The 72,089-nt window shown below is 44.5% G+C and overlaps 2 protein-coding genes across 7 annotated transcripts in view; one reads left to right on the top strand and one right to left on the bottom strand.

Moving 5' to 3' along the window:
- Nucleotides 1–8,227: 8,227 nt before the first annotated feature.
- Nucleotides 8,228–44,500, bottom strand: LOC121547772 (nucleolar and coiled-body phosphoprotein 1-like). 3 transcript variants are annotated; one of them, XM_045212656.1, is made up of 14 exons: nucleotides 44,382–44,500; nucleotides 42,449–42,507; nucleotides 41,892–42,049; nucleotides 34,176–34,234; nucleotides 33,861–33,981; nucleotides 26,732–26,874; nucleotides 25,915–26,047; nucleotides 23,694–23,840; nucleotides 22,145–22,231; nucleotides 17,188–17,514; nucleotides 15,492–16,565; nucleotides 13,461–13,606; nucleotides 12,665–12,745; nucleotides 8,228–9,802 (listed from the first exon to the last, which is right to left on the bottom strand). In XM_045212656.1, the coding sequence occupies exons 1-14, from the start codon at nucleotides 44,490–44,492 to the stop codon at nucleotides 9,644–9,646; spliced, it is 2,805 nt and encodes a 934-aa protein (XP_045068591.1). In that variant the 5' UTR covers nucleotides 44,493–44,500; the 3' UTR covers nucleotides 8,228–9,643. The 3 variants fall into 3 exon arrangements, with proteins under 3 accessions (XP_045068591.1, XP_041715124.2, XP_045068592.1); XM_041859190.2 differs by having other exon boundaries at nucleotides 22,145–22,234; XM_045212657.1 differs by lacking the exon at nucleotides 22,145–22,231.
- A 21,466-nt stretch (nucleotides 44,501–65,966) lies between these two features.
- Nucleotides 65,967–72,089, top strand: part of LOC121547773 (prosaposin) — a 19,152-nt gene continuing 13,029 nt past the window's right edge. For 3 of the 4 annotated variants that reach the window (XM_041859192.2, XM_041859193.2, XM_041859191.2), the window contains exon 1: nucleotides 65,968–66,089. In XM_041859192.2, the coding sequence (XP_041715126.1) occupies nucleotides 66,056–66,089 (34 nt within the window). In that variant the 5' untranslated portion in view covers nucleotides 65,968–66,055. Of the gene's footprint in view, nucleotides 66,090–72,089 lie in introns of all 4 variants that reach the window. The other variant, XM_045212658.1, reaches the window with a different exon arrangement.

Raw genomic sequence — 72,089 nt, forward strand, 5'->3', positions numbered from 1 at the left:
GAATAGTGATGGAAATGGTATCTTCCGTGGATCTGTTGGAGCGGTGGGCAGATTGGAGTGGGTCCAGCGTGCCTGGTATGGTGGCCTTGATGTGGGCCATGAACAGCCTCTCAAAGCACTTCATAATGATCGGGGTGAGTGTGACCGGGCGATAGTCATTTGGGCACGTCACCTTGGTTTTCTTGGGCACTGGGAAGATGGTTGTCTCCTTGAAGCAGGTGGGGGATTACAGCCTGGGACAGGGACAGGTTGATGATGTCAGAGAAGACGCCCGCCAGCTGGTCAGCCCACACTCTGAGGACGCGGCCAGGGGATGCCATCTGGGCCGGCGGCTTTGTGAGCGTTCACGTCAGTCTCGGAGAGCGAAAGCGCCTGGTTGTCCGGAGCAGCGAGAGTATTCCGGGATGGCTTGGTATTATGGTCTGCCTCGAAGGGAGAATGTGTTGAGCTCGTCTGGGAGGGAGGCTTCGGAGGGCACTGAACAGCTGGATTTGCCTTTTGTAGTCTGTGATAGTCTGTAGTCCTTGCTACATGCGTCGCAGGTCTGAGATGTCGATCAACAATTCAAGTTTGAGTCTGTATTGTCTTTCTGTGTCCCTAATGGATTTGAGGAGCTTGTACCTGCTTGCCTTCTAGACATCAAGTAATCTGGGTTCATTCTGCTGACATTGAATGCTGCCGTACGGGCTCTCAGCATGGTACGGATATATCTCTCCGTTCATCCAGGGTTTTTGGTTGGGGTTTGTCCGGATAGTTATTGCGGGTACAACATCAATACATTTCCTAATGAAGCCTGTGACTGACGATGTATATTCCTCGATGTTGATGGATGAGTCCTGGGTGGATGAATTTTTAAACATATTCCAAATCGGTATTCTCAAAAACAGTCCTGCAGCATTGGGTCTGCCTCTGTCCAGCACCTCACTATTTCCTGTGTTGGAGGCTCCCTCTTCAGTTGCACTTTAGCATCAGAAACTCGAGGTCGGGTGAACACCCTACTTAAGACACAGGCAGTGGTGCTGACATAGAACATTGGCAGTACAGTACAGCATCACTCAACCATTTCTGTACCAGTGACTGGTGAGACACTTTTTTTTTTAACCAGCTCATGTTTAAAACGAATACAATATGTAAAAACACCACTGGAGATACAACTCACCACTATAACTGTGCCTCTGCTCCAGCCATTTTGTTTGCCTCCCTGTTGTGCTGTCTGTCTGTCTCAGCATCTTCTCTGCTGTCACTGTGCTTGTCTGTCTGTCTGTCTCAGCATCTTCTCTGCTGTCACTGTGCTCGTCTGTCTGTCTGTCTCAGCATCTTCTCTGCTGTCACTGTGCCTGTCTGTCTGTCTGTCTGTCGATATAAAACACGATATAAAAGCCAAGCTTCGGCTATATTGCTAATCAGTGAATCACCACTAAATCACTACCCTGAGTATGAATTACTATTACAGGGCTCTACCATTTCCCCTTTAGTTGGTGGCACCAGCCCAGGATTTGGTCGGACCAAAATCACGAGTAATCATCATATGAAGTCATTCATAGTGCTTTATTAAGAACTATGATAAATAGACGAGTTATTCACGTAATAAGTTGTTTCATCTTACACATCCAAGCAGGAGTGCATGAGTCAAGATATTTTGATGTTCAACCTAATTAATTGATTGTCATGGATTTTGGGTTGACAATTACACTATAGTTGCTGCAATTTACTGTCAAAATAGGACTTTTTCAATAGATATTAATTACATCTTTATCTGCACTAACTAATATCAATTAATTTGGGGTTCAACACTTGAGGAAGTGGAAACTCAGCAGCTAGATCGCTCTAAATATACTACCCCTGCTAGTAGCCATGTACAGTTGAAGTCGGAAGTTTACATATATTTAGGTTGGCGTCATTAAAACTTGTTTTTCAACCACTCCACAAATTTCTTGTTAACAAACTATAGTTTTGGCAAGTCGGTTAGGACATCTACTTTGTGCATGACACAAGTAATTTTTTCAACAATTGTTTACAGACAGGTTATTTCACTTATAATTCACTGTATCACAATTCCAGTGGGTCAGAAGTTTACATACACTAAGTTGACTGTGCCTTTAAACAGCTTGGAAAATTCCAGAAAATGATGTCATGGCTTTAGAAGCTTCTGATAGGCTAATTGATATCATTTGAGTCAATTGGAGGTGTACCTGTGGATGTATTTCAAGGCCTACCTTCAAACTCAGTGCCTCTTTGCTTGACATCATGGGAAAATCAAAAGAAATCAGCCAAGACCTCAGAAAAAAAATGGTAGACCTCCACAAGTCTGGTTCATCCTTGGGAGCAATTTCCAAACACCTGAAGGTACCACGTTCATCTGTACAAACAATAGTACGCAAGTATAAACACCATGGGACCACGCAGCCGTCACACCGCTCAGGAAGGAGACGCATTCTGTCTCCTAGAGATGAACGTACTTTGCAAATGAATCCCAGAACAACAGCAAAGGACCTTGTGAAGATGCTGGAGGAAACAGGTACAAAAGTATCTATATCCACAGTAAAACAAGTCCTATATCGACATAACCTGAAAGGCCGCTCAGCAAGGAAGAAGCCACTGCTCCAAAACTGCCATAAAAAAGCCAGACTACAGTTTGCAACTGCACATGGGGACAAAGATCATACTTTTTGGAGAAATGTCCTCTGGTCTGATGAAACAAAAATATAACTGTTTGGCCATAATGACCATCGTTATGTTTGGAGGAAAAAGGGGGTTGCTTGCAAGCCGAAGAACACCATCTCAACCGTGAAGCACGGGGGTGGCAGCATCATGCTGTGGGGTTGCTTTGCTGCAGGAGGAACTGGTGCACTTCACAAAATAGATGGCATCATGAGGAAGGAAAACTATGTGGATATATTGAAGCAACATCTCAAGACATCAGTCAGGAAGTTAAAGCTTGGTCTCAAATGGGTCTTCCAAATGGACAATGATCCCAAGCATACTTCCAAAGTTGTGGCAAAATGGCTTAAGGACAACAAAGTCAAGGTATTGGAGTGGCCATCACAAAGCTCTGACCTCAATCCTATAGAAAATGTGTGGGCAGAACTGAAAAAGCTTGTGCAAGCAAGGAGGCCTACAAACCTGACTCAGTTACACCAGCTTTGTCAGGAGGAATGGGCCAAAATTCACCCAACTTATTGTGGGAAGCTTGTGGAAGGCTACCCGAAACGTTTGACCCAAGTTAAACAATTTAAAGGCAATGCTATCAAATACTAATTGAGTGTATGTAAACTTCTGACCCACTGGGAATGTGATGAAAGAAATAAAAGCTGAAATAAATCACTACTATTATTCTGTCATTTCACATTCTTAAAATAAAGTGGTGATCCTAACTGACCTAAGACAGGGACTTTTTACTAGGATTAAATGTCAGGAATTGTGAAAAACTGAGTTTAAATGTATTTGGCTAAGGTGTATGTAAACTTCCGACTTCAACTGTATTTATCCAACAGTAATGTAATGTCCTAAAAAAACGTTGCAGTTGAAGACTAATGAAATCTATGGCCTCACAATGGCCAGTGCGCCGCGCCAAAGTTCAAAGCCATATCAAATATCTTCGTAGTAAAACTGTTGCTATTGAGCGGAATATTGAGAAATAAATAACAGAGCGCTGAGACCCTCCTCTCTTCAACAGGGACGAAGCTTTCAAAGCTGCGTTTTTCCCGCAAATTGCATTTAGAAATGTTATACAAATCACAACACATTTCTCTCAGGGTAGTGGCGGCAGGGCAGACACTTTCACTACAGGAAACGGCACTTTACCGTTTGACCAAATAATGGTTTTAGCCACCCCCCCAAAAAAATAGGACGTTTTGAGTGAGGTAACAATGTACACTGAACAAAAATATAAAACGGAACATGCAACAATTTCAAAGATTTTACTGAGTTCCAGTTCATATGAGGAAATCAGTCAATTGAAATAAATTCATTAGGCATTAATCTATGGATTTCACATGACTTGGAATACTGATATGCATCTGTTGGTCACAGATACCTTTAAAAAAAAAAAGGTAGGGGCGTGGATCAGAAAACCAGTCAGTATCTGGTGTGACCACCATTTGCCTCATGCAGTGAGACATCTCCTTCGCATAGAGTTGATCAGGCTGTTGATTGTGGCATGTGGAATGTTGTCCCACTCCTCTTCAATGGCTGTGAGAAGTTGCTGGATATTGGCGGGAACTGGAACACGCGTTGATCCAGAGCATCCCAAACATGCTCAATGGGTGACATGTCTGGTGAGTATGCAGGCCATGGAAGAACTGGGACATTTTCAGCTTCCAGGATTTGTGTACAGGTCGTTGCGACATGGGGCTGTGCATTATCATGATGAAACATGTGATGGCGGTGGATGAATGGCACGACAATGGGCCTCAGGATCTTGTCACGGTATCTCTGTGCATTCAAATTGCCATTGATAAAATCCAATTGTGTTTTGTCCGTAGCTTATGCCTGCCCATACCATAACCCCACCACCACCTTGGAGCACTATGTTCACAACGTTGACATCAGCAAACCACTCGCCCATACACGCTGTCTTGCCATCTGCCGGTACAGTTGAAACCAGGATTCATCCGTGAAGAGCACACTTGCGTCCCAGGTGAGCATTTGCCCACTGAAGTCGGTTACGACGCCGAACTACAGTCAGGTCAAGACCCTGGTGAGGACGATGAGCACACAGATGAGCTCCCCTGAGACGTTTTCTGACAGTTTGTGCAGAAATTATTCGGTTGTTGAAACCCACAGTTTCATCAGCTGTGCGGGTGGCTGGTCTCAGATGATCCCGCAGGCGAAGAAGCTGGATGTGGAGGTCCTGGGCTGGCATAGTTACACGTGGGCTGCGGTTGTGAGGTCGGTTGGATGTACTGCCAAATTCTCAAAAACAACGTTGGAGGTGGACTATGGTAGAGAAATTTACATTAAATTCTCTAGCAACTGATCTAGTGGAAATTCCTGCAGTCAGCATGCCAATTGCGCACTCCCTCAAAAATTGACACATCTGTGACATTGTGTTGTGTGACAAAACTGCACATTTTAGAGTGGCCTTTTATTGTCCCCAGCACAAAGTGCACCTGTGTAATGATCATGCTGTTTAATCAGCTTCTTGATATGCCACACCTGTCAGGTGGATGGATTATCTTGGCAAAGGAGAAATGGTCATTAACATGGATGTAAACACATTTTTGCACCAAATTTGAGAGAGAACTTGTGTATGAAACATTTCTGAAATCTTTTATTTCAGCTCACGAAACATGGGACCAACACTTTACATGTTGCATTTATATTTTTGTTCAGTGTAGAATGTGCTCTGTTTATAGGCACCCTTTATTTTTAAACATGATCTTCGCTGTGTGATGACAGTCGGAGCAGGTCGCTTTTGCTGATGCCGCGTTTGACTTTGAATGCTCAGCTCAGCCTATCAGAAAACCGAGCCGGCTGTTGCCCACTGATCAGCCAAAGGCTCATTATAGATTAATCTAAAAAAAATCTCACCTTTTGCATAGTTATATATAACTAAGTGTCTCAATTTCAAACAGCCCACCCAAAAACAATAAATTGTCCAGCCCCATCTGGCATTTGCCAGAACTGCCAATCCGCCCCTGCAAATAGCTTCTCCAACTCTTTTGAGGCAGAATTTGGAAGAAGTATCTAAATCCTATTAACCTTGACGTGTACGACCACGTATTTGTGATCATTGAGTGGTTCCTGCAGCAAATATGGCATTAGAAAAATAGCGACAGGACATCTAGATATGATGCAACAAACGTCTAAATAGCATCGTTGTCTGAAAAGCGTCTAAACAAATGTTTTGTACTGATGGTTTAAATCTCTTTACTACTTTGTTAGTCACCTTTTATTGTGAAAGATAAACGCGAACCGTTGTCGGTTCAATTCCCACAGCGAAGCAGTACTAAAAAAATATGCACTCACTAAGTCGCTCTGGATAAATGTCTGCTAAATGACTAAAATCTCAAATCTAATTCCTCCATCTGATCATTGCTACATTATACTCCCACACACTCATACAAAAAACACACGTGCCCATACTCACAAATACTCTGCTGTCCCATGTAGACATTGAACACTTACCGTCTAGTCTGTTTATACGTAACGGCAGGTTGTCCTGCTCCAGGTGTAATAGGTTTATACAGTGCATTCAGAAAGTATTCAGACCCCTTGATTTTGTCCACATTTTGTTACGTTACAGCCTCATTCTAAAATGGATTAAATACATTTTTCCCCCTAATCAATCTACACACAATACCCCAAAATGACACACACAAAAAGAGTAGAAATACCTTATTTAGAGTTTATAGTATTCAGACCCCTTTGCTATGAGACTCAACATTTTCATTGATCATCCTTGAGATGTTTCCACAACTTGATTGGAGTCCACCTGTGGTAAATTTAATTGATTGGACATGATTTGGAAAGGCACACACCTGTCTATATAAGGTCCCACAGTTGATAGTGCATGTCAGAGCAAAAACCAAGCCATGAGGTCGAAGGAATTGTCCGTAGAGCTCCGAGACAGGATTGTGTCGAGGCACAGATCTGGGGAAGGGTACCAAAATATTTCTGCAGCATTGAAGGTCCCCAAGAACACAGCGGCCTCCATCATTCTTAAATGGAAGAAGTTTGGAACCACCAAGACTCTTCCTAGAGCTGGCCGCCCGGCCAAACTGATCAATCGGAGTAGAAGGGCCTTGGTCAGAGAGGTGACCAAGAACCCGATGGTCACTGACTGAGCACCGGAGTTCTTCTGTGGAGATGGGAGAACCTTCCAGAAGGAGAACCATCTCTGCAGCACTCCACCAATCAGGCCTTTATGGTAGTGTAGCCAGATGGAAGCCACTCCTCAGTAAAAGGCACATGACAGCCCGCTTGGAGTTTGCTAAAAAGGCACCTAAAGGAGAAACCAGATTCTCTGGTCTGATGAAACCAAGACTGAACTCTTTGGCCTGAATGCCAAGCGTCAAGTCTGGAGGAAACTTGTCACCATCCCTACAGTGAAGCATGGTGGTGGCAGCATCATGCTGTAGGGATTTTTTTCAGTGACAGGGACTGGGAGACTAGTCAGGATCGAAGGAAAGCTGAACGGAGCAAAGTACAGAGATCCTTGATGAAAACCTGCGCAGGACCTCAGACTGGGGCGAAAGGTTTACCTTCCAACAGGACAACGACCCTAAGCAACAGCCAAGACAATGCAGGAGTGGCTTCGGGACAAGTCTCTGAATGTCCTTGAGTGACCCAGCCAGAGCCCGGACTTGAACCCGATCTAACATCTCTGGAGACCTGAAAATAGCTGTGCAGCAACGCTCCCCATCCAACCCGACAGCGCTTGAGAAGATCTGCAGAGAAGAATGGGAGAAACTCCCCAAATACAGGTGTGCCAAGCTTGTAGCGTCATACCCAAGACGACTAGAGGCTGTAATCGCTGCCAAAGGTGCTTCAACAAAGTACTGAGTAAAGGGTCTGAATACTTATGTAAATGTGATAACTTTTGTATTTTTAATAAAATGTGAAAACATCTCTAAACCTGTTTTCGCTTTGTCATTATGGGGTATTGTGTGTAGATTGAGGAACAAAAACAATTTAATCAATTTTAGAATAAGGCTGTAACGTAACAAAATGTGGAAAAAATCAAGAGGTCTGAATACTTTACGAATGCACTGTATATACAAAAGTATGTGGACACCCCTAGTGCATTCAGAAAGTAATGTGCTTCTCTAAAAAGCTCATCTAATATATCTATTTGTTATATTTCTTGATTCTATTTTGTTTGATAATTTGATCAATCTGACATTGTACTGCAGTTAGGAACACAAGCATTTCACTGCACTGGCTATTACATCTGCATGCGACCAATCAACTTTGATTTGATTTATGGTTAAAAAATAAATAAAGTTATGGGTTGCGTACCTGGGTCCTGGTCAAAAGGTAATTGTGCAAAGGGTTCGCCACCTCGCTCTCCAACCAAGGTGCATGACTGAAGTAGAGAAGAGATTCTGCATCTCTCGGAGTTATTTACATGCTGGTTGTATTTTTAACAACAAATAAGCTTGTTTTATTTAATTCCATTGTCCTCCAAGAGTTGCTCTCTCTCTCTCCTCTCCTTCAAATGTCAAACTAAGTCAAAGGAAATGACTGCTACACTGCTTTTAAAAATGGGCAGGGAGGAAGGATATTATTGGGACGCAACAAAGTATTTTATTCCAGTAACAATAAGACTTAATAAGAAAGTAAAGGGGTTACATTTGAGTAGAAATAGGAAATTAAAAATTCACAAAATTAAAACTTGGGGTTGGCTGTTCTGGCTGTCAATCAAGCTGCTGGGCCAAGAGAAGTACCTCAGCAGCCAATGATGAACCACCAGACCAACGGGGGCCAGTCTAACGTCAGTAGGAATATTGCGTCTGAAATGGCACCCTAATTCCCTGTATAGTGCACTACTTTTGACCAGTAGTATACAGGGAATAGGGTGCCATTTCAGATGCAAACAAGATCCTGTTCAGTAGGCAAACAACGGAAGAAAATGTTTTAAAACTGAGTGAAAAGGGTTGGTACTACCTGAACTTGTCCAATAGCTGTTTGTTTTCCTGTTTCCAAGTGTTTTGTTCTGAGAAACTGAACATGACCCAGGCAGTTACTTCAAGACTATAGGTTGTAATGACAGTTGGATGATCCCTGATGCTCCCAGGCTTAAAAACGGTTAAAATACTTAAATAAAACCTTCTAATCTAAACCGTGATGGACCTACATGAGACTGCAGAATAAAAGGAATGGACGCGTTCTACGCTGCAGTGGTTGAATTCTTCTCCAGGTGTTGTGAGATCTGGTAGGGGACGGCAACCATGAGATTCACGTCACACTACTCCTACCAACGGGAAAGTAATACATGTTTTCATTCAACCCCCAGATAAACAACAAACCTGCATGATCCATACTAAAATTCATTCAGTCCTTTTCCTGACCGCACAAAATCAAATAACCCTTTCCCCCGCAATGTGTCTGACAATCCAAACAGAATTTCAATTTAGCTACTGATAGACATTCGGCAGAAGGGGGGAGATACAGGCTAACAATATTACAACAAGCAACAAGATTAATGGCCGAGAGAAAAACAAAGCAAGAAATCTGAGAACAGTTTACACTTAAATGTACATTTAACATAATTGGTGCCTTACTACCGCCACCTGGTGGCTATATGTTGTAAATGCAGCCTTAGGACATTAACCCTTTGTAATCTGTAGCACGATAAGGCACAGAGACAGTCAGACACCTCCCCTGCAGCCTTAGCCGTCTGCCTGCGTCCTAAATAGCACACTATTTCCTATGTAGTGCACTACTTTAGATCAGATCAAAAGTAGTGCACTACATAGCGAATAGGGTGCCATTTCAACACCGCTCGTGTCCACTTCTACACCATAAAAATCTGCCTTTAAAAGGTTGAACTAAAATCACTAGGAAGCCAGCTGTGTCAGTGTGGCCGTCTGCCAACTCAGCTGTAGGTAGTTCAGTTGATGATGTTCAGCTCAATCGGGGGGGTGTCAAGCGAGAGGAAGAGGAGGAAGAGGGGTTGTGATGAACGATGACGAGGTTCTCAGTCGCTGTCGAACTTGATGGAGTTGACGGACTGGGAGATGGCTCCTCCACAGTAACTGCCCCTCTTCTTCTTCGTCTTCTCATGGCGGAAGGACTTCCCCTTGGTGAAGCGGAGCACGTCATTGGCCCTCTGGCCCCAGTCTCCATCCGCCCCGCGCTGAGGAGGCAAGCAGAGAGATCGTCAAAACATGTCTAGCCCATAATGACATGAACACAGCCCTGGATGAACACGCTACAGTCGATTCATATTGTAGCGCTTTTACTTAGGATACTTAGAAAAGAGCACCAGAAATGTTAGCATCAAGAACTGGAAATTAGCGCAAGGTAAAGGTGTGAATGTGCAACGCTTCTTCTGACTGTTGTCCAATAATGTCAATATATGAATGTTTAAAGGTCCTGCACTGTCATCCCATGTCCTGTGTAAAATGATATAATATAAAATGCTAATTCTCTTAACATTTGTTTCAACCACGTTCAGTGATTCTCTCCCTTAATATAACACTTTAGAGCAGGTCGATCAAAGGACCGTCGTTCAAACAACCAAAGGTCGCGGCAGCTAAATAAAACTGCTTCTCATCTTGTATTGTTTTGAGATTCCTCCGGGCCAGGGGTTCCTCCGGGCCAGGGGTTCCTCCGGGCCAGGGGTTCCTCCGGGCCAGGGGTTCCTCCGGGCCAGGGGTTCCTCCGGGCCAGGGGTTCCGCCGGGCCAGGGGTTCCGTCCGGGCCAGGGGTTCCTCCGGGCCAGGGGTTCCTCCGGGCCAGGGGTTCCTCCGGGCCAGGGGTTCCTCCGGGCCAGGGGTTCCTCCGGGCCAGGGGTTCCTCCGGGCCAGGGGTTCCTCTGTTCCACATACCCGACCGTACAGAATGCAAACAAAACTACAGAGATTCCCTTTTTATGCTTCACCCCTTGGGAGAGCAGTAATGGTGTTCAAATAAAGGGGCTCAGCACACAGAGTAGCAATGTGTGTTCTACTAAAAACATGCATTTGTTTAAAGAAAATAACATTAAAACAAATTGCAACTGAATCAAGTGAGTGTTGATATTGCAGAGGGACAGAGGAGGGATGATATTGCAGAGGGACAGAGGAGGGATGATATTGCAGAGGACAGAGGAGGGTTGATATTGCAGAGGACAGAGGAGGGTTGATATTGCAGAGGGACAGAGGAGGGATGATATTGCAGAGGGACAGAGGAGGGATGATATTGCAGAGGGACAGAGGAGGGTTGATATTGCAGAGGGACAGAGGAGGGTTGATATTGCAGAGGGACAGAGGAGGGTTGATATTGCAGAGGGACAGAGGAGGGTTGATATTGCAGAGGGACAGAGGAGGGTTGATATTGCAGAGGGACAGAGGAGGGTTGATATTGCAGAGGGACAGAGGAGGGTTGGTATTGCAGAGGGACAGAGGAGGGTTGATATTGCAGAGGGACAGAGGAGGGTTGATATTGCAGAGGGACAGAGGAGTGTTGATATTGCAGAGGGATAGAGGAGGGTTGGTATTGCAGAGGGACAGAGGAGGGTTGATATTGCAGAGGGACAGAGGAGGGTTGATATTGCAGAGGGACAGAGGAGGGTTGATATTGCAGAGGGACAGAGGAGGGTTGGTATTGCAGAGGGACAGAGGAGGGTTGATATTGCAGAGGGACAGAGGAGGGTTGGTATTGCAGAGGGACAGAGGAGGGTTGATATTGCAGAGGGACAGAGGAGGGTTGATATTGCAGAGGGACAGAGGAGAGTTGATATTGCAGAGGGACAGAGGAGGGTTGATATTGCAGAGGGACAGAGGAGGGTTGATATTGCAGAGGAGGGTTGATATTGCAGAGGGACAGAGGAGGGTTGATATTGCAGAGGGACAGAGGAGGGTTGATATTGCAGAGGAGGGTTGATATTGCAGAGGGACAGAGGAGGGTTGATATTGCAGAGGGACAGAGGAGGGTTGATATTGCAGAGGGACAGAGGAGGGTTGATATTGCAGAGGGACAGAGGAGGGTTGATATTGCAGAGGACAGAGGAGGGTTGATATTGCAGATGGACAGAGGAGGGTTGATATTGCAGAGGGACAGAGGAGGGTTGATATTGCAGAGGGACAGAGGAGGGTTGATATTGCAGAGGGACAGAGGAGGGTTGATATTGCAGAGGACAGAGGAGGGTTGATATTGCAGAGGGACAGAGGAGGGTTGATATTGCAGAGGGACAGAGGAGGGTTGATATTGCAGAGGGACAGAGGAGGGTTGATATTGCAGAGGGACAGAGGAGGGTTGATATTGCAGAGGACAGAGGAGGGTTGATATTGCAGATGGACAGAGGAGGGTTGATATTGCAGAGGGACAGAGGAGGGTTGATATTGCAGAGGACAGAGGAGGGTTGATATTGCAGAGGGACAGAGGAGGGTTGATATTGCAGAGGGACAGAGGAGGGTTGATATTGCAGAGGGACAGAGGAGGGTTGATATTGCAGAGGGACAGAGGAGGGTTGATATTGCAGAGGACAGAGGAGGGTTGATATTGCAGATGGACAGAGGAGTGTTGATATTGCAGAGGGACAGAGGAGGGTTGATATTGCAGATGGACAGAGGAGTGTTGATATTGCAGAGGGACGATATTGCAGATGGACAGAGGAGTGTTGATATTGCAGAGGGTTGATATTGCAGAGGGACAGAGGAGGGTTGATATTGCAGAGGGACAGAGGGGTGTTGATATTGCAGAGGGTTGATATTGCAGAGGGACAGAGGAGGGTTGATATTGCAGAGGGACAGAGGAGGGTTGATATTGCAGAGGGACAGAGGAGGGTTGATATTGCAGAGGGACAGAGGAGGGTTGATATTGCAGAGGGACAGAGGAGGGTTGATATTGCAGAAGGACAGAGGAGGGTTGATATTGCAGAGGGACAGAGGAGGGTTGATATTGCAGAGGGACAGAGGAGGGTTGATATTGCAGAGGGACAGAGGAGGGTTGATATTGCAGAGGGACAGAGGGGGGTTGGTATTGCAGAGGGACAGAGGAGGGTTGATAATCTCACCTTGGCATCGAAGGAGTTGTCTGCCAGACGGTTGTCCACCTCAATTTCCTCCTCTATTATTCTACGGAAAGGTACGTTGATCTTTAGAGGGACAGACAGACGGCGAGAGAGCCAATCAGAGAGAGAACGAGGGGTTTAGTTCAGTCTGCATCTGATAACGCTCCACAGCCGTTAGTACCACAATGCACCTCCGTTCTGTATACATCCCAAAACCTTTATACACCAACACACTTATATATATATATATCCAACAACATCAATTCATGCCAGACTATCATTACGGCGCTACATAATCCAGAATCAACGTTAAGAGCCCATTTCTGAATACTGAGACTACGCCATGATAAATCCATTGAACCAAACCCACAGCCAGTCAGCAGCCATACAAGCCAAGCCCTGAACCCAAATCGGTCTCTGATGGGGTCTCACCTTCTTAGAGACTTTGGGGAAGGTCTGTGGTGCCATACAAGCCAAGCCCTGAACCCAAATCGGTCTCTGATGGGGTCTCACCTTCTTAGAGACTTTGGGGAAGGTCTGTGGTGCCATACAAGCCAAGCCCTGAACCCAAATCGGTCTCTGATGGGGTCTCACCTTCTTAGAGACTTTGGGGAAGGTCTGTGGTGCCATACAAGCCAAGCCCTGAACCCAAATCGGTCTCTGATGGGGTCTCACCTTCTTAGAGACTTTGGGGAAGGTCTGTGGTGCCATACAAGCCAAGCCCTGAACCCAAATCGGTCTCTGATGGGGTCTCACCTTCTTAGAGACTTTGGGGAAAGTCTGTGGTATGGGGTCTCACCTTCTTAGAGACTTTGGGGAAGGTCTGTGGTGCTGGTGTTACTTTCTTGTTTTTAGGCGTCACTACTTCCTCCTCCTCCTCCTCCTCCTCCTCGCTCTCAGAAGAAGAGTCTTCTCCATCCCTCTTTCTCTTGCTGTTCACTGTGCCTGCGGGGGGAGAGACAGAGAGACAGAGAGAGAGAGACAGAGACAGAGAGAGAAGAGACAGAGAGAGAGAGAAGAGACAGAGACAGAGACAGAGAGAGAGAGAGAGACAGAGACGGAGAGAGAGAGAGAGACAGAGAGAGAGAGAGACAGAGAGAGAGAGACAGAGACAGAGAGAGAGACAGAGAGAGAGAAGAGACAGAGAGAGAGAGAAGAGACAGAGAGAGAGAGAAGAGACAGAGAGAGAGAGAAGAGACAGAGAGAGAGAGAAGAGACAGAGACAGAGAGAGAAGAGAGAGAGAGAGAGAGAAGAGACAGAGAGAGAGAAGAGACAGAGAGAGAGAGAGAGAAGAGACAGAGAGAGAGAGAAGAGACAGAGACAGAGACAGAGAGAGAGAGAGAGAGAGACAGAGACGAGAGAGAGAGAGAGACAGAGAGAGAGAGAGACAGAGAGAGAGAGACAGAGACAGAGAGAGAGACAGAGAGAGAAGAGACAGAGAGAGAGAGAAGAGACAGAGAGAGAGAAGAGACAGAGAGAGAGAGAAGAGACAGAGAGAGAGAGAAGAGACAGAGACAGAGACAGAGAGCGAGAGAGAGAGAGACAGAGACAGAGACAGAGACAGAGGGAGAGACAGAGAGACAGAGAGAGAGAGAGAGAGAGAGAGAGAGAGAGAGAGAGAGAGAGAGAGAGAGAGAGAGAGAGAGAGAGAGAGAGAGAGACACAGAGAGAGAGACAGAGACAGAGAAGAGACAGAGAGAGAGAAGAGACAGAGACAGAGACAGAGACAGAGAGAGAGAGAGAGAGAGAGACAGAGAGAGAGAGAGAGAGACAGAGAGAGACAGAGAGAGACAGAGAGAGACAGAGAGAGACAGAGAGAGAGAGAGAGAGAGAGAGAGAGACAGAGAGAGACAGAGAGAGACAGAGAGAGACAGAGAGAGACAGAGAGAGAGAGAGAAGAGAGACAGAGAGAGAGAGAGAGAGAGAGAGAGAGAGAGAGAGAGAGAGAGAGAGAGAGAGAGAGAGAGAGAGAGAGAGAGAGAGAGAGAGAGAGAGAGAGAGAGAGAGAGAGAGAGACAGAGAGAGAGAGAGAGAGAGAGAGAGAAGAGACAGAGAAAACTGTCCTCGTCAATAATCTATCCTGGTTCTAAGATAATTCAAACCTTATTGGAGGATGACATGAGAAGGAATTCTTTAATATTTACAGCTGGCTACATGTTCACTATAAAGTCAAGATGCATGAACAGAATTACCCATTTAAAAAGGACAAAACTAGACTCCCCAAGCAGGCAGCAACAATCCAGACAAGCCACTGATGTGCTACTATACCACAACAACGGGTCAGTTATACCCCTCTGGGTAAATCACTACAAAATATATTTCCCTTGGCCTTTTAACTGACTCTCAACACAAAGACAATTATACTAAGCTCACAAGACATTGATAATAGGTCTGGAAATTGCCAGGGACTTCACACCATACTTTAGGTGCCAATTCTATATGTATTGGGATTCGATACTGTGATTTTATTGCGTTTCGATGTTCCAAACATTTTGCTCACTACACGTCTTCTGCAGAGGGACAAGAGAGAGCCGTGAGAAAACAAGTTCAGTCATGGAAATAAGATGCTGAAAACGAATTGGCTCCCTACTTAAAAAGAAGATGGAGAACAAGCTATGAAGGGGAAATAAAACTTTCGGTTTTGGTGCAGGTACAGTATTGCGATATTGTCAAAAATAATATCCCAATATGTAACTATCGATTACCCCCCATCATGAATTTATAAGTTATATTCTTTAAGAATCAATGGGTAAATATCATGAATTGAAATGACCATTGAACAGATTCCCAGGTTCCAGACGGTACCTTTCAGTGGAGCTCAAAGCTTACCGTTAGTGATGGGAGTAGTGACTGCTGCCGGTGCGTTCGTCGCCTCTTCCTCAGAAGAGTCGTCTGCTGAGCTGCTGTCCTCCTTGGCTGTCTTCGGGGTGGAGACCGGGGTAACAGTCTTTCTACTGGCCACCTCTTCCTCATCACTGGAGCTGTCGTCGCTGCTGCTGTCCTCCTTGGCTGTCTTCGGGGTGGAGACCGGGGTAACAGTCTTTCTACTGGCCACCTCTTCCTCATCACTGGAGCTGTCGTCGCTGCTGCTGTCCTCCTTGGCTGTCTTCGGGGTGGAGACCGGGGTAACAGTCTTTCTACTGGCCACCTCTTCCTCATCACTAGAGCTGTCGTCGCTGCTGCTGGACTCCGCAGCTTTGGCTGCAGGGCCCTTGGCTGCAGGGCCCTTGGCTGCAGGGCTCTTGGCTGCAGGGCTCTTGGCTGCAGGGCCCTTGGCTGCAGGGCCCTTGGCTGCAGGGCCCTTGGCTGCAGGGCTCTTGGCTGCAGGGCTCTTGGCTGCAGGGCCCTTGGCTGCAGGGCCCTTGGCTGCAGGGCCCTTGGCTGCAGGGCCCTTGGCTGCAGGGCCCTTGGCTGCAGGGCCCTTGGCTGCAGGGCCCTTGGCTGCAGGGCCCTTGGCTGCAGGGCCCTTGGCTGCAGGGCCCTTGGCTGCAGGGCTCTTGGCTGCAGGGCTCTTGGCTGCAGGGCTCTTGGCTGCAGGGCTCTTGGCTGCCAGCGTTGTGGCTGAAGCAGGAGTCTTGACTGCGGCTGCAGGTTTGGTAGTCTTTTTGGCTGTGGCGACCTCGTCCTCTGAGTCCGAGCTGTCGCTGTCAGAATCGGAGCTGCTCTCGGCTGCAGCCTTGGTTGGGGCTAGTTTGGTTGGGGCTAGTTTGGTCACCACGGGGGTGGCTGGTTTGGAGGCTGGTTTAGCAACAGGGGCTTGGCTAGCCTTCTTAGCTGGGGGTTCGTCATCTTCAGAAGAGTCGGAGTCTGAGCTGCCTTCTGCAGCAGGTTTGCCTGGGGCCTTGGGGGCGGCTGCAGGCTTCTTGGTAGCTGGTACCTCGTCCTCAGAGCTGCTGTCAGAGTCTACAGGACAGACAGACGGGAACAAGTCAGCATTCAAAATGGAGGTAGATTCAGTTAGAGTCTGTGGTTATGTTTGATATTAAAGTCCCAGCCAAGTTAGTAATAGAAATGTAACATGAACTAATGTTTTTCTAATTGTAGATGACAAAAGTATAAAATGAAGAACAGCCAACAAACCGTGGTTAAAATAACTCAATATTTTACACACAAGGTAACTGACAACTTTCAACTTAGTTTCGATTGCATCCACTATTTAAATTTTAAAAATGTCAGCGTAGCATCTAACCAACAGGTGCTGGGTGAGAACAGAAGCAACATGGACCTTAGATCTGATAGTTCTCCTGTTTGTGACGTCTATCTAGCCAACTACTGACCCTGAGCAGAACATCGAGAATGATTAGCAATATACTGCATCGTTTAACGTTTTTTGTAACATCAACCCTGTGTATATTGAAACAAACCAAGCATATTCTTCTCTAGCCTGAGTTCCAGATCATTCTGTGTTGTCTTGCCAACTCATCAATGACATAGGAGTTGCCAAGACGTGCGCAAGCAGATCTGGGACTCAGTCTTCTCTAGCAACCAGTTCTAAAATGACTCAGTCCTATTTAGTCTATTTTACCTGAGCTTGACGAGTCGGCTTTCTTAGCAGGGGCAGTCTTGGCTGGAGTGACCTTGGCACCAGGCTTCTTAGCTTCTTCCTCATCTTCTGAGCTTGAGTCAGAGGAGGATTCTGCAGCCTTGCCTCGGGTCACCGTAGGAGTCGCCGCCTTAGCTGGTGCTACTTTCACTGTCCCCTCTTCTTCATCATCATCCTCTGAGCTCGAGTCCGAGGAAGAGTATTCTGCCGGGACAGCCTTAGCTGGGGTGGCTTTAGCTGGAGTAACCTTAGGCGTTACAACTTTAGCTGCTGACTTCTTTGCTTCTTCTTCACCTTCATCTTCAGAGTCTAAGAGAGGAACAAGAGAAGCAATGAGACCGATGTTCACTTCAACTTTAAAATAAAAACACCAACATTATGCAACCTCAACTCAGGGATGTAATCATTAGACCAAACAGAACGTTTTGCAACTAAAAACGAGAGTTTTCTATTGGACAAATTCAGCTAGGTTCCTCCCGTTTCATTCCTTTTGCTTCCATTTAAGAAACGTTTTCGCAACAAAATCAACATGATGATTGTGTTTAGTTATTCAAACTACACGTGGAAAACCGGATGAAGATGTATTAATGGCTGTGTTTACCGTTGCGCTAGAACAGTTTCTCAACCCCAGTACACCCCTGTAGCTGTTCAGTCTTATGGCTTGGGGGTAGAAGCTGTTGAGAAGCCTCTTGGACCTAGACTTGGCGCTCCGGTACCGCTTGCCGTGCGGCAGCAGAGAGAACAGTCTATGACTTGGGTGGCTGGAGTCTGAAAATGATTAGGGCCTTCCTCTGACACCGCCTGGTATAGAGGTCCTGGATGGCAGGAAGCTTGGCCCCAGTGATGTACTGGGCGGCGCTTGCTCCTTACCTTCTTTTACTTGATCTCCAGTATTTTCACATTTATTCCACACATCTGACTTTCCCTTTGCATCCTGAGCAACCAGTAAACATTCCCCTTTGCATCCTGAGCAACCAGTAAACATTCCCCTTTACATTCTGAGCAACCAGTAAACATTCCCCTTTACATCCTGAGCAACCAGTAAACATTCCCCTTTACATCCTGAGCAACCAGTAAACATTCCCCCGTTTTTAGTTTATTTGTAACGTCCTCTGCAACCATTTTGCTGTCACGCGTTACCCTGTTCAGAGATATTTTTTTTTTTATAACCAATTTATTGATGTGATTATGATGCTATAGGTCAGGCCCTATTGTGCCCCATTGGGACGGGATTTGTTTTACTGGGGGGGTTGGGTAATGTAATTATGCGCACAAACACAAAACACCACATGTCATTTTAGTCCCGTCCCAATCTGCCATGTCAGTCATCTTTACATGGCAGGAGAGTAACAATTCCAGCCAGAATAACCTACAGTTTTTTTTCCCCCTCTGATAATACTAGTCCCGTGCGAATCGACATCCCTGTGTTTGAGAGAAATGTCTTGAGTTTGACAGGTGTTGCTCGCGGTTTGCGCAACAACAACAAAATAACTGATTGGATAAATTGAACTAAGTGCTGCACATAAACTATATATGAATGGCCTACGTGTATCCTAGCAACTCTCACAGTGAATACTTTAGTTTATATGTTTTGTGCGTATAAATTGAATATTGCCAAATGCATCAGTAAAAAATATTGAGCCTATTTAACACAACCCTTGTTGTTAATAGACCGCAAAGCAGCAGCATACAACTGACCAAAACGTTTCGAAATGGTAACTTAAACTTTCTCATCCATAGCCTTAAAATGAATCTCAAGTGTAATTGTACTCACATCTGAAGTCTGGTGAGCATTTAGGACGTACTGCGGATCACTAAAATATCCTAATGATTATGATCACACTTCCTCAATTCAAATATTATGGCAACACTATAGGAAAGATGGTTAGGTATTGTTAGGTTCTGACAGAGTAAAAACTCAAAACGGAGGACTAGTCAAAGTTCAAACCAAGCGTATTCACCCATTGGGTCAAACAGCTGAAAAGACAAAAGACCTGTTTACACAAGCACATATATTTATACCCTCCTAGGTGGAGTCTCCTCCTTGCACATCTGGACAGCCAATACATTTCTGTTGCTAGGCAGGACTTCAGCGGTGAATGTTCTTTCTCACTTCTTCACTCACGGCTGTCCCTGACTGAAACCAGACCGTTTCCCTCCTCCTCTCCATAGGATACATGAGATTTAACAGTAGATTTCCATTCCCTCAGTTATAATGTGGCAACATTAATAAGGATATTTCAAGTTAGCACCCAACAGTTAAAACACATAGGTTGTGTGAATATATGGAAAAATACTTCTTTAAAAATGTCGACCAATCAATCGGTCGAAAGAATAGTCTACTCTTTTTTTTTGTAGGGGACATCCCTACCCCGTGGTAACCGGAGACTCTTTCTGCCGTACATTACATTTACATTTTTAGTCATTTAGCAGACTCTCTTATCCAGCCTTCAAATCCTTAAATGACGCCCTTACCTAAGGAAATGTTTGAGGGGCTCTATGCAACAACCTTAAACAATTCCCTTAGGTAAGGGGAAATTATTCCTTAAGGTAAACCCTTATGGGAAACATATGTTTTATACAACTAGGCCCTGGAGGACTGGAGGTGGGAAACCCTGCCGCTAGAACCTTTAGAACCTAGGTCTAGAACAATTAGAATCTATAGCTTTTTGAAAACTAGCTCTAGAACACATTTAGAACCTAGGTCTAGAACAATTAGAATCTATAGCTTTTTGAAAACTAGCTCTAGAACACATTTAGAACCTAGGTCTAGAACAATTAGAATCTATAGCTTTTTTGAAAACTAGCTCTAGAACACATTTAGAACCTAGGTCTAGAACAATTAGAATCTATAGCTTTTTGAAAACTAGCTCTAGAACACATTTAGAACCTAGGTCTAGAACAATTAGAATCTATAGCTTTTTGAAAACTAGCTCTAGAACACATTTAGAACCTAGGTCTAGAACAATTAGAATCTATAGCTTTTTGAAAACTAGCTCTAGAACACATTTAGAACCTAGGTCTAGAACAATTAGAATCTATAGCTTTTTGAAAACTAGCTCTAGAACACATTTAGAACCTAGGTCTAGAACAATTAGAATCTATAGCTTTTTGAAAACTAGCTCTAGAACACATTTAGAACCTAGGTCTAGAACAATTAGAATCTATAGCTTTTTGAAAACTAGCTCTAGAACCTTTAGAACCTAGGTCTAGAACAATTAGAATCTATAGCTTTTTGAAAACCAGCTCTAGAACACATTTAGAACCTAGGTCTAGAACAATTAGAATCTATAGCTTTTTGAAAACTAGCTCTAGAACACATTTAGAACCTAGGTCTAGAACAATTAGAATCTATAGCTTTTTGAAAACTAGCTCTAGAACACATTTAGAACCTAGGTCTAGAACAATTAGAATCTATAGCTTTTTGAAAACTAGCTCTAGAACCTTTAGAACCTAGGTCTAGAACAATTAGAATCTATAGCTTTTTGAAAACTAGCTCTAGAACCTTTAGAACCTAGGTCTAGAACAATTAGAATCTATAGCTTTTTGAAAACCAGCTCTAGAACCTTTAGAACCTAGGTCTAGAACAATTAGAATCTATAGCTTTTTGAAAACTAGCTCTAGAACCTTTAGAACCTAGGTCTAGAACAATTAGAATCTATAGCTTTTTGAAAACTAGCTCTAGAACCTTTAGAACCTAGGTCTAGAACAATTAGAATCTATAGCTTTTTGAAAACTAGCTCTAGAACCTTTAGAACCTAGGTCTAGAACAATTAGAATCTATAGCTTTTTTGAAAACTAGCTCTAGAACCTTTAGAACCTAGGTCTAGAACAATTAGAATCTATAGCTTTTTGAAAACTAGCTCTAGAACCTTTAGAACCTAGGTCTAGAACAATTAGAATCTATAGCTTTTTTGAAAACTAGCTCTAGAACCTTTAGAACCTAGGTCTAGAACAATTAGAATCTATAGCTTTTTGAAAACTAGCTCTAGAACCTTTAGAACCTAGGTCTAGAACAATTAGAATCTATAGCTTTTTGAAAACTAGCTCTAGAACCTTTAGAACCTAGGTCTAGAACAATTAGAATCTATAGCTTTTTTGAAAACTAGCTCTAGAACATTTAGAACCCTAGGTCTAGAACAATTAGAATCTATAGCTTTTTGAAAACTAGCTCTAGAACCTTTAGAACCTAGGTCTAGAACAATTAGAATCTATAGCTTTTTGAAAACTAGCTCTAGAACCTTTAGAACCTAGGTCTAGAACAATTAGAATCTATAGCTTTTGAAAACTAGCTCTAGAACCTTTAGAACCTAGGTCTAGAACAATTAGAATCTATAGCTTTTTTGAAAACTAGCTCTAGAACCTTTAGAACCTAGGTCTAGAACAATTAGAATCTATAGCTTTTTGAAAACTAGCTCTAGAACCTTTAGAACCTAGGTCTAGAACAATTAGAATCTATAGCTTTTTGAAAACTAGCTCTAGAACCTTTAGAACCTAGGTCTAGAACAATTAGAATCTATAGGTTTTTGAAAACTAGCTCTAGAACCTTTAGAACCTAGGTCTAGAACAATTAGAATCTATAGCTTTTTGAAAACTAGCTCTAGAACATTTAGAACCTAGGTCTAGAACAATTAGAATCTATAGCTTTTTGAAAACTAGCTCTAGAACCTTTAGAACCTAGGTCTAGAACAATTAGAATCTATAGCTTTTTGAAAACTAGCTCTAGAACCTTTAGAACCTAGGTCTAGAACAATTAGAATCTATAGCTTTTTGAAAACCAGCTCTAGAACCTTTAGAACCTAGGTCTAGAACAATTAGAAATCAACAGCTTTTAGAACTGTATGCACGCATGACTAAGTCGCTTTTGATAAATGGCATATTATTATAAAACTAGAACCTTTAGAATCTATAGCCTTTAATAACGAGGTCTAGTACCTACCTGTGCACTCGGAGCTAGACTCTGCCTTCTTCGCAGCAGTTGCAGGTTTAGGGGTCACAGTCTTTGCTGGGGTGGCCTTCACAGGGGCTGCTTTAGCGGAGGAGAGTAATGTAACGTCAGAGATCTCTCAGGGGGCTGCTTTAGCTATTGACGATAAAGAGGAGCCGTTTTAAATTGGAAATGAGTCATTTAGAAGACGCTCTTATCCGGAGCGACTAGCAATCAGTGCATTCAACTAAAGTAAAGTAGGTAGACGGTCACGCATCACAGGTAAAACCTTCAAATATAGGTTTTGCCATGTGTGCTGCCATCCTGTTAGAAGGTAACAGATTACTGGTCCTCTGTAGCTCAGCTGGTAGAGCACGGCGCTTGTAACGCCAAGGTAGTGGGTTCGATCCCCGGGACCACCCATACACAAAAAAAAAATTATGTATGCACGCATAACTGTAAGTCGCTTTGGATAAAAGCGTCTGCTAAATGGCATATTATTATTATTATATATTATTATTATTTTATTTTAGTGGTTAAGAGTGACTTTCATTGTGTTCCATGGTGTTTATCGCCCCCTAGTGGAGCAGAAAGAATGCACAAATACCGTGAGTAGAGAAGTCATTCTGCACGCAGACCAGCAGCTAAAAACAACACTACGGTTCTTTTCTGTGCAGCCATTTCTTGTCACGCTTCAGTCTCTGAAAATATTTGTTTGTAAGTTCAATTCAAGCATATTGTTATTGATAGAATTGCTTAATTATCAATGTTAGTTGGTTACTTACATTTACTCACGCAAATTACTTCGCCTTTCATATATATGTCGTCAGCTGTATTAGTTTGCTCGTGCGTCATGTAAGCGAATTGTAAAACATACTATGCTATAGTTAGTTACTGTTTCTAGTGTAATACGCTTTTGTTATTGAACAGAGGAGTTTGCACGTTGTTAGAGTAATGAAAGGAATTGGCTAGCTGCTACTCATATGGTAATTATCCATCTGGTTTGGCGTCATGTCAGATACATTTACATTTTACTCATTTAGCAGACGCTCTTATCCAGAGCAACTTACAGTTAGTTAGTGAGTGCATACTTCATTTATATTTTTCATACTGGCCCCCCGTGGGAATCAAACCCACAACCCTGGATGTTGCAAGCGCCATGCTCCACCAACTGAGCTACACGTAAAACGCAGCCGCCACCACTTACTAAAACGACATACTGTGTACTAAATCGTACGTCATACTACTTAGAACATACTGTTTAGTAAAAAAACGTATGCAGTAAGCAACAAATATCAGCATACTACTCATCCGCACTGAGAAGGCGTCATCTAACGCAACATCGCGCTTGTTCCCCCGCCACTAATGCTCGTAGAGCTGATTATCAGCTGAGGTCAAAGTGTGAAAAGACAATTCTCTTCCTCAATAGTGTGCAAGGAATTCTACTAGATGAAAAGTCTAAATGAAATGTAAAAAAAACTATAAAACGTTCTATTTTCGTATATACCCGAAAAGCAAGTACGGGTATTATGACACGTCCCAGGGTTCAGCAGTTTGTTACCTGACACCGTCTTCTTCTCCTCCTCCTCCTCATCACTGCTGTCATCACTGCTGTCTGAGGAGTGGTCCTTTTTGGCCTTACTGGCCACTGTAGGAGCCAGGACCTTCTTCACTGCAGCTCCAGGGGGTGGGACTGCACTGTATGCACCTACACACACACACACACACCACACACACACCATTAGTAGGGATGGAGAGCAAGAAACAAATAGTGTATGGTGCTGTGGGTGTATGGTGCAGTGGGTGTATGGTGCAGTGGGTGTATGGTGCAGTGGGTGTGTGGTGCAGTGGGTGTGTGGTGCCGTGGGTGTGTGGTGCCGTGGGTGTGTGGTGCCGTGGGTGTGTGGTGCAGTGGGTGTGTGGTGCCGTGGGTGTGTGGTGCCGTGGGTGTGTGGTGCCGTGGGTGTGTGGTGCCGTGGGTGTGTGGTGCCGTGGGTGTATGGTGCCGTGGGTGTATGGTGCCGTGGGTGTATGGTGCCGGGGGTGTATGGTGCCGTGGGTGTATGGTGCCGTGGGTGTATGGTGCCGTGGGTGTATGGTGCCGTGGGTGTATGGTGCCGTGGGTGTATGGTGCCGTGGGTGTATGGTGCCGTGGGTGTATGGTGCCGTGGGTGTATGGTGCCGTGGGTGTATGGTGCTGTGGGTGTATGGTGCTGTGGGTAAATATGTGGTTCAACTGTAATGCTGAAAACACTTATCTAGTGTTATAGGTGGGTGAACTATTTCACAATATAACAAGGTGGGTAAATTGAGTTTGAATTGACCTTCCACTACACCACTGGTCATTAGGGTTGGGCGGTACACAGATTTCCATACCGTTCCTGTACCACACCGGAGTATACGGTACTACCGGCACTGCAAACAAGGGGCGCTATTTCCTTCTAAACTAAATGTTTTAAATGATCAGTATGCTAACAAAGTATAAGAACATGTCCATAGCGGACCCTAGCTATGTTATGCTAAATGCTAACAGGCGCAAGCAAGCAAACTAAATGCAAGGAAAGACAACCCCAGCTCATAAAGTTATATTTAAGGCCCTATAAAATCCAGAGAACGCAGACGGAATCACGGAATCCAGAGATTAAAAAAGGAATTCAACAATATTCAAACACATATTGAACTTAGAAAATCAACTAAATGTGTTAAACTTATTAGAAAATGCATTACTTTGCCCAAGTTAATTAATCATAAGACATTTTTTTTTAAACGTGTCAGTGATTCGTATCGTCCTGCAACTTCCTGAAACAGCACAGGAATGCCCGTCTGTGTGTGTCTGCGGTGGGCACGTACGTCTATATTTTGTGTAGTCGTTAGCGATGATGCTAACGTTAACCTTCCTCTGGTAGAGTTGGCACGGCTTTCCCAAAAACCTTCTCAAGTAAATGTTAACTACAAAAGTAGCGTATGCCGACCTGACAGAATGATATTCTCATGATTATTTGCATCAATCCAGTAGCCATTTGTTTAGCAAACTCTGCATTCACATGAGCGCTACAGAAACATCGCTAACCAAACAACAGTCTCTTGTTAGTGCAGATTTGCATTAAAGGCTACACTGCTAGGTAACCTTAGCTAGCTAGCTAGCTAGCAAGCTAGCTAAACAAAATAATGTATAAAATAAACTACACCCAAAAATCCAAACGTCTTCGATTTTTTCCCAGACTTCAAAATTGGTCTCCTGATGCGGTTTAAGCATTGTTCTGGATGTTCTATATATAAAAAAGGTTTGAGACAAAACGAAAAAAAAAAAATGATTAAAACGAAAACCTGGAAAACCATAAAAACGAGAACTGAACTTGAGAGAAAAAGGAATCAAGCAAAAAAATGATAAGAAGCATGATATTGATTGATAAGAAGCATGATATTGCAAGCTAGCCACCTATAGCTAGAAAGTTAGCAAACGAAAAGCATAACTAGAGCCCTGAGCTCTATAAGTTAACTTATAGTTAGTTATAAGATATTTAGCTGGCAAACGTTAGTGAATTTCAAGTGTATCTTAAATCACCTCTTGTGCTGTTCGACAGTGGAAGTCACTTCTGTTTGCTCCATGTTCTCTTTGTAAACAAACATACCATGTGATTGTCTCGATAAAACATTTGTGAAAATAAATAAATAAATGAAAAATCATACCGTCGGTGTCTACTCTCTCTCTCTCTTAATAACCTGTGATACTGATAAATATAAAAAAACACAGTTGGATACTACTATGCAGAAACACACACCTGGTTTGGTCTTCTTGCTGGGAGGAGCCTCCTCTTCGTCTGACGAAGAGTCATCACTGCTAGAGTCATCGACTTTCTTAGCAGGGGCCTTCGCTGGAGGGGTCTTGCCAGGGCCAGGGGCCTTCGCTGGGGTCTGTTAGGAGAGACTGGGTCAGTACTGGCAGCAAAAGTTTCCCTTATCTGGCTACTTCGTAGACACTGAAGAAAGCAAAGCAGCCGAAAAGTCGTAAATGTGGGGTTTTAAAATTGTCCTTGTGGACACGCCAAAATAATAAAAGGCATTTTTAACTCGAACCAAATATGAAGAGTGCCGTGGTAGTTTTTGTAATTACACATCTTCATGAAAAAGCTACAACTTACATATTTTATGACTGAGTTTCACTGTTGACTGTTGGGGCCTTTGTTTTTTTTCTTCTTCTTTAATTTCCCAAAACAATACACACATTTTACTCCACAATATATAGTTTATGGCCAATCTTCCACTCCTGCATCGTATGACACAAGGCTGGTTTGTCAGAACAAGGAGATGCTGTGCCACGCCTAGGAAGGGAAACTGTCACTGGCAACACAGCTCCCATGGTAACGTGAACACCTGTTCTGGGGTGTATTCACTAGGATCCAAACGGAACCAAACAGACAGCAGTCCTGGGGTGTATTCACTAGGAAATCAAACAGAAGAAAATGAAACAGGGAGGGAACTACCTCAATTTCTCCAATAGAAACTCCCGTTTCCGGTGCAAAACGGTTTTGCAATGGTGTGCGACTAATGAATACACCCCTGGTGGAGAGGTGGTGTGTTGTGGATCAGTTTCAGTACCTTAGTGGGCGCTTCGTCTTCACTGGAGCTGTCCTCACTACTGCTGCTGCTCTCAGCCTTCTTCTGAGCTGCTGCTGCTTTGGCAGTCGACCCTGCCTTAGGGGTCGCGGCTGCCTTAGGGGTCGCGGCTGCAGCCTTTCCTTCTACAGAGCAAGAAGGACAGTCAGCAAGACACTACACAAGACAAGTAGCATCCGAGAAGCACAATGATGGAAACAATGCTTATAAAAATATGTGATATGTGTGCACTATCATAAAGTAGCCTTTCTTAAAGTATGGGTCGCAAAGGACATGCTAATGGTGGGACAAGCAGCTTAAAGTATGGGTCGCAAAGGAAATGCTAATGGTGGGACAACAGCTTAAAGTATGGGTCGCAAAGGACATGCTAATGGTGGGACAACAGCTTAAAGTATGGGTCACAAAGGACATGCTAATAGGGGTCAAGCAGTTTTCTTAAAGTATGGGTCACGGACCCAAGTAAGGCCGGGGCGATACCAGTATAGCAATTTTTTACATGGCAAAAATGAAAACACAAAGTAGAACTAACTCTGGTCCAACCTGCTGTATGTAAAATATTGTGTGCTATAGAGCTTGGAAAATACATGTGACTCTGGATGACAACAATGATGTTTGTTTCCAACATTAGGGCTGTTTTCCTAAAGAAGTCAAATCCACTTCCTGTTTTGTTTCCTTGCCACGATACTAACGAGTATCATGACACTGGTATCATCCCTGCCCTAGACCAAAAGTGGGTGGCGGACATCTTAAATGGTGGGTCACGACATGTCAGCGTAAACAAAGAATAATGTTTTTTTTTATATCGCACAAAAATACCCTGGGTTACACATATTACCGCAATGTAAAATAGCGAACTTGTCACTTCTCGACTGCTACCTCCAGAGGTAACGTACGACACTAGCCCGGCAGTTACCCCCCTCTTAACTCTGTAAACAGAATTGTTTTGTTGAGCCAACACTCTCACAGTACAAATTGTAATAGAACAACGTTTTTGAAACAGCTGAAAAGTAGACATTTTCCTTATTGGAGACTTGTTTTATTGAGTTTTTACCTGAAATGGTAGTAACAGTTACATTCTGAAATAGTCGCCGTAGCTTTAAAAATCGGTGATATTATTTTTTGTTGCATGACGGCAGTGAGCCACTGTGTTCCAGGCAAGAAGCAACTCTCCAGGGAATTATCAACTTTTTTTAGCCACTAGCCATTTGCTTTTACCTCATATAATGACTACCATAAAATGAAGCCTGGTTTGTTCTATGGTAACTTTAATACGCTAGAGCGATGGTTCAGCTAAACGTCAAAAATCGGCTAGAGCTGGGCGATGTGGCCTACAAATCTAAATATTTGAAAATGTATGGGCGATTCATGATATATATATATATATATATATATATAGTTTAACGTTCTCTAAATAAGCTTTGTTGCGCAATTAAAAGGTCAATAAACTGCATTTCAAAACAGTCAGGAATAATCTAATGAATTCATGGCTTGTAAAATTATACAGAGGCTAAATATAAGCCTTCCACAACCATAAAACCCACCAATAACTTCAATATTTTATAAAAATAGTTTAACCTGCTTTTCTTGCAATTATCACTCATCTTGCTTTCAAGTAGGTCTACGAAAATGCCTTTTTGTTACAAATTAGACCATAGCCGTGCACAATGCAGTGCAAATCCACTAATAACGACCAAATGGTAGCAGATATTATAGAAAATGAACACAGGTCTCAATTCAAAGCACAAGCCCACGTGAGTAGCCAGCTAATCTTTATATATGAAGTCTAGCCAATGTGCTCCCTAACAAGGTTGAACTTAATGAATACACCCTGCCTGTCCGTCTCCAACCTCCAACTGTTTGAACATAGCCTGGCCTGTTCACTATACACCCGCCTGTCCGTCTCCAACTGTTTGAACATTGGAGCCTGTTGACTTTGTTTAGATGTCGAAATAAAAGTGGCCTACCTGGATAAGATAAACGTTTCTCAGAATGAGAACGAGTTGCCAAGGCAATTCCTAAATAAATAAAAATAATTGTTTTACGCTCATTGCACATTTATTTTAAAAACAGTCTAGACAGCTAGCGCCCAACATTGTGGCAAAAATATCTATATCGCCCAGCTATACATTCAGCTAATAGCCAGCACGTTTATGTGAGGATGCAGACATTATTTTGTTTAGCTAGCGCGCTTGCTAGTGTGGGGATCTATTTTCTCATAACTGGTTCTGTATGTGATGAATAGCTTAGAAGGAATGCATTAATGATAAGCATAGAAGGTTTGTACTATACTGATATAAATTGTTTCACATAACAGGCTGTGATTCATGTAAGGAACGTTAGGGGGTAGGACAGATAAGACTTGTATTTCTTACAGATACGAACACTGGCCTCTTTGTTGTCTGTGAACCGTTGTCTGTGAACCGTCCTTGAACAAGGTACTCACAGTACAGTGGAACGGTGTCTTTTGGGTGCTGACTCCACAGGTTGTTATGATAAAAACTTATGCCTGGCAACAGTGTGCAACAGGTGGAGCGCCAAGGGGATGGGACCAGCCGGTGCGCCAACGGATTGGCTGAGTAAGTCTAAACCACGCTCAGTCTGTACTCTGATTGGCCAGCAGGGAGTGGGAAATATCTCTGTCAGAGTATTTGAAGAAGAACCTGTAACAATGGATTAGTTCTCTGAGTGCCCTGCGTGGTATTTCAGTGGACCCGTATATACGAACATCATATTTACCATTGAAGTGTTTGCATTAATTAAAATAGTGGTCTAAACGTGTATTGACCTCTTTTGTTCCTAATACCAGATTTGAATTGACGCAACTTAACACTAGCTAGCTAAGGTTACCTAGCAGTGTAGCCTGTATTATAATATGAATTCCACTGCATGATAACATTACTGCACTTTTATATTTGTATGGGAGGGGTAAGCGTTCATTATTGATATGCTAACGTTACTTGATCATGTTAATTAGCTAGCAGGAGTTAGCTGTGTATTGTCAGCTAATTGAATGTGTACTGACGAGAAAATAAAAACGTAATTGTCTGTACGTTTGTGGATTGTTGCATTATTCAAGAGTGTAATATGGTTTGATTGCGTTATTCAATATTGTAATGTGTTTTAGAAAGAAAAGCTTTGATTGTTAAATAGTTTGTGCTTACTGGCTAGTGGCTACTGTGATATTTACGGTCAATGTGAGTTATGGGACCAAGAATGTCGCGTTGCCAGCCACAACGAACGGTAAGGTAAGGATGTAATTTGTATATATATATATATATATTATGGATCCCCATTAGTTCCTGCCAAGGCAGCAGCTACTCTTCCTGGGGTCCAGCAACATAAGACCGTTACATAGAGTTTAAAATACTACATGACATTAAATATCATAACACCTTACCCAACACATTCAGTGTGTTCCCTCAGGCCACCACTCCATATTTACAATACAACATCCATGTGCACGTGTGTGTAGAGTGCGTGTCTTATCATGTGTGTCTGTGCCTGAGTGTGTCTCTTCACAGCCCCCGCTGTTCCATAAAGTGTTTTTGTATCTGTTTTTTTTTTTTTTTATCTGACTCTACTGCTTGCATCAGTTACCTGATGTGGAATAGAGTTCCATGTAGTCATGGCTCTATGTAGTACTGTGCGCCTCCCATAGTCTGTTCTGAACTTCGGGACTGTGAAGAGACCTCTGGTGGCAAAGTCTTGTGGGGTATGCATGGGTGTCCGAGCTGTGTGCTAGTAGTTCAAACCAGACACCTCGGTGCATTCAGCATGTCAATACTTCTTAAAAAACAAGTAATGAAGTCAATCTCTCCTCCACTTTGAGCCATGAGAGATTTACATGCATATTATCAATGTTAGCCCTCCATGTACCATAGGGCGGGTTTGGCCGGTGTAGGCCATCATTGTAAATAAGAATTTGTTCTTAACTGACTTGCCTAGTTAAATAAAGGTTAAATAAAAATAAATACATGTACATTTAAGGGCCAGCCGTGCTGCCCTGTTCTGAGCCTATTTAAATTTTCAGAGGACCCTCTTTGTGGCACCTGACCACACGACTGAAAAGTACCGTATTTTCCGCACTATAAAGCGCACCGGATTATAAGGCGCACCTTCAATGAATGGCCTATTTTAGAACTGTTTTCATATATAGGGCGCACCGGATTATAAGGCGCATAGAATAGAAGATACTGCAGTCAAACGTTTGACTGGGGTTGCGTTATGCATCCACTAGATGGAGCTGTGCTAAAGGGAATGTCAACAAAACAGTCAGATAAAGTCAAACTTTATTAAGCATTTTGACAACTCCGGTCACTCCCATGGTAACGTTGTTCAAACGTTAATGTGCATATTAACAATATCTCCCAGCCTTGCTCACTCTTCTCCCAAACGTGGAGGGGAACTTTTCCCTGATTCAGTAAACACGTAGTAAAAGAAACAGTCTGATACCACTAAATCAAACGTTAGTGCATAACTCAACATTGTTCAGTTACGTATAACACGTAAAGCTCACTTTTTCAGTTCATTCCCCGTCCACGAATCCCTCGAATTCTTCTTCTTCTTCAGTGTCCGAATTGAACAGTTGGGCGACTACGGCATCCAACCTGCCCGGCTCCCTCTCGTCATTATCCGAGTCAGTGTCGCTGCTGTTGCCTGGCAGTTCAGAGATTATTCCTGCCTTCGTGAAAGCTTTGACCACAGTTGAGACCGATATATCAGCCCAGGCATCCACGATCCATTGGCAGATAGTGGCGTAAGTCGCCCGGCGCTGTCTCCCCGTCTTGGTGAACGTGTGTTCGCCTTCTGTCATCCACTGCTCCCACGCAGCTCGCAGTCTAGCTTTGAACGCCCTGTTGACACCAATATCTAGCGGCTGGAGTTCTTTAGTTAATCCACCCGGAATGACGGCAAGCTCCGAATTAGTTTGCTTCACTTGTTTTTTGACAGCATCGGTGATATGGGCGCGCATTGAGTCGTAGATCAATAGGGACGGAGCTGTGTGGAAAAAGACACCCGGTCTCTTGACGTAAATTTCTCTCAGCCACTCACTCATCTTTTCCTCATCCATCCATCCCTTCGGGCTAGCTTTGATGACGACATCGGCTGGAAAGTTCTCTTTTGGCAAGGTCTTCCTCTTGAAAATAACCATGGGTGGAAGTTTCTGGCCATTAGCCTAGCAGGCGAGAACTACAGTGAAGGATGACTTCTCATTCCCTGTGGTGCGTACAGACACCGTACTGGGCCCCGTTTTCTCCACAGTGCGGTTCACGGGAATATCAAAGGTGAGTGGAACCTCGTCCATGTTGGTGATGTGCTCTGGCCGGATCTTCTTTTCAGTGATCTTCTTTTTGCAGTATGCGCGGAAAGTGACCAGCTTTTCTTGGTAATCTTTTGGCAGTTGCTGCGAGACGGTAGTTTGTGTGCGGATGGAGAGATTACGTCTTTTCATAAAACGAAAGCACCAAGAAGGACCGCCTCGAAATTCACCGATGATCATGTCCCGTGCTAGCGCTGTTGCCTTCATTCGAATAGTGACTGTAGAGACGCTTCTACTTGCTGCTCTCTGTTCAACAACCCACTGTTCGAGTTTGTCCTCTAACTGTGGCCATCTCGCTTTGTTCCCTCGGAAACTCTGTTTAGTCTTCTTTACTTGGCGCAGGTCATCTTCTTGCTTCCTCCACTTCCGTACCATTGATTCATTAATGTTGAATTCTCTCGCTGCTGCTCTATTCCCATATTCTACTGCGTGACCGACAGCCTTGAGCTTGAACTCTGCGTCGTAAGCGTGTCTCTTGAAAAGTGCCATTTTGGGGTCTTTATACACACACACACAAGTGGTGTGGGACTGTGAGTAAGCACAGTACCGGTGTTTACTGACTACGGTAGCCGTAATGCTGCAAGCGGTGCGGCTTTGTAGTTTACCAGTCGTACTGAAACATTTCATTATTATTAAATTGTTTTTATTGGTTTTTCATACTGAAACATTTTGACAGAGCGCCTTGAGCGCCGTGTACAACCAGCATGGATCAACCAATTGATCCATATATAAGGCGCTCCGGATTATAAGGCGCACTGTCATTTTTTTAGAAAATTAAAGGCTTATGTGCGCCTTATAGTGCGGAAAATACGGTAGTCCAGGTGCGACAAAACTAGGACCTGCTGTTAAGAATGCAGAACAGCGCTTTATTATGGATAGACTTCTCCCCATCTTAGCTACTGTTGTATCAACAGGTTTTGACCATGACAATTTACAACCCAGGGTTACTCAATTTGCTCAATTTCCACATTAATTATTTCAAGATTTAGTTGAGGTTAATGGTTTAGTGAATGATTTGTCCCAAATACAATGCTTTTGAAATGTTTAGGACTAACTTATTCCTTGCCAACCATTCTGAAACAAATTGCTGCTCTTTGTTAAGTGTTGCAGTGATTTCCCTCGCTGTAGTAGCTGACGTGTATAGTGTTGAGTCATCCGCATACATAGCCTCACTGGCTTTACTCAAGGCCAGTGGCAGGTCATTAGTAAAGATTGAAAATAGTAAGGGACCTAGACAGCTGCCCTGGGGAATTCCTGATTCTACCTGGATTATGTTGGAGAACACCCTCTGTGTTCCGTTAGACAGGTAACTTTTTATCCACAATATTTCTCATTTGGGTCCCCTGTCGTAAAGCTATCGTCTTGGTCAGGTGTCCTTCTAAAAAGACTCCTTGTCTCAGGGGACTTCATGGTTGAACAAAGGTTAAAATGTCCTCACCAGCTAGGTTAAAAATGTCCTCACCAGCTAGGTTAAAAATGTCCTCACCAGCTAGGTTTAAAATGTCCTCACCAGCTAGGTTTAAAATGTCCTCACCAGCTAGGTTTAAAATGTCCTCACCAGCTAGGTTTAAAATGTCCTCACCAGCTAGGTTTAAAATGTCCTCACCAGCTAGGTTTAAAATGTCCTCACCAGCTAGGTTAAAATGTCCTCACCAGCTAGGTTAAAATGTCCTCACCAGCTAGGTTAAAATGTCCTCACCAGCTAGGTTAAAATGTCCTCACCAGCTAGGTTAAAATGTCCTCACCAGCTAGGTTAAAATGTCCTCACCAGCTAGGTTAAAATGTACTCACTAGCTACTGGGGCTTTGGCTGGAGCCTCATCTTCAGATGACTCACTGCTAGAGCTGGAGTCCTTTTTCCTGGCTGCTGCCACTACAGGGGCCTTCACTGGGGCTTTGGCTGCTGCAGGCTTCTGTTAGCAGAGAAGAGGAGCGGATTTCAAACTAAATGTTTCAACAGCAAGACGCCTTCATCAGGGCACACAAATATATTCTTCACTAAAGCCCGCCTATAGCTCTGTAATGGCACAGAGCCTATGGTTAGCAATTTTAACATGACAATAAAACATAAGATACATTGTTGTAAAACATCATAGCTCTCCTGTACCTTTTCTGAGGCCTCCTCGTCACTGGAATCGTCACTGCTGCTGGACTCTGCTGCGTTAGCTAGTAACAATACAAAACCACATCATTAAAAGAGAAACTCACGTTTGTGATCACGACAACCTAGAAAATCAAGAAAAAAGGTAGGATATTGGTTTTTTAGGGGTAGGTCAATATTAAAAGGGATACTTAAGAGATTTTGGAAATGAGGCCCTGTATCTACTTCCCCAGAGCATGCTAGCAGATACCATAGACTTCCAGTCATTGCACTAATGCTAGTTAGCATTGGCTCACAAAACTACCACTAACTCCCTTCATACTGGACACAGTAACATAAAAAATGGTATCCACAAGTTCATCTGACTCTGGGGTAGATAAAGGGCTTCATTGCCAAAATCCAAAATATGCTGGCTCAGGTATTTTCTCTTCGCATTGTCATTTCCAGCATTGTTCCAGTAATCTGTTTTTCCGAGACGTCTGGTTTCAGAGCACGTCAGAACGGGACTTGAATGGCAGTCTTTGGCAGGAGCGGCATAAACAGCCGCCGGTTTTAATTGGCTGACCTCTTAGTCCATCACCATCTAGCACAGGGGTGGGCAAACTTTTTGGCTAAAGGGCCACATCGGGATTTCGAAATACCGATTCCGGGCACACATATAAAAATCGATCCCAAATAAATCTGTGCGGCCCTCCATTGAATTTCGGAAAAACTGAAAGTATGCAAAATACAAAACATTTTATGTCTTTATATAATCAAAAAGGCTTCCCCAAAATAACGTGGTAGAAAACGTATTTTGATTGGCGACTATTTATCAAACACCCATCAGGTAGCCTGATTTCAGATGTGTCATGTAAACAAGATTATTATTGTAAACAAGATTATTATTGTAAACAAGATTATTATTGTAAACAAGATTATGGAAATCGTTCTTCTTGCACAGCATGTAAACGTTTAAATCAAACTATTATATTAACCTGACTATTCACAACAAATCGTATTATTGTGTCCATACTGCCGGCCGTGTTCCTATTGGTCACTCACCGGGATCGGCTCGTAAGACCAGCCACACTACACGACAAATGCAAAGAAATTCTGACAGAACTTTGTCGGAGCCAACCACCGCACGTAGCAGTACTTAAAAATCGTCAGACCTAGACCCTGTCACACTGAACGAGCTAAGATGTCCAACAATCATAATAATAATAAGCCATTTAGCAGACGCTTTTATCCAAAGCGACTTACAGTCATGCGTGCATACATTTTTTTGTGTATGGGTGGTCCCGGGGATCGAACCCACTACCTTGGCGTTACAAGCGCCGTGCTCTACCAGCTGAGCTACAGAGGACCACGTTTACGACTTACGAATTTGCCCACGACGTGGACATTTTGTCTCTAGGCAAAACCGCTGCATTACATGGCTAAAATCGCTTATGAATTTTTGAATGACTACCTCATCTCTGTACACCACACACAGAGAATTGTAAGGTCCCTTGGTCGATCAGTGAATTTCAAAAAAACAGATTCAACGAAAGACCAGGGAGGTTTTCCAATGCCCCGCAAAGGGCACTTATTGGTAGATGGGTTAAAACTAAAAAGCAGACATTGAATATCCCTTTGCGCATGGTGAAGTTATTAAATACACTTTGGATGGAGTGTTAATATACCCAGTCACTACAAAGATACAGGTGTCCTTCCTAACGCAGTAGCCGGAGAGGAAGGAAACCGCTCAGGGATTTTACCATGAGGCCAACGGTGACTTTAAAACTGTTACAGGTTAATGGCTGCGATAGGCGAAAACTGGAGGATGGATCAACAACATTGTAGTTACTCCACAATACTAACCTAAATGACAGAGTGAAAAGAAGGAAACCTGTACAGAATAAAAATATTCCAAAACTTGCATCCTGTTTGCAATAAGGCACTAAAGTAAAACTGCAAAGATTGTCGCAAAGACATTAACTTTATGTCCTGAATAAAAAGCGTTATGTTTGGGGCAAACCCAACAACACATCACTGCGTACCAATTAATATTTTCAAGCATGGTGGTGGTGGCTGCATCATGTTACGCTTGTCATCGGCAAGGACTAGGGAGTTTTTCAGGATAAAAATAAATGGAAGAGAGCTAAGCACAGACAAAATCCTAGAGGAAAACCTGGTTCAGTCTGCTTTCCAACTGACACCGGGAGACAGATGCACCTTTCAGCAGGACAATAACCTTAAACACAAGGCCAAATATACATTGAGTGTACAAAACATTAGGAACACCATCCTAATATTGAGTTGCACCCCCTTTTGCCCTCAGATCAGCCTCAATTTGTCGGGGCATGGACTCTGCAAGGTGTTGAAAGTGTTCTACATGGATGCTGGCCCATGTTGACTCCAATGCTTCCCACAGTTGTGTCAAGTTGGCTGGATGTCCTTTGGGTGGTGGACCATTCTTGACACACACGGGAAACTGTTGAGCGTGAAAAACCCAGCAGCGTTGCAGTTCTTGACACACTCAAACCGGTTCGCCTGCCCTACTACCATACCCCTTTCAAAGGCTTACCAATATGACATTGAATGTTCCTGAGTGGCCTAGTTACAGTGTTGACTTAAATCAGCTTGAAAATCTATGGCAAGAATTGAAAATGGCTGTCTAGCAATGATCAACAACCAACTTGACAGAGCTTGAAGAATTGTTTTAATAATAATGTGCAAATATTACACAATCCAGGTGTGGAAAGCTCTTAGAGACTTACCCAGAAAGAGTCACAGCTGTAATCGCTGCCAAGGGTGCTTCTACAAAGTATTGACTCATGGGTGTGAATACTTATGTACATTAGATATTTCTGGGGGGAAAAAATCAAAAAACATGAATGTGAAAGTCCTTGAGTGGCCCAGCCAAAGCCCAGACTTGAATCCCATAGAAAATGTGTGATAAGACTTGAAGATTGCTGTTTCCCGCCGCTGATAGACGACTCAAAGCTGTAATCACCGCCAAAGGTGCTACTACAATGTATTGACTCAGGGGTGTGAATATACTTATGTACATTAGATATTTCTGTATTTCATTTTCAATAAATGTGCAAACATTTCTAAAAACATGTTTTCACTGTCATTATGGGGTGTTGTGTGTAGATGGGTGAGAAAAAAAATCTACTTAATCCATTTTGAATTCAGGCTGTAACAACAAAATGTGGAATAAGTCAAGGGGTATGAATAGTTTCTGAAGGCACTGTAGGTCCATTATATTTCTGCATACTAGTTTTAGACATTCAAGAGCGGCCTGAGAGTTATTGTAACCCAAAATAATCATTCCCAAAAATAAAAACACATGTTTTTTACTCAAGCCGTAGTTTGCCTGCCCCCCCTCCTGATCTAGCACCTCCCCCTCTTTGTGGATTTCAAAGTATCGCAAGTAATGGGCTAAACAAGGAAGTGAGTTCGGGAAAATCGGGAAAGTACGCACCTAAGAAATAGTTTGAAACTTCATATGCCTGAACTCAATCAATTGGGCTCTTCAAAAATAATATGGTCGCTGTGACTGAAAAATCACCAATCAAAATACATTTTCTAAGTTCTATATAATACAGCTGTAGCAGGCTTGCTCCCTCTAAAATAATACGGTCGCTGTGATACGGTCGCTATGCAGGCTTGCTCCCTCTCCCGCCTCGATTGGAACCACACCCCTTTCAAGTCCTACTTTGAGGCACACTTACCAACCACCCCCCCCAATTCATAGACGCCAACTACCTTTAGCGCCTATTGATGAAGGGATCTTTTTTCCGGTGGGACTTTTGTTAAAGGGCAACTCCACCACTTTGCAACCTCATGTTCATGATCTCCAGCACAATACCAGTGTCACCACATGTGAAAACTGTGCATTTCTAAACGATGTAGAAACAAACATTACGTTAAGTTCTACCCGATGACATCAAAAGTTCAACCATTTTAAAAAACGTGATTTTCGTGGGGAGCAAGAAAATACCCGCGCTAGAAACTCATTGCAGGTTTTTTTGAAAATCATTTTTTATTTTATTTTTTAATTCTACTCCTGTGATGTCAGAATTGTTTTATAGACCTTTACCTTTTTAACCACAGTTCATATAAGTGTTTTCACTTATGTAGACAGTGGTTTGGCGCAGGAGATGAACATGAGGTTGAAAAGTGACCCCGGCGCTTGAAATGAACACGCATCGCTTGCGGTACAGTTTTGGAAACATAACGTATCTTTCATATCAGCAAGACTTTTTTTTTTTTTTTTTTTTTTTTTTAAACATAAAGGTTTACTACACAGCTTTAAAGGGTTAGCGTTCTCACATGGCCATACGTCCATGTTACAGAGCGTGTTGTTTACGGAAGACAGACTGAGGACAGAGGCTACCTGTGTCTGCTGCAGCTGTGCCTTGTAAAGCCGGTTAAAACAGTACAGTAAGTGTATATATTTGTGAAATTATTTTGATGAATGATGTGATGATTTTGATGTGATATGAAAGTAAAAAGGGCTTTATGTTTCTAGAACCGAATCTCAATTGAGAATCGATTCACGTTTAGATGGAGTATTTGGCTGTTTTGACTGCCAGATTAGCGTTGCATTGTTGGGTATTGAGTTCGCTAGAGGCATTTCACTGTGACGTTAAAACTTAAACTTACCTTGAAAATAACATAAGGTCCTTGGACCTTAATGGAAACATCCACCCAAAACTACTCATTCCTTTAATTTTACAGTGTTAAATAACACTAATATTGAATGCACCAATTTGTAAGTCGCTCCGTCTGCTAAATGACGTAAATGTAAAATGTAAATGTAATAACAATATTTTTTGTGAACAAATTTCATTTTGCTGTTATAGTAAGGTTGGTAGCAACATGAAAAATCGTTGTGGAAATCTGTTGCAGCTCAAGTCGACTACAAAATCCACAATGCAATGCTCTCTCTACGGGCTGGCTAGCTACGTACAGTGGGGGGAAAAAGTATTTAGTCAGCCACCAATTGTGCAAGTTCTCTCACTTAAAAAGATGAGAGAGGCCTGTAATTTTCATCATAGGTACACGTCAACTATGACAGACAAAATGAGGAAAAAAAATCCAGAAAATCACATTGTAGGATTTTTTATGAATTTATTTGCAAATTATGGTGGAAAATAAGTATTTGGTCAATAACAAAAGTTTCTCAATACTTTGTTATATACCCTTTGTTGGCAATGACACAGGTCAAACGTTTTCTGTAAGTCTTCACAAGGTTTTCACACACTGTTGCTGGTATTTTGGCCCATTCCTCCATGCAGATCTCCTCTAGAGCAGTGATGTTTTGGGGCTGTCGCTGGGCAACACAGACTTTCAACTCCCCTCCAAAGATTTTCTATGGGGTTGAGATCTGGAGACTGGCTAGGCCACTCCAGGACCTTGAAATGCTTCTTACGGAGCCACTCCTTCGTTGCCCGGGCGGTGTGTTTGGGATCATTGTCATGCTGAAAGACCCAGCCACGTTTCATCTTCAATGCCCTTGCTGATGGAAGGAGGTTTTCACTCAAAATCTCATGATACATGGCCCCATTCATTCTTTCCTTTACACGGATCAGTCGTCCTGGTCCCTTTGCAGAAAAACAGCCCCAAAGCATGATGTCTCCACCCCCATGCTTCACAGTAGGTATGGTGTTCTTTGGATGCAACTCAGCATTCTTTGTCCTCCAAACACGACGAGTTTAGTTTTTACCAAAAGGTTCTATTTTGGTTTCATCTGACCATATGACATTCTCCCAATCCTCTTCTGGATCACCCAAATGCATTCTAGCAAACTTCAGACGGGCCTGGACATGTACTGGCTTAAGCAGGGGGACACGTCTGGCACTGCAGGATTTGAGTCCCTGGCGGCGTAGTGTGTTACTGATGGTAGGCTTTGTTACTTTGGTCCCAGCTCTCTGCAGGTCATTCACTAGGTCCCCCCGTGTGGTTCTGGGATTTTTGCTCACCGTTCTTGTGATCATTTTGACCCCACAGGGTGAGATCTTGCGTGGAGCCCCAGATCGAGGGAGATTATCAGTGGTCTTGTATGTCTTCCATTTCCTAATAATTGCTCCCACAGTTGATTTCTTCAAACCAAGCTGCTTACCTATTGCAGATTCAGTCTTCCCAGCCTGGTGCAGGTCTACAATTTTGTTTCTGGTGTCCTTTGACAGCTCTTTGGTCTTGGCCATAGTGGAGTTTGGAGTGTGACTGTTTGAGGTTGTGGACAGGTGTCTTTTATACTGATAACAAGTTCAAACAGGTGCCATTAATACAGGTAACGAGTGGAGGACAGAGGAGCCTCTTAAAGAAGAAGTTACAGGTCTGTGAGAGCCTGAAATCTTGCTTGTTTGTAGGTGACCAAATACTTATTTCCACCATAATTTGCAAATAAATTCATTAAAAATCCTACAATGTGATTTTCTGGATTTTTTCTCTCTCAATTTGTCTGTCATAGTTGACGTGTACCTATGATGAAAATTACAGGCCTCTCATCTTTTTAAGTGGGAGAACTTGCACAATTGGTGGCTGACTAAATACTTTTTTTCCCCACTGTAGCTACAATAATACCAAAGACAGTATCAGCATGTACCGTAGCTAGTTAGCTGTAAAATTCGCTAAAACAAACTGCACTATCAATTTAGGAGTCCACAACCTCACCATGTTCAACCTGCAGATCGATGTGCCTCACAGAGTGGAGTCTAACATTCGCAATGGCAGATATACTTTTGAGGAGATGGGAAATGTTGCCCATGTTACATCAATGGGCTGCGCGGTGCATTCTGGGACAAGGAGCGTCTCTCCTTCATCAAGGAGTGAATGGGAGTCTTTCAGGTGCTAGCCCAACATCAGCACGAATTACGACAACATTACAAATCTTTTACGAGATGTGAGATAATTAACTTACAGTAGTATCGTATAGCTTTGGAATCATGACATTACGTACTCTCGAGGAAAATAGGCACATTTCTAAATCATATACACTGACTTTGAGAAGGGATTGCGTGACGATTAGCTTAGCAACTGCGTGATGCAGCATGACAACGTGAACGCGATTGGTCGACAGTCTGCTGGGTGGGGCCTTATACGTTCCTTCATTCATTGGATTCCTATCTCCTTTCTAGAATATCTCTGGCAACAGCACCATGCACCCTGGACTAAAGACAGACAAATAGGGAAAATGTGCTAGACCCGTTAAATTACAAATTTCTCGAGGTAGGAATAGTCGCAAAAATATTATCAATGGCTCATTTGAGAGAAGACATCCTCCCGAGTTATGACATCGGCCAGTATTGAAATCTGACATGTATGATAGACGTTTTCGCGATCTAAGTCGTATTCCTATTAACTTAACTTGACGTTGACGCGACACTCCATCTTAACTCCTCCTCCATATTCACCGGATTGGTGCAGAAGAGAACCTCCCCCACAGTTTTGTTTCTCTCGTCAGGACCAGCGAGAAAGGAACGCCGCTCCGTTAAGGCAGGGCTACCCATACAAAGATGTTTGGCACATGGGGATGTGAGAAACGTACTCCTCAGCCTGAAGTGTCCCCACTTGCGCCTGCGAATAACTAGCTTTTTGAGCTAGCAAGGCAGAGGTCCCGAGAGTTGGCATCAGGTATGGTACTCGCCAAGCAAGCAGCGTGATGTCCTTTACACACGCACTACCATAAGTCGACTTTAGATAAAAGCTGAATGGCATATGTTAAAAGGATAGATGAGAGCGTACCTGTGGGTGTGGCCTTGGCAGGAGCTGCGGCTTCCTCCTCCTCGTCGCTGCTCGACTCCTCGCTGGAGCTCTCTGCAGTCTTCGCCTTCTTAGCAGATGGATGGTCGCTGGTCTCAGGATCGTTTGGCAGCGCCTTACGTTTCTTAGCTTCAGGAGACCTGAATTGGAAATGGCACAAACAGAGCAGTGAGTGGCATTCAAAACTAGCAACAAGGATTGCAAAGTAACACTCTGATTCATTTACACGAAATGACACAAAAGACAAGGGTATGCGAGGTTCATACCAGTCATAGCCCAAGAACTCTGGGGAAATGGAGGATTGTAATATCCAGGTCGTCATTCCTGCCAGCCAAGTGGCGACAATACAGTCAAGGAATGAAATCAGATGGAGTGTACTAGCTACTTCCATCGTGGTCCTCTGTAGCTCAGCTGGTAGAGCACGGCGCTTGTAACGCCAAGGTAGTGGGTTCGATCCCCGGGACCACCCATACACAAAAAAAAAATGTATGTCGCTTTGGATAAAAGCGTCTGCTAAATGGCATATTATTATTACTTACTTCACCCAGAAGTTGAAAATGTCAAGCAGACCGGCATCTTGTTTTTCATCCTGGGGTGGCTGTTGTAAAGGAAGAATCATTAAACATCAGACAGTTTATTCTCTTTGCAGGTTTCTAGCCATCATGTTGCATGATATGGGAGAAAAAAATGTCTGAACAATGTTTTAGCTACAAACAAGTTTCTCATGCATGGAAGACATATCGACCTGAATCATGCAACTTGTCAAGTTATGTAACGTTAGTGTTCCAACTGCAATCCAAACGTCCCCATAAAACAAGCAATGCCAGGGCAGGGCTGACACGTTAATTTAGATAGGTACAAACCGCTTGTTAACCCGCACTTACTAATAACCCATCTGCAACCGCCTGACTATATGTGATGGTGAAAATCCGAGGCCGCACCCGATCTTATAACCCGCAAATATAGAAAATGTGCTGTAGGCTACAGTCAGAGATGGCGGAATATTTTTTTTGAAAAGGGGGTGCAGGATTTTTTGAGGGGCCGAATTTAGATATTTTTCTGCTTATAATTTCCGACATTTTGGTAGGATATTTGTTAGTCAACTTGTCTATAATTAGATAGATGGTGTCATACGTTGCCCTAGAAGACTAAATAAACCCTTTGTTTCACCATTATGTCATAAATCTATAGAATGAAATGAATGCTTCAATCTAGTTGACATCGGTAAAGTTATGTCATCTCTGCTTCTTTCAAGGAGCAAAGACATTCAGGGACCGGGGAGAAAATGCAATAACGAAAAAAAACATTTAAGATTTTAAATTTTCATTTTAGTCATTTAGCAGACGCTCTGATCCAGAGCAACTTATAGTTAGTGAGTGAATACCCTCCAACGACTCTTTAATCGCTAGCTAAAAATAAATCCAGTCAAAGATTATGAAGCTACTTGGAATCACTTAGCTAACTAGCAGCTAACTCAAAAGGAAAACACACAGTGCAAAATGTCCAAACGACATCAGTTTGACCGGTTGTAAGGAAATAGAAAGCTGTGAAAACAACCCAACATGTTTCTGATAAGATTTCAGTTCGGCTTGGATGCATATTTTATGTGGTTGAAATACTATCAGCTTTTATGATGCTGATAAAGATAGCGCTTAAGGCTATGTGAACGGTTATAGACTTACAGTCAAGTGTCCAGATTTCAGTTTCCATTTAACCCATCTGTACAGTAGGCTACAGTTTCCTTGACGTGCTCATAGGCCTATTTGAACCCCCTCTTGTGACTGTCGAATTTGTAAGGCAACCACATAACATTCACGGCTATCATCCTCTTTTAACGCTTCACTAAATCTTTCCAAACATTACTATTCTGGCCATCCTCAACTCTCCATTTCGCAACTTTTCTGTTATAGAATTAAACGCAGATATTGTCCTTACTTGTTCTGCACATTCCCAACAGCATTTGGTGATTGGCGTGTAGGCTATTTGGACCAGTTAAACCTAAACCCACCCACCCCGCAGGTTACGAGTCAACCTGGAGGACATCACCACACACACACACACACACACACACACCACTTCTTTGCTTCGTCCCGCAACGAGCCATTGTTTGACGGCTAGTTTAGATTTGGTTGATGAAGGACGCCAGGCGACACAAGCTTCTGCAGCGACCCGTCTGTAAACAAAAGCTCGTTGGGGAACGAAGTAATGCATTTCTTAGCCTGCTGGCTACCCAGATACATTTTATTTCAATATTTCAAATGTTCGTTAGCTAACTATGTAGTTGGTCCAAAAAGCAAACATCCCCAAAAACGGAATCCATCACTTGTCAAACATAAAATAGTGCATTAATTCAAATGTGGTGTGTCGGAATCACACGTGTTGGCACCACGGCGTGCACCTCCTGCGTAGCTAATTATCTCACCTAGCTAGCTTAAGGGATAAACAAAACAACTGCTTAACGGAGATGCATACCACTTTAGCTTGTTTGTTGAACTGTTGAGCAGCCTTGGTAAACTTGTTCTCCAGTAGAAATGAATACACATGCTTGTAAAGATCACTCGGCACGGAACTTCGGTCCGCCATTTTTAACACTCCTGTGTGGAAGTGAAACGCCGAAGGTCGTCTTCTTCTATGGTATATTGGCGATGACACAATTTAATGTGCATACCGCCACCTAGTGTGCGGGATGGAAACAGGATTCCCCAAAATGGAACAAAATACCAAGAGAACGACCAAACTACCAAAAAATAAATAAACTAAATCAAACAACTTTTCTGTAAAAAATTTAATAAAGCAGATCTGATCCCTACATAGGAGGGCAGGTCTTCCGGCACCAGTACCCCTTGCAAGTCTTCAGATGTAAAATCCTTAAGTCCCAAAAACTTTTCTGCCGGTCGATCTCGAGAAACGTCATAGGGATGCCAGAGTCCCCTGGTGCAAATCAGGAGTAAGGTGGAAGTAATGTTAGACAAAGATTTGGTCGGAGAGCCTCTTAAATGGCGTCCCTTGAGAAAGCAAGAACAAGATGTATGTTAGGAGAAGTGCAGTATTATCATAAGGAGACGTATACTTGGAATACGGAGGAGGAGTGAAGGGAAAAAGCGAGGCAGAGGAGGTCTAAGAGAGAGAGGGAGGAAGATTGTGAGCTTGAGTCTGTTAAAAATTGTGGAAAAAAGGGAGACGTTTTTTGGTCCTCTGTAGCTCAGCTGGTAGAGCACGGCACTTGTAACGCCAAGGTAGTGGGTTCGATCCCCGGGACCACCCATACACAAAAAAAAAAATGTATGCACGCATGACTGTAAGTCGCTTTGGATAAAAGCGTCTGCTAAATGGCATATTATTATTATATTATAAGTTTTGTTAAAGAAGAATGGTAGAAAATGTAAGCAGAGTGAGCTGAAGACAGGAGGAGAATGGAAGTGAACGAGGGTGAAGTATCGGAGGTGGATCATGTGGTGAAGTACTCGGAGGCCAAGGCTTGCACCGAGGGTCAGGATAAAGATGAGTCTGTGATAGTAGGACCGAAGTTTTTGGAAAAAGTGGACCCTTGCCTTTTGGCCATTTGTGGATTCAAGGTGGGTGAAAAAAATAGTTGGGTATAGTGGAATCGGTGAGGGTAACCAGAAGTGGTCTAGTGATAATTGTTTGTGTTTCTGTTGGTCAGAGGGAGAAGGCGCTCAGAGTTAAACAAATGGGGGCAAGAATTGTGAATTGTTTCGCTCTCAAGAAAAGGGCGCCATTGAAAGAAGTGATTACTGGGGTAGCAGTAAATGTAAAAGTGGACCAACTGAAGGGGAAGATTCCCGGTGTTTGTGATGCTCGTCGTTTGGTGCGACGCAAACAGGGTGGCGAGAGTGGGGAAACAGAAGAGTCACTGTCTGTTCTTTTGAGTCTTGAAGTTGAGTCTTTGCCTGACAAAGTGAAGTTAGGATATATAAGTTATCCTGTACGAGCTTATGTGCCGAATACATTACGATGTTACAGGTGTCAAACGTATGGGCATGTGGCAGCAGTGTGTAGGAGGGAAGTTCCAAGGTGTGAGAAGTGTGCAGAAGGGCATGAGACAAAGGAATGTGTAGCATTGGGGAAATTAGCGGTACAGTTGAAGTCGGAAGTTTACATACACCTTAGCCAAATACATTTCAACTCAGTTTTTCACAATTCCTGACATTTAATCCTAGTAAAAAGTCCCTGTCTTAGGTCAGTTAGGATCACCACTTTATTTTAAGAATGTGAAATCTCAGAATAATAATAATAGAGAGAATTATTTATTTAAGCTTTTATTTCTTTCATCACATTCCCAGTGGGTCAGAAGTTTACATACACTCAATTAGTATTTGGTAGCATTGCCTTTAAATTGTTTAACTTGGGTCAAACGTTTCGGGTAGCCTTCCACAAGCTTCCCACAATAAGTTGGGTGAATTTTGGCCCATTCCTCCTGACAGAGCTGGTGTAACAGTCAGCTTTGTAGGCCTCCTTGCTCGCACAGGCTTTTTCAGTTCTGCCCACAAATGTTCTATAGGATTGAGGTCAGGGCTTAGTGATGGCCACTCCAATACCTTGACTTTGTTGTCCTTAAGCCATTTTGCCACAACTTTGGAAGTATGCTTGGGGTCATTGTCCATTTGGAAGACCCATTTGCGACCAAGATTTAACTTCCTGACTGATGTCTTGAGATGTTGCTTCAATATATCCACATAATTTTCCTTCCTCATGATGCCATCTATTTTGTGAAGTGCACCAGTCCCTCCTGCAGCAAAGCACCCCAACAGTATGATGCTGCCACCCCCGTGCTTCACGGTTGGGATGGTGTTCTTCGGCTTGCAAGCCTACCCCTTTTTCCTCCAAACATAACGATGGTCATTATGGCCAAACAGTTCTATTTTTGTTTCATCAGACCAGAGGACATTTCCCCAAAAAGTACGATCTTTGTCCCAATGTGCAGTTGCAAACCGTAGTCTGGCTTTTTTATGGTGGTTTTGGAGCAGTGGCTTCTTCCTTGCTGAGCGGCCTTTCAGGTTATGTCTATAGGACTCGTTTTACTGTGGATATAGATACTTTTGTACCTGTTTCCTCCAGCATCTTCACAAGGTCCTTTGCTGTTGTTCTGGGATTGATTTGCACTTTTCCCACCAAAGTACGTTCATCTCTAGGAGACAGAACTCATCTCCTTCCTGAGCGGTATGACGGCTGCGTGGTCCCATGGTGTTTATACTTGCGTACTATTGTTTGTACAGATGAACGTGGCACCTTCTGGCGTTTGGAAATTGCTCCCAAGGATGAACCACACTTGTGGAGGTCTACAATTTTTTTTTGAAGTCTTGGCTGATTTCTTTTGATTTTCCCATGATGGCAAGCAAAGAGGCACTGAGTTTGAAGGTAGGCCTTGAAATACATTGTCACGGTTTCGGCCGAGGCTGCCTCTCTTCCTTGCTCGGGCAGGCTTCGGCGGTCGTTGTCTCCGGAGTACTAGCTGCCACCGTTGTATGTTTCGATGTTCGTTTGGTTTTGTCTTTATGTTGTACACCTGTGATCGTTTAGCGTTCATTATTGTCCTATAAGTTCTCGTTGTGTTTGTCATGTGTTGTGTGTGATTGAACTTGCTGTCGTGTATGTCTGTGCTTCGTTCTCTCCTCTGTGTTGGAGAAGTTCTCGCACGTGTTTGTGCGTTATTGTTATTTTGTTAGATTTTACGCCTGTGTGCGTAATCGCTCGTATCCAAGCTCTTTTTACTCGTTTTGAGTTTTGGTTCACTAAAGTCTATTGGACTAAGTTCCTGCGTCCTGCGCTTGATTCCTGCACCACACCTTCTGACAGAATCACACACCGAAGATGGAATCAGCAGGAGCCGCAGCAGCACCTGAGTCTCTGGAGGAGCGGGTCTGCGAGCAGAACGACCAGATCCTACGTTTCGGGACCGCCCTTCAGGACGTGATCAACACGCTTCAACGCTGGGAGACCAGAGGGACACCCACACCTCCACCTTCCGTGCCATCACCATCGGCCAGTCAGCCCATACAAGCTCCGGAGCCCAGGGGAATTCGGCTCTCGCTCCCGAGGGCATATGATGGGACCGCTGCCGGGTGTCAGGGCTTCCTTCTACAGGTGGAGCTATACCTGGCCACCGTACACCCGGCGCCCTCGGGACACGAGAGCGTGTCCGCCCTCATCTCCTGTCTCACCGGCAAGGCGTTGGAATGGGCCAACGCAGAGTGGAGGAGAATAGACGCCTCCACAATCACCTACTCAGAGTTCTCCCGCCGCTTCAGGGCTGTGTTTGACCATCCACCTGAGGGGAAAGCGGCGGGGGAGTGTCTCTTCTACCTCCGGCAGGGGAGGAGGAGCGCCCAGGAGTTCGCTTTAGAATTCCGAACTCTAGCGGCGGATGCAGGGTGGAATGAGCGGGCCCTCAACGATCACTACCGTTGTGGCCTACGAGAGGACGTCCGTCGGGAGCTGGCCTGCAGGGATACCAGCCTCACTTTCGATCAGTTAGTGGACATGTCCATCAGGCTGGACACCCTGCTGGCTACCCGCGGACGTTCCGAGGGGGGTCCGTCCATTCCATCCTCCAGCACCTCCGAGCCGAGCCCTATGGAGCTCGGGGGTGCTGGCGCTAGAGAGAGGAGGGGTCGGAGCACGAGGGGGGCCGTCCCCTGCACCAACTGTGGCCGTGGAGGACACACCGCGGCTAGGTGCTGGGGAGGGTCTCCTAGGGGAGAAGACGGCAGGCTCCACACTGGGGAGTCCTTCCAGGTGAGTAGGCGCCCCACTTACCCAGAGCTCTCTGTTGCGCACTTCTGTATACCTGTGCGATTTCCACAGGTTGCACCTCATTCCCAGCATAAGGCGCTAGTAGATTCAGGCGCGGCTGGGAATTTTGTTGATAGTAAATTTTGTTTAGAATTAGGGATTCCCCTTCTTCCTGTTGACGTCCCATTCCCCGTTCATGCCCTAGATAGCCGTCCGTTGGGATCGGGCTTGATCGGGGAAGTCACAGCACCACTTAGGATGTGTACGCAGGGGGGTCATGAGGAGATTATCCAACTATATCTGATCGACTCTCCTGCGTATCCGGTGGTGCTGGGAATGCCCTGGTTGAGTATCCATAATCCATCTATTTCGTGGCAGGAGAGGGCTCTGATGGAGTGGTCTGCCCAGTGTGTGGGTAGATGTTTAGGTGTTTCCGTGGGGGCTACCTCGGTGGAGAGTCCAAACCAGGTGCCCGCATTGCACATTCCCCCTGAGTATGAGGATTTGGCTATTGTGTTCAGTAAGTCGAGGGCGACGCAGTTACCTCCTCATAGGCAGGGAGATTGTGCCATAGACCTCCAGGCAGGAGCTGCGCTCCCACGGAGCCATGTGTATCCTCTGTCTCAAGAGGAGAAGAGAGCTATGGAGACTTACATAGACGAATCTCTGAGACAAGGATACATACGGCCATCCACTTCCCCTGCGTCCTCGAGTTTCTTTTTTGTGAAGAAGAAGGATGGAGGGTTACGCCCGTGCATTGATTACCGTAGTCTCAATCAGATCACGGTGAAGTACAGTTATCCACTTCCTCTGATTGCGACCATGACGGAGTCATTGCACGGGGCGCGTTTCTTCACTAAATTAGATCTCAGGAGCACTTACAACTTGGTACGCATTAGGGAGGGCGATGAATGGAAGACAGCGTTTAGTACCACCTCGGGTCATTACGAGTATCTTGTCATGCCATACGGGTTGATGAACGCTCCTTCAGTGTTCCAATCATTCGTGGATGAGATCTTCAGGGACATGCAGGGGCAGGGGGTGGTCGTGTACATAGATGACATTCTTGTGTACTCGTCTACCCGAGTTGAGCATGTGGCCCTGGTGCGCCGAGTGTTGAGGAGACTGTTGGAGCACGACCTGTATGTCAAGGCAGAGAAATGTCTGTTTTTCCAGGAGTCGATCTCCTTTTTGGGTTATCAGTTGTCTGCGTCAGGGGTGAAGATGGAAGTTGACCGGGTGTCAGCCGTGCGTAATTGGCAGACTCCAACCACTGTTAAAGAGGTGCAGCAGTTTTTGGGGTTTGCAAATTACTACCGGAGGTTTATCCGGGGTTTTGGACAGGTGGCAGCTCCCATAACGTCTCTTTTGAAGGGGGGTCCGGTGCGTTTGCAGTGGTCAGCCGAGGCGGACAGGGCTTTTGGGAGACTGAAGGACCTGTTTACTTCGGCTCCGGTGCTGGCGCATCCGGATCCCGCTTTACCATTTCAGGTAGAGGTGGACGCGTCAGAGGCCGGTATAGGGGCCGTGCTTTCGCAACGGTCCGGCACGCCACCTAAACTCCGCCCCTGTGCCTTTTATTCCAAAAAGCTCAGTCCGGCGGAGCGAAATTATGACGTAGGGGACAGGGAGCTGTTAGCCGTGGTACAGGCCCTAAAGGTGTAGAGGCATTGGCTTGAGGGGGCTCAACACCCTTTTCTCATTTTGACTGACCACCGTAACCTGGAGTACATCCGGGCAGCTAGGAGACTGAACCCTCGCCAGGCGTGGTGGAACATGTTTTTAGCCCGGTTCATATTTAAGATCACGTACATCCCTGGGTCACAGAACGGTAAGGCAAACACACTGTCTCGGCGGTATGACACGGAGGAGAGGTCCGTGGAGTCCACTCCCATACTGCCGGAGTCTTGTCTGGTGGCACCGGTAGTGTGGGAGGTCGATGCTGAAATCGAGCGGGCGTTGCGCACCGACCCTAGTCCTCCTCAATGCCCGGAGGGCCGGACGTACGTCCCGCTCGAGGTTCGGGATCGATTGATATATTGGGCTCACACGTCACCCTCCTCAGGACATCCTGGTATTGGCCGGACAGTGCACTGCCTTAGTGCTAAGTACTGGTGGCCCACGTTAGCCAGGGATGTGAGGGTTTATGTCTCCTCCTGCTCGGTGTGCGCCCAGTGTAAGGCGCCTAGACATCTGCCTAGGGGTAAGTTACAACCCCTGCCCGTTCCACAACGACCATGGTCTCACCTCTCGGTGGACTTCATCACTGACCTTCCCCCCTCGCAGGGGAATACTACTATACTGGTCGTTGTGGACCGGTTCTCTAAGGCCTGTCGTTTGCTCCCTATGCCGGGCCTTCCTACTGCCCTACAGACCGCCGAAGCTCTATTCACCCACGTTTTCCGGCACTACGGGGTACCCGAGGATATTGTGTCTGATCGAGGTCCCTAGTTCACCTCCAGAGTCTGGAGAGCATTTATGGAGCGTTTGGGGTCTCGGTGAGCCTTACCTCGGGTTACCATCCAGAGAGTAATGGGCAGGTGGAACGTGTGAACCAGGATGTGGGTAGGTTTCTTAGATCATACTGCCAGGGCCGGCCGGAGGAGTGGGCACGGTATGTTCCCTGGGCAGAAATGGCCCAGAATTCCCTACGCCACTCCTCAACTAACCTAACCCCTTTCCAATGTGTGTTAGGTTACCAGCCGGTTCTGGCACCATGGTAGCAGAGCCAGATCGAGGCTCCTGCGGTGGATGAGTGGGTGCGGCACTCGGAGGAGACGTGGAACGCTGCACACGTCCACCTGCAGCGGGCCATCCGTCGTCAGAAGGCGAGCGCCGATCTCCACCGCAGTGAGGGGCCGGTGTACGCACCTGGTGATCGAGTCTGGCTCTCTACCAGAAACCTGCCCCTCCACCTGCCCTGCCGGAAACTGGGTCGGCGGTTTGTGGGGCCGTTTAAAGTCCTGAGAAGATTGAACGAGGTGTGTTACAGATTACAGCTGCCTAGTGACTATCGTATTAACCCCTCGTTCCATGTGTCTCTTCTCAGGCCGGTGGTAGCTGGTCCACTCCAGGAAGATGAGATCAGAGAGACTCCTCCGCCCCCATTGGACATCGAGGGGGCACCGGCGTACACCGTGCGGTCCATCTTGGATTCGAGACGTCGGATGGGGGGTCTCCAATATCTCGTGGAGTGGGAGGGGTACGGCCCGGAGGAACGGTGCTGGGTGCCGAGGAGAGACATTTTGGACCCGTCTCTCCTGACAGAATTCCACCGTAGTCACCCGACGCGCCCTGCTCCGCGTCCTCCTGGTCGTCCCCGAAGCCGGGGTCGGCGCACGGCTGGAGCCGCGCGTCAAGGGGGGGTACTGTCACGGTTTCGGCCGAGGCTGCCTCTCTTCCTTGCTCGGGCAGGCTTCGGCGGTTGTCGTCTCCGGAGTACTAGCTGCCACCGTTGTATGTTTCGATGTTCGTTTGGTTTTGTCTTGATGTTGTACACCTGTGATCGTTTAGCGTTCATTATTGTCCTATAAGTTCTCGTTGTGTTTGTCATGTGTTGTGTGTGATTGAACTTGCTGTCGTGTATGTCTGAGCTTCGTTCTCTCCTCTGTGTTGGAGAGGTTCTCGCACGTGTTTGTGCGTTATTGTTATTTTGTTAGATTTTACGCCTGTGTGCGTAATCGCTCGTATCCAAGCTCTTTTTACTCGTTTTGAGTTTTGCTTCACTAAAGTCTATTGGACTAAGTTCCTGCGTCCTGCGCTTGATTCCTGCACCACACCTTCACAGCACACCTTCTGACATACAGTGGGGAAAAAATGTATTTAGTCAGCCACCAATTGTGCAAGTTCTCCCACTTAAAAAGATGAGAGAGGTCTGTAATTTTCATCATAGGTACAGGTCCACAATGACAGACAAAATGAGAAAAAAAAATCCAGAAAATCACATTGTAGGATTTTTAATGAATTTATTTGCAAATTATGGTGGAAAATAAGTATTTGGTCACCTACAAACAAGCAAGATTTCTGGCTCTCACAGACCTGTAACTTCTTCTTTAAGATGCTCCTCTGTCCTCCACTCGTTACCTGTATTAATGGCACCTGTTTGAACTTGTTATCAGTATAAAAGACACCTGTCCACAACCTCAAACAGTCACACTCCAAACTCCACTATGGCCAAGACCAAAGAGCTGTCAAAGGACACCAGAAACAAAATTGTAGACCTGCACCAGGCTGGGAAGACTGAATCTGCAATAGGTAAGCAGCTTGGTTTGAAGAAATCAACTGTGGGAGCAATTATTAGGAAATGGAAGACATACAAGACCACTGATAATCTCCCTCGATCTGGGGCTCCACGCAAGATCTCACCCTGTGGGGTCAAAATGATCACAAGAACGGTGAGCAAAAATCCCAGAACCACACGGGGGGACCTACTGAATGACCTGCAGAGAGCTGGGACCAAAGTAACAAAGCCTACCATCAGTAACACACTACGCTGCCAGGGACTCAAATCCTGCAGTGCAAGACGTGTCCCCCTGCATAAGCCAGTACATGTCCAGGCCCGTCTGAAGTTTGCTAGAGTGCATTTGGATGATCCAGAAGAGGATTGGGAGAATGTCATATGGTCAGATGAAACCAAAATATAACTTTTTGGTAAAAACTCAACTTGTCGTGTTTGGAGGACAAAGAACACCATACCTACTGTGAAGCATGGGGGTGGAAACATCATGCTTTGGGGCTGTTTTTCTGCAAAGGGACCAGGACGACTGATCCGTGTAAAGGAAAGAATGAATGGGGCCATGTATCGTGAGATTTTGAGTGAAAACCTCCTTCCATCAGCAAGGGCATTGAAGATGAAACGTGGCTGGGTCTTTCAGCATGACAATGATCCCAAACACACCGCACGGGCAACGAAGGAGTGGCTTTGTAAGAAGCATTTCAAGGTCCTGGAGTGGCCTAGCCAGTCTCCAGATCTCAACCCCATAGAAAATCTTTGGAGGGAGTTGAAAGTCTGTGTTGTACAGCGACAGCCCCAAAACATCACTGCTCTAGAGGAGATCTGCATGGAGGAATGGGCCAAAATACCAGCAACAGTGTGTGAAAACCTTGTGAAGACTTACAGAAAACGTTTGACCTGTGTCATTGCCAACAAAGGGTATATAACAAAGTATTGAGAAACTTTTGTTATTGACCAAATACTTATTTTCCACCATAATTTGCAAATAAATTCATAAAAAATCCTACAATGTGATCTTCTGGATTTTTTTTCCTCATTTTGTCTGTAATAGTTGACGTGTACCTATGATGAAAATGACAGGCCTCTCTCATCTTTTTAAGTGGGGGAACTTGCACAATTCGTGGCTGACTAAATACTTTTTTTCCCCACTGTACATCCACAGGTACACCTCCAATTGACTAAAATGATGTCAATTAGCCTATCAGAAGCTTCTAAAGCCATGACATAATTTTCCTGAATTTTCCAAGCTGTTTAAAGGCACAGTCAACTTAGTGTATGTAAACTTCTGACCAAATGGAATTGTGATACAGTGAATTATAAGTGTAATAATCTGTCTGTAAACAACTGTTGGAAAAATGACTTGTGTCATGCACAAAGTAGATGTGCTAACCGACTTGCCTAAACTATAGTTTGTTAACAAGAAATTTGTGGAGTGGTTGAAAAACGAGTTTTAATGACTCCAACCTAAATGTATGTAAACCTCCGACTTCAACTGTATGTGCTAATTGTAGGGGTTCCCATGGGGCTTGGGGATCAGAAATGTCCTGTGCTAGAGAGGCAGGTTGAGGTTTCCAGGGTAAGAGTAGTGTAGAAGTTGTCATATGCTGAGGCAGGGAAGAAAGTAGAGGAAGATGGGTCAAGGGGGAGGAGTGGTGAGAGGAGGAGATCTGTACCAGTACAGAGGGATAGGACAACAAGTGATATATGTTTCAGTAAGATTGGATTTTTAGCGTTTATAGCAATGGTTATCAACTGTACTGCAGGGATGGAATGTAAGTCGAAGAAAATTGAGGTTGTGGTGGCAGCTGCAGAGAGGTATTTGGGTGTGCGAGACTTGACATCAGCAGAGATACAGGGTGTGTTAAGTGGTGATGTCACATCCTTTCAGGTTGAGGCCATGAGGTAGGAATGAATATATTTAAATAGTGGAGTAGGATGGTGTTAATTAGTTTTTAGTTTTAAGTTTATTTAATTTGTTTTGAATTTGTGAGTGTGGTGTTAAATGGTAGGGTATTTCTTTATTTTATTTTTCAAGCAAAATATAAAGGGAGTTGTACTCCAGTCTAGTAGATGGCGGCAATGCAACATATTGGATGCCAACCGCCGTTAAACCTCACCAAAGAAGAAGAATAACTTTTTTTTTTTCTGCTGCAGCCACAATAATGTCCAGTTTCTTAGATTTCTTTGAGACTTATGCCGTACAATTTATATAACTGTGGCAATGAACGCCACAAACTCCACCTTTTTAACACACAGGGTATCTTTTGCATGGCAGCAAACATTTACTACAGGCTGTGGTGTATCCACTACCATATCTTCACTAGCATCACTAGTTTTCTCAATTATTTTTAATCGCCTCTGCATAGGAGATTCGATTGACCTCTCTAACTTTTGCCACCTCAATCTCCTTCACCCTTACAGGGCACTCCAGGAACTCGGGATCATGATCCCCACCACAATTGCAACACCTTCGTCCTTCTACACACCGTTCTTCAATATACTCTGTCCGTCTGCACACACTTGAAACATGGCCAAATCTTTTACAATTCTTACACTGCAGTGGTTTGGGGACAAAAGTTCTTACAGCGTATCTTACATAACCAAGTTTCACATGCGCAGGTATTTGCTCTTTATCAAAAACCAACAGGACCAACAGACTTTCTTATTTCTCTCCATTCACCCAGCGGGTCAGACGCCGGGCACCAATCACACCAGGAATTCTCTTCAGGGATTCAACCTGAACATCCGTCGTCACCCCTGAGATGACTCCTTTGACTTGTGCTCTACTCCAAAGTTCAAAACACAAAACCTCTGTTGTGCGGATTCTTTTGATTCTCACTGCAATCTTCCTCTGTTCTTCAGAAATAAAATGGATCAAAATAAGACCACTCCTGGTCACTCTGACAGACTCCTTTTGACGACACCGCAAACAGGTCTCCCACATATGCATCCTTACGCAACAAACGCATCCCAACAAGAAGCGATTCATTATCATTCATACACGTATCCTCCACTCCAATTTTAGACCATTTCCTGTTTGTTCCAGTTTTTGCTACTGCTGTTGTCCATTCAGAACATTCGTCTTCACCAACTTTGCTCGACGCGCTGCTTGGTTCGAACTGTTCATCCACTTCCGCCATGTTTCCTCAAGGTTTCTAGCTGATGATAACTAGTACACATCTACACAGCTCCAAAACGCTGAGGTCCTCATCACATTGTGGTCCTCTGTAGCTCAGCTGGTAGAGCATGGCGCTTGTAATGCCATGGTAGTGGGTTCGATCCCCGGTAACCACCCATACGTAAAAATGTTTGCACACATGACTGTAAGTCGCTTTGGACAAAAGCGTCTGTTAAATGGCATATTATTATATCACATGCGCCCTGAAAAAGCTGTTGTGTGATAAATACAACACCAAAATGAAAAACATGGGAAAGCCCATCTGGGAAAGTCATCATCAATCTTTAGTTTGAAGACGCTTATCATTTAGTACTCAAAACTAGTAATATTATTGGACAAACATTTTCCTACATGGGTATATTTAAAACAAAGGTTAAATAAAAATTATTTATTTGTAATGTGTGTGTGGTCCTCTGTAGCTCAGCTGGTAGAGCACGGCGCTTGTAATGCCAAGGTAGTGGGTTCGATCCCCGGGACCACCCATACACAAAAAAATAAAATAATGTATGCACGCATGACTGTAAGTCGCTTTGGATAAAAGCGTCTGCTAAATGGCATATTATTATTATAATAATTCATGATTAGGGCTGACCCCATTTAGTCTACTGGTGGATTGTTTGGTCGATAGGCTGTTGGTCGACCAATATTTATTTTGTCAGGCAGTTGCACCCCAAATGTATTTTTATGGCACATCTTGATTGATTGCTCTGTCTCAATTGACTAATCCATTGGGGAAGGCACACCAGTTTCACCAGAAACATTCCTTCTAAGCTGCGCTGGTTCCCCAGGGACTGCCATGCAGAAGGAATATCAGCCAGCGCAGAGAAGCACAAGATTGAACTTCACTCAACGTTCTAGTTTTCCCCTTTAGTTAAACACTATCTATGTTTTCCCTCTACTGTGCAGATTGTGATCGAATCAACGCAATATCAGTCACTTTCAATGTAACCTACTGAAACAAGAGATGTTCTTGTAAGCAGAGTGCATTGGAGTAGGATTCTATTGCATTGACAGACATGACTCAGGCCGTACTCCACACAGACTTGAACTGGACTGTGTTTACAGCATGAGTGGTCTCGAGTAGATGCGCTTGTTTTGAGATCAAAGCAAGAGCTGCATGTAACCAGGTGTGTACATTTGTTCATATCCTTTGCTAGTTAGTGAGTTATTAGCCCAGTTATAGCAAATTTCTAGTCAGCAATAGGGGAGTGGTTGCTTCCTACAAGAGCACAAAACGTGCATTTTTGGCCATCTTTGAAAAGCAAGTCAGGTAAAGAGCTTTTTTTCTGTAAGGGGCAGTGTTGTACTGTGAGACATGCTTGAATTAGCTAAGTAGCCAATAGGCAGAGGGTAGCATCATTTGTCTGATTCTCTGTAATAATGGTATGGGAATAATCAAGTGGTTTCATGGTCAAACAACACAACACTTTCAGTCACCTCCTTGTCTGGAGTACAAGTGGATAAACGGGTTAATGTCAAGCCCTGCATGTTTTTTTTTTCTTCAAAAGTCTCACCACCCATTGGCTGCTACTGTAGGCTGAATGATAGAACAGCTATTTCCATGTTAAAATGTTATGGGATGCATTTTCTCCATTGTTTTTGATGGTAGGCCACTCTGGTAGGCCTACATTATGATCCAATAGCCACAGTAGCCTACATGGCCACTGTTAAAACGGTAACTTAAAGCGGGTACAGCCTCAGTGTTCACAGGAAACGCGCCCCAGAAGTTGCACATAATCTTCACAACATTCAAGTTTGCGATCAGCAGACCTGAAATTTGCTCAGTTCCAAAAATAATTTGAAGGAACATTGATCACCAGTTGTACATTTACCATTAATTCCCAGAATGTATCATCTATAATGTTTGTTTGGATACCAACATTTCTGTTATTGCATTCAATATATTATTATTACAGTCTTTTACTGTTCTCATTGTCGGAGTGGACACCTTGTTTGCAGAGAGCACAACCGAGGCTTAAACAAGTTTTGGTTTATTCCATTTACCAGTTGTCAATTTATTCATTGTGTTTTGTTTGGAGCGCTCCTGTCAATGCTGAGTAAGGAAGCGCACCTGATTACGCACAGAAGTAGGCCTACACTACCTGGTCTGTAGGCTTATAAATGTGCCCATTTGGGGATCTGATTGTATTTCTGATTGTCTTAACTCACCACCATAATTGACCTTTGGTATGATGTTCTTACTGTGGAATGCAGAGTTTGGTTTTCGCCAGGCATAATGGGACCCATCTCGTCCAAAAAGTTGACTCAAGTTTGCCAAAAAGCACCTGGATGATCATCAAGACTCTTGGAAGAACATTCTATGGACAGATGATTCAAAAGTATAACTTTTTGGACGACATGGTTCCAGTAATGCCTGGCGAAAACCAAACTCTGCATTCCACAGTAAGAACATCATACCAAAGATAAATGATGGTGGTGGTGGTGTGATGGTTTGGGGATGCTTTGCTGCCTCAGGACCTGGACGACTTGTCTTAATAGAAGGAACCATGAATTCTGCTCTGTATCAGAGAATTATACAGGAGAATGTCAGACCATCCGTCTGTGAGCTGAAGCTGAAGCGCAGCTGGGTCATGCAGCAAGACAATGATCCAAAACACATAATCAAGTCTACATGAAAATTGCTAAAAAGCAACAAATTGAAGTTTTGGAATGGCCTAGTCAAAGTCCAGACATAATCCCAGTTGAGATGTTGTGGCAGGACTTGAAACGAGCAGTTCATGCTTGAAAACCCACACGTCACTGAGTTAAAGCAGTTCTGCATGGAAGAGTGGGCCAAAATTCCTCCACAGCGACGTGAGACACTGATCAACAACTACAGGAAGCATTTGGTTGGAGTCATTGCAGCTAAAGGTGGCACAACCAGTTATTGAGTGTAAGTGGGCAATTACTTTTTCACACAGGGGAATTGGGTGTTGCATAACTTCGTTTATGAAATAAATGAAATAAATATGTAATTGTTGTGTTATTTGTTCACTTATGTTCCCTTTATCTAATATTAGGATTTGGTTGAAGATCTGATAACATTCAGTATCATAAATATGCAAAAGTTGAGAAAATTAGAAAGGTGGCAAATATTTTTTCATAGCACTGTAGTTGGCAATCGCAATAGAAGTTACTTTTAGATTTGTATAATTTTCATTTAGATATAATTTGTATTAACCACATGACAGGGTAGTGGGTTCGATTCGCGGGACCGCCCATACGTAAAAATGTATGCACACATGACTGTAAGTTGTTTGGATAAAAGCGTCTGCTAAATGGCATATTATTATTATTTAAAAAACATACAAAATAAATTATTTCGTCTCTCTGTGTTTCAGACCCCTTGACTTTTTCCACATTTTGTTACATTACAGCCTTATTCTAAAATTGATTAAATATATTTTTTCCTCATCAATCTACACACAATTACCCATAATGACAAAGCAAAAACAGGTTTATAGAAATGTTTGCAAATTTATAACAAATAAATAACAGAAAAACCTGATGTACATAAGTATTCAGATCCTTTGCTATGAGTCTCGAAATTGAGCTCAGGTGCATCCTGTTTCCATTGATCATCCTTGGGATGTTTCTAAAACTTGATTGGAGTCCACCTGTGGTAAATTCAATTGATTGGACATGATTTGGAAAGGCACACACCTGTCTATATAAGGTCCCACAGTTGACAGTGCATGTCAGAACAAAAACCAAGCCATGAGGTCGAAGGAATTGTCCGTAGAGCTCCGAGACAGGATTGTGTCGAGGCACAGATCTGGGGAAGGGTAACAAAACATTTCTGCAGCATTGAAGGTCCCCAAGAACACAGTGGCCTTCATCATTCTTAAATGGAATAAGTTTGGAACCACCAAGACTCTTCCTAGAGCTGGCCGCCCGGTCAAACTAAGCAATCGGGGAGAAGGGCCTTGGTCAGGGAGGTGACCAAGAACCCGATGGTCACTCTGACAGAGCTCCAGAGTTCCTCTGTGGAGATGGGAGAACCTTCCAGAAGGACAACCATCTCTGCGGCACTCCACCAATCAGGCCTTTATGGTAGAGTGGCCAGACGGAAGCCACCTCACTAAAAGGCACATGAAATCCCGCTTGGAGTTTGCCAAAAGGCACCTAAAGGCTCTCAGACCATGAGAAACCAGATTTTCTGGTCTGATGAAACCAAGATTAAACCATTTGGCCTGAATGCCAAGCATCACATCTAACTTTCTATTTTTTTTGGTACTTTTTACCCCTTTTTCGTGATATCCAATTGGTAATTACAGTCTTGTCCCATCGCTGCAACTCCCGTACGGACTCGGGAGAGGCGAAGGTCGAGAGCCATGAGTCCCCCGAAACACAACCCTGCCAAGCCGCACTGCTTCTTGACACACTGCTCACTTAACCTGAAAGCCAGCCGCACCAATGTGTCGGAGGAAACACCATACAACTGCCGACCGAAATCAGCGTGCATGCGCCCGGCCCATCACAAGGAGTCGCTAGAGCGCGATGGGACAAGGACATCCCGGCCAGCCAAACCCTCCCCTAATCCGGATTACACTGGGCCAATTGTGCACCGCCTCATGGGTCTCCCGGTCACGGCCGGCGGCGACACAGTCAGGGATCGAACCTGGGTCTGTAGTGACGCCTCAAGCACTGCGATGCAGTGCCTTAGACCGCTGCGCCACTCGGGAGGTCCAAGCGTCACATCCGGAGGAAACCTGGCACCATCCCTACGGTGAAGCCTGGTCGTGGAAGCATCATGCTGTGGGAATGTTTTTCAGCGGTAGGGACTGGGAGACTAGTCAGAATCGAGGGAAAGATGAACGGAGAAAAGTACAGAGACATCTTTGATGAAAACCTGCTCCAGAGCGCTCAGGACCTCAGACTGGGAGCGAAGGTTCACCTTCCAACAGGACAACGACCCTATGCACACAGCCAAGACAACGCAGGAGTGGCTCCAGGACAAGTCTCTGAATGTCTTTGAGTGGCCCAGCCAGAGCCCGGACTTGAACCCGATCAAACATCTCTGGAGAGACCTGAAAATACCTGTGCAGCGACGCTCCCCATCCAACCTGACAGAGCTTGAGAGGATCTGCAGAGAAGAATGGGAGAAACTCCCCAAATACAGGTGTGCCAAGCTTGAAGCGTCATACCCAAGAAGACTCAAGACTGTAATCGCTGCCAAAGGTGCTTCAACAAAGTACTGAGTAAAGGGTCTGAATACTTATGTAGATGTGATTTCAGTTTTGTATGTTTAATAAATGTGCAAAAATGTCAAACAAAAATGTTTTTGCTTTGTCATTATGGGGTATTGTGTGTAGATTGATGAGGGAAAAAAACTATTTAATCAATTTTAGAATACGGCTGTAACATAACAAAATGTGGAAAACGTCAAGGGGTCTGAATACTTTTCCGAATGCACTGTATCTAATGGTGATGGTGTGTAGGCTATGATGCTATGATGCTATGATGCTATGATACATCAAAATAAGTCAACAATGTAATACAGGTGGGGGGGGGGGGGGGTGCATTTCATTCATTGGACTGAGGCTGGTACCCAGAAGTGAGGCTGACCGTGACCACCAGTTTCTCCATGAATGCCTTCCATACCCGTGACGTGAATTGGGGGCCCCGGTCGGAGACGATGTCCTCCGGAAGGCCATAGTACCGGAAGACCTGCTGAAACGGCGCCTCAGCAACCCAGAGAGCAGTAGGGAGACCAGAGAGGGATAAAACGGCATGATTTAGAGAATCTGTCCACAACCACCAGAATGGTGGTGAAACTGTCAGATGAGGGGAGATCGGTGACAAAGTCAATGGACAGATGAGACCAGGGACGCTGAGGCACGGGAAGGGGAAGGAGTTTCCCTGCTGGAGCGTGCCGGGGGGATTTTGATTGGGCTGAGCATGAGTTGATATAGTGAGCCACGTCCTGCGCCAAGGTGGGCCACCACTATTTCTCAATGATGGAGTGAATGGTGCGAGTGATACCTGGGTGTCCAGCGGTGAGGGATGTGTGCGCCCAGGTCAACAGACTATCCCTTACCTCCGAGGGGACGTGCAGTAGATGCGTTCAGGTGCGGCCGGTAGCGCCCACATCTACGTCCCAAAACACGGGGCCAACGATAAGGGAGGGATAGGCTGGAGGCTGGTGGGCGCTACCCGGACTCTCAACAGACGTGGAACCACAAGGTGAGGGGAAGCAGGTCCTCCAGCATCCTGGTGCCCAGGCGGTGATTCTCATCCTCGACCAGGAGATGGTGGGGTTTTGACGTTAAAGTTCACGGGAGGCCGAGGGTGACTTTGTGCGTGGGTGCAGCGATGATGAGGAAGGGAAGGCTTTCCTGGTGCATAGGTCCCACAGTGAAGGCGAGTGGTGCTGTGATGTGTGTGACATTCCCGGATCCCAGTGGTCGACCATCCAATGAACCGGAAATGGAGAGGAGAGCGGGTATGAGGGGATGTTCAGTGAGGAGGAAAGGGCCTGGTGAATGAAATTCCCTGCGGCACCGGAGTCCACTAGAGCAGTAGATACAACATATGAGGGACAGCCAGCTAGTGATATGGATACTAGAAAGGGTTTGGCGGAAAGTGAGGACGGTGGAATACTCAGGAGACGGATGATCACGGGACCGTCCCTCTGCTCTTGTGGACCCCGGGTTGGAAGCTGGTGCGCTCCTGTCCACAATAGGGACAGATCCCCAGCTGTGTCCGACGGTGTCGCTCAGGCGCGTGGCCCCGACCTCCATGGGTTCAGGTTCTGACTCAGATGATGGTGGTGCCGACGCTCCCGCTGAAGGTTATCCAGACGGATGGCCATCACCATAAGTGCGGCCAAGGAGAGGGTGTCATCTCGGCACGCCAACTCCGTCTGGATCTCCTTGCGCAATCCTCTTCGGAAATAGGGTGCGGAGCACCGGCTCATTCCATCCGCTGGATGCTGCCACAGTCCTGAAAGTGAGGGCAACTCCGCAGCGGTCTGGCCTTCCTGCCGCAGGTGGAGTAAGCGCACCTCCATCTCTGCCTTCTGGTGGATGGTCATACGAATCCAGCTCCTCCTCTCCTCTCTCCCAGATGGCCGTAGCCCACTCCAACGCCCGTCCAGTCAGCAGGGAAATAACCATGGCAACCTTGGACCTCTCGGTGGTGGGGGCTCCCATCTGATGCGCGAAATAGGGGGGGCACTGGAGTACGAATCCATGGCATTTTGATAGAGTCCCGTCGTATTTGTCCGGGAGGGACAAACGGACCTCTCTGACCTGGACGGACTGCTGGATGGTCTGGGATGCTGGCTCGCTGGGTCGACACGTAGGAGAGAATCCTCTGCCCGAGGGAGGTGATGCCCCTCGGGCAACATCGAGATGTTGAAGAACGTGAAGGACCTCATCCATAGCCGTCCCCAGTTGAGCCAGCTGGTCGTGCTGTTGGCGAAGTAAGTCTCCCTGTTCGCTGACCATCTGGGAGATGCCTTGATCAACTGCTGCTTCCATGTGGTGAGGCGTTATTCTGTAATGTAGACGCAGGGAGTCAGGAAGCAGGTGGAGAGTTTAATATAAACAAACACGTAACGATACAAAAACAAGGAATGCGTCTGAACATGGAAACAGAGACAATAACGCCTGATGGTAAATAACAACAGAGTGCTATATATAGGGGGAGTAATCAGGGAAGTGATAAGGTCCAGATGTGCCTGATGATGAGGTGCAGGTGTGCGTAATGAAGGGTTGCCAGGTGTGCGTAATGAAGGGTTGCCAGGTGTGCGTAATGAAGGGTTGCCAAGTGTGCGTAATTAAGGGTTGCCAGGTGTGCGTAATAAAGGGTTGCCAGGACCGGTGGTTAGTAAACCGGCGATGTCGAACGCCGGAGGGGAGGAGCGGGAGTAGACGTGACACTAGCTTACATTTTTTTCCAGGGAAAATGTAACTTTTACAGGGGGAACTTTACCCCCGTTGACTTTTTACACATTTTGTTGTGTTACAGCCTAAATTTAAAATGGATTCAATTGAGATTTTGTGTCACTGGCCTACACACAATACCCTATAATGTCAAAGTGGAATTACATTTTTTGAAAGTTTTACAAATTAATTCAAAATGTAAAGCTGATTTTATTTTATTTTATTTGAAATGTCTTGAGTCAATAGGTATTCAACGCCTTTGTTATGGCAAGCTGAAATAAGTTCAGGAGTAAAAATTTGCTTAACAAGTCACATGATACGTTGCATGGACTCATTGTGTCTGCAATAATAGTGTTTAAAATTATTTTTGAATGACTACCTCATCTCTATACCCCCCACACATCCAATTATCTGTAAGATCCCTCAGTCAAAGGGTGAATTTCAAACACAGATTCAACTACAAAGACCAGGGGCAAATCCAGCACAACACATCACTAAGTACCACTCGTCATATTTTCAAGCAGGGTGGGGGCTGCATCATGTTATGGGTATGCTTGTCATCAACAAGGACTAGGGAGTAAAAATAATATGATTTAAAAAAAACGTAATAGAGCACAGGCAAAATCCTTGAGGAAAACCTGGTTCAGTCTGCTTTCCAACTGACACTGGGAGACAGATGCACCTTTCAGCAGGACAATAACCTTAAACACAAGGTCAAATAGTTGCTTACCAAGACGACATTGAAAGTTCCTAAGTGGCCTAGTTAAGAGTTTTGACTTGAATCGGCTTGAAAATCTATGGCAAGACTTGAAAATGGCTGTCTAGCAATGATCAACAACCAACTTGACAGAGCTTGAAGAATTGTAAAAAGAATAATGTGCAAATATTGTACAATCCAGGTGTACAAAGCTCTTAGAGACTCCCAGCTGTAATCACTGCCAAAAGTGATTCTAACATGTATTGACTCAAGGGTGTGAATACTTATGTAAATGAAATATTTCATTTTCAATAAATTTACAAAAATAATTTAAAAACATGTTTTCACTTTGTCATTATGGGGTATTGTGTGTATTAAATTTAATCAATTTAAAATTCAGGCTGTAACTCAACAACATTTGGAATAAATCAAGGGGTATGAATACTTTCCGAAGGCATTGTAACAGCAACATTTACATTCACACAAGACAGATACAAATTGTATGCTATACAAGATAAACGTAAGATATTATCATTTAATTCAATTTTCCAATCAAATACATACTGATGTTGGTGCAAAATAACATTGTGAATCCCTGATTGATACATTTCACAACTGTAAAATACATAAGGGGAAAGTATTAATTCCGTTTGAGGATCATCAGCTTGAGGTTTGTCCTGTTCCACCACATCTGTCATAACGCAATGTCGGCCTATATTTGAGGAAATTTGTCTGTTCTCTCTCACAAGCCATCCTGTTAAACGTAATCACATAAAATGAATGCGACCTAGAGCCTGGAGAAATACATTAGGCCTACATATTCCCCGGGGAGAGGACAGAGAAGGCTATGCAAAGATAACCCTAAACTAAACTCCTCAGTATGCTTAAATGGGATTATTTGCATGTAAATGCAATAAATTGAGTACCAACACTCAGTAGAAATCAAATCAAGTTTCATTAGATCAGTTAAATATTTGAATACAGTGATCACCCTCAGGACTCAGTGATCTTATTGTACTCTTAATTTTCATTGGCTACAAATTTGTATCAATCCAGCCAATGTGTTGACAAAAACAAAGACCCTATAGCCTTTTTTGTCATATGTGGGGGTGGAACAGTGAGTAGGCTATGTTTGTCTACATATAATTGCAATAATGATACACTACACAATGACCTACTAACTATTTTAAAGGCACAAAAAAAAGGTTGAGGTCACCATTGATCATCCGCCCAGACAGACAAGAGCGTCACATGTCCTGGCTCAGAAGTCAGCTGACGATGAGGCATCATATAAACCCAGAGCTAGCTCCCACCCTGCATTGCAGTGCTCACAACTGAACACAATATCCTGATAAAGACACTCGATAGGACAACACGGACTTCAACCGCGCAGTCATGCTGTACTTCGCTCTGTTTTTCGTCTCCGCAGGTAATATGACACACATTACAACGGAACGATTTGATTAGTGTAATGTTAGCTAGCTACATAGTTGTCTTTGTATCAAAGATAAAGGTGTAGTATAGAGAAACTATCGAGGTTAGCTAGCCAGATACGTTCGTTCGCAGCGACGCCGTTTTTCAAACAAAGTCAACACCGCAGCCATTGCTAGCTAGCCAACACTACCAGCACTGTAGCAACTACATACGATGTCATTTTTAGTCAATGAGACATTTTGCAACGTAAAGCTTAACTTCTCTGAACATTCGAGATGTGTAGTTCACTTGTGTAGTTAGCATGACTGACTTTGTGCTAGCTAGCCAACGTTTTTAATTATTTCTGCGTTATGAAAGGAACTAACTGTACTGTAGCTAGTGCCTGTTAGGTAACTTCCTGCTAGCTGGCTAACGTTACTATAGCTACTGTAGCTAGCTAACGATAGATATTTGGCTAGCCAGCAAGGTACTCTGACAATGTTAGTTGTAGCTAGTCGCGATTGAGTCACTTTTAGCCAACGGACACAATGTTGTTACAGTAAAAAAAAATTAAAAAAGCCACGATATATAATATCAAAGCAACTCACGTTAACGGATTTTATATCAGACATTGGTGTGACGCATTAGTTAGCTGAACAACAGAGTTGCTAGCCCTGCCAATGTTTTTCTTACACCTGACCTGTTTTTTTATTACACCCGTCTACACATGTTCATGGCAGTGATGACACAACTGTTATATCACCATTTATTATTGGATATCACACACTTGTGGTACATGTAAACAAAACAGAAGTGTACAGTGAGTCTGTACTTCCCTTTTCTTATGCAGAGAATCTATATGGAAACAAAGTATGGTTCTGTTTTCTTCCCAAATCACACTCCCTCTAACCTGCTCCCCTATTCAGTCTTTAATTTATAATCACATGTTATTCTAACGGTAAAATGCTTACTTATGGGTCGTTCTTGATGTAGTCCATCCACGACGGAGTCAGCTTTGGACAGGTGCATGATAGGCCCACCTTTTTAATGTAAACAAATGCAGTCATATCCTCCTAGTTCATACGGCCAACTACATTCCTAATGCAGCAGAGCCAAAACGGGGCAAAGGGTGTAGGACCGGTTGGCCTACCTCATGTACATGAGTGGGTAGGTAGGTGGGGGAGGGGCTGTACATTCCTGTGAGTGAAATAGAGAGGAGGGAGTGGGAGAGACTACCTTCCTGTGAGAGACGAGACATCAAGCAACCAAGCCAACTCGCGTTATAGACTTAATAGCTGCTTATTTATAATCAAATATGTTTACATAGCTAGCGAGGCTAATTGCGGCTGCAGTCCATGCGCTTTCTCATCCTACAGTTACTAATAATTCCATTCAGAATATAAAGTAGCAGCCTACCTGTTGGCTCTTGGTCGTTGTAGCACTATCCTTCTCCTTTTAACTTTTTTAATTCTGTCATTTTAAATCTGTCTTCCCATTGATTTAGATATCTCCTCACTTTTGCCACATGGCTGCTCTGACTGTAGCTTATTGCTGCGTTGATGACTTGTGATTGGCCAACAACAAGCTCCTCTCTGGTGACAAGCAAGAGCAGCATCATTCAGTTATAAAAATGTCTCTCTACTGCAGCAGTCTGTTAGGATCTGTATGGTCCATACTTAAAGTTACACGTACCTGGGACCCGTGACTATCAGATCAGACCCGTGACTATCAGATCAGACCCGTGACCTTGTTTAGAATTCTGGATACGGACCCCCTCTCGGGTATTCGGGAACAGGTGGCTCCGCGAAGACCTCTGGTACAGAGATGTAAATTTTTACATTTTAGTCATTTAGCAGACGCTCTTATCCAGAGCGACTTACATGAGCAATTAGGGTTAAGTGCCTTGCTTAAGGGCACATCGACAGATTTTTCACCTAAGCACAACGCTCTTACCCACTAAGCTACCAGCCGCCCATTAATGTTGTCTGATTGCTACTGACTGAGCGAAGATGAGATGATGATGACTTTAAGGAATGAAAAATAATACTCATATAAAATCTATGTGATATAACAACTGAAATATTGTATTATTTCATAGTAATTTACTATTCTATTGATGTCTACCCAATGTGGTACTGACAGACAATGGAATATTTTCAATGTTTTGACAATGGAATGTTCACCATTTTTGGTTTTGAAATGTCCATTAAAAAGCTCCAATTTGTCATTATTTCATAATGCATTTAAAGTTTAAAAAAACAAACATTCGAAAACACAAAAAAAAAAAAAGTGCCTTTTTATAATCATCCGACCTAGAAAATCACTAATCGCTCAGCACTATGATTCAGAGCCAGTCTTTTTGCTGAAACTACCTAATACGTTCTCTAAATCAATCATGCAGTCTGTCACGTCCCCTATAGTACCCCTATGCTAAATAAGCAAAACTCACTTCCCTATAGGCCTATTGGCTAGTGTCATTACAATGGGCTTTGTTGTAATAAACACGAAAAAGCTTACCTTTGCTCTAGTATCCTAGTTTGATCAGGAGATTGAGAGTTGCTTATTGCTGCTGTGTGACAATGGCTTTTATTTTATTTTTTATAGCTAGCTTGTTCCTTGTTCCTTGTTGACTTGTGTAGTGTTTTGGATTTGGAACACACTGTGAGATAGCAACTGTCTAGTAGACGCTCCACTTCTTATCACAGTGGGTGCCAGTTATATCATTACTCATAGTGCAAAAAGGGTCAGTGCAGATAGCCACTAACTCTTTTGACTCCTCACAGATGCTGCTGCTACTGTTTTATCTATCCTGTTGCCTAGTCACTTTTATCCCTACCTAATATGTACATATCTACCTCAATTACCTTGTACTCCTGCACATCGACTTGGTACTGTCACCCTGTGTATATAGTGAAGTTATCGTAACATTTGCATCATTTAGCAGACGCTCTTGTCCAGAGCGACTTACAAATTGGTGCATTCAACTTAGGATAGCAAGTGGGACAACTACTTTTTTGTCTTTTTTTTTTTTTTATGTGGGGGGGTAGAAGGATTACTATACTATTCTGTACTATACTATTCTGTAGCAGTCAGGGGTTAGGCTAGCTGTAGGGGATAGGCTAGCTGTAGGGGTTAGGCTAGCTGTAGCAGTCAGGGGATAGGCTAGCTGTAGGGGTTAGGCTAGCTGTAGGGGATAGGCTAGCTGTAGGGGTTAGGCTAGCTGTAGGGGTTAGGCTAGCTGTAGCAGTCAGGGGTTAGGCTAGCTGTAGGGGTTAGGCTAGCTGTAGGGGTTAGGCTAGCTGTAGGGGTTAGGCTAGCTGTAGCAGTCAGGGGATAGGCTAGCTGTAGGGGTTAGGCTAGCTGTAGGGGATAGGCTAGCTGTAGGGGTTAGGCTAGCTGTAGGGGTTAGGCTAGCTGTAGGGGTTAGGCTAGCTGTAGGGGTTAGGCTAGCTGTAGCAGTCAGGGGATAGGCTAGCTGTAGCAGTATTTTCTGCTGCTTTGTGCTGTCATGTGATGATTGATTCACGTCTCAGTTGAGTGATGTAGGCTACAAGCAGCTCTGAGGCATGCTATTATGCTTCATCAAACTCAAACGTAAGATTAAACGTGGCTGGCTGTTTTTACAGGCCCAGTCAGAGTCAAGCTGTGGCCTGTTCCAGTCCTTGTGACGCTGTTTACTGTAAACTGTAGGCCCAGTCAGAGTCAAGCTGTGGCCTGTTCCAGTCCTTGTGACGCTGTTTACTGTAAACTGCAGGCCCAGTCAGAGTCAAGCTGTGGCCTGTTCCAGTCCTTGTGACGCTGTTTACTGTAAACTGTAGGCCCAGTCAGAGTCAAGCTGTGGCCTGTTCCAGTCCTTGTGACGCTGTTTACTGTAAACTGCAGGCCCAGTCAGAGTCAAGCTGTGGCCTGTTCCAGTCCTTGTGACGCTGTTTACTGTAAACTGCAGGCCCAGTCAGTCAAGCTGTGGCCTGTTCCAGTCCTTGTGACGCTGTTTACTGTAAACTGCAGGCCCAGTCAGAGTCAAGCTGTGGCCTGTTCCAGTCCTTGTGACGCTGTTTACTGTAAACTGTAGGCCCAGTCAGAGTCAAGCTGTGGCCTGTTCCAGTCCTTGTGACGCTGTTTACTGTAAACTGCAGGCCCAGTCAGAGTCAAGCTGTGGCCTGTTCCAGTCCTTGTGACGCTGTTTACTGTAAACTGCAGGCCCAGTCAGAGTCAAGCTGTGGCCTGTTCCAGTCCTTGTGACGCTGTTTACTGTAAACTGCAGGCCCAGTCAGAGTCAAGCTGTGGCCTGTTCCAGTCCTTGTGACGCTGTTTACTGTAAACTGTAGGCCCAGTCAGAGTCAAGCTGTGGCCTGTTCCAGTCCTTGTGACGCTGTTTACTGTAAACTGTAGGCCCAGTCAGAGTCAAGCTGTGGCCTGTTCCAGTCCTTGTGACGCTGTTTACTGTAAACTGCAGGCCCAGTCAGAGTCAAGCTGTGGCCTGTTCCAGTCCTTGTGACGCTGTTTACTGTAAACTGTAGGCCCAGTCAGAGTCAAGCTGTGGCCTGTTCCAGTCCTTGTGACGCTGTTTACTGTAAACTGCAGGCCCAGTCAGAGTCAAGCTGTGGCCTGTTCCAGTCCTTGTGACGCTGTTTACTGTAAACTGTAGGCCCAGTCAGAGTCAAGCTGTGGCCTGTTCCAGTCCTTGTGACGCTGTTTACTGTAAACTGCAGGCCCAGTCAGAGTCAAGCTGTGGCCTGTTCCAGTCCTTGTGACGCTGTTTACTGTAAACTGCAGGCCCAGTCAGAGTCAAGCTGTGGCCTGTTCCAGTCCTTGTGACGCTGTTTACTGTAAACTGCAGGCCCAGTCAGAGTCAAGCTGTGGCCTGTTCCAGTCCTTGTGACGCTGTTTACTGTAAACTGCAGGCCCAGTCAGAGTCAAGCTGTGGCCTGTTCCAGTCCTTGTGACGCTGTTTACTGTAAACTGTAGGCCCAGTCAGAGTCAAGCTGTGGCCTGTTCCAGTCCTTGTGACGCTGTTTACTGTAAACTGCAGGCCCAGTCAGAGTCAAGCTGTGGCCTGTTCCAGTCCTTGTGACGCTGTTTACTGTAAACTGTAGGCTAACAGAGCAGCACACTCTTCTAATGTAGGCTGTTATGATGTTTCCAGAGTAGGTGGTTAAAAACGTTATTTATAAACTGGGTGGTTTAAGCCATGAATGGTGATTGGCTGACAGCTGTGTTATCGAACCGTATTTACATTTACGTCATTTAGCAGACGCTCTTATCCAGAGCGACTTACAAATTGGTGCATTCAACTTATGATAGCCAGTGGGACAACCACTTTTTTTTTTTGGGAGGGGGTAGAAGGATTACTTTTATACTATTCCTGGTATTCCTTAGAGGTAGGCTTTCAAGTGTCTCCGGAAGGTGGTCAGGGACTCCGCTGTCCTGGCGTCGTGGGGGAGCTTGTTCCACCATTGGGGTGCCAGAGCAGCGAATACCTTTGACACTGGTATGATAAAATTTAAATTTCTACTGCTCTAATTACGTTGGTAACCAGTTTATAATAGCAATAAGGCACCTCAGGTTTGTGGTAAATTACCAATATACCACGGCTAAGAGCTGTATCCAGGCACTCCGGGTTGCGTCGCGCATAAGAACAGCCCTTAGCCGTGGTATTTTGGCCATATACCATTCCCCTTGGGGCGTTTATTGCTTAATTATACTATAACATCTATGCTGACTCACTGACATTCTCCAACGAGCAAAGCCTTTATGATAGTCAGACAATGCGGAAACATGTCCTTGTGGTCGCTAAGCCCATCACGTCATATTGAGCAACAGCTTGTTTTTGTCTGCCCAGTCATGTGACCTGACCGCTGAGGAGGGAAATGGAGGGGTGGGTGGCTATTATCAGCATGTGAACATGTTGGGTTGCCTAATGCCTTAGATGCCTGGGTCGTGTTTCATAGGGCGTACTGTAGAAAAATGTTTTGCAACGTAAAAAAAAAAAATGAAAAGGCGCGTTTCTCATTGG

This window comes from Coregonus clupeaformis, unplaced genomic scaffold, assembly GCF_020615455.1.
Source record: "Coregonus clupeaformis isolate EN_2021a unplaced genomic scaffold, ASM2061545v1 scaf0038, whole genome shotgun sequence".
Lineage (NCBI taxonomy): Eukaryota > Metazoa > Chordata > Actinopteri > Salmoniformes > Salmonidae > Coregonus > Coregonus clupeaformis.

Excerpts from the sequence above, each read along its gene's own strand:
- LOC121547772 (XM_041859190.2), bottom strand. The coding sequence starts at position 44,492 with ATGGCGGACCGAAGTTCCGTGCCGAGTGATCTTTACAAGCATGTGTAT. Across the intron at positions 42,050-42,448 it reads ATTTTCAACTTCTGGGTGAA|GTCTCCTGAAGCTAAGAAAC; the intron begins GTAAGTAATAAT and ends TTTCCAATTCAG. Across the intron at positions 9,803-12,664 it reads ACAACTCCTTCGATGCCAAG|CGCGGGGCGGATGGAGACTG; the intron begins GTGAGATTATCA and ends TTGCCTCCTCAG.